At 35.5% G+C, this 72,089-nt stretch overlaps 2 protein-coding genes and 1 long non-coding RNA gene across 3 annotated transcripts; 1 reads left to right on the top strand and 2 right to left on the bottom strand.

Moving 5' to 3' along the window:
- Positions 1–2,335: 2,335 nt before the first annotated feature.
- Positions 2,336–11,727, bottom strand: LOC149773740 (CD63 antigen-like). The gene is made up of 8 exons (XM_089946044.1): positions 11,527–11,727; positions 10,965–11,057; positions 9,555–9,818; positions 8,378–8,452; positions 7,784–7,891; positions 5,331–5,528; positions 4,765–4,851; positions 2,336–3,806 (listed from the first exon to the last, which is right to left on the bottom strand). The coding sequence occupies exons 2-8, from the start codon at positions 11,022–11,024 to the stop codon at positions 3,630–3,632; spliced, it is 969 nt and encodes a 322-aa protein (XP_089802170.1). The 5' UTR covers positions 11,025–11,057; positions 11,527–11,727; the 3' UTR covers positions 2,336–3,629.
- A 158-nt stretch (positions 11,728–11,885) lies between these two features.
- LOC149773741 (uncharacterized) lies at positions 11,886–30,561 on the top strand. Its single transcript, XR_016417282.1, has 3 exons — positions 11,886–11,978; positions 28,743–28,863; positions 30,450–30,561. It is a non-coding gene; the product is annotated as an uncharacterized LOC149773741 (long non-coding RNA).
- On the bottom strand, positions 29,117–48,576 carry LOC149773742 (uncharacterized). Its single transcript, XM_089946048.1, has 8 exons — positions 48,203–48,576; positions 47,331–47,405; positions 44,764–45,027; positions 41,997–42,071; positions 40,619–40,726; positions 38,804–39,001; positions 33,440–33,523; positions 29,117–30,744 (listed from the first exon to the last, which is right to left on the bottom strand). Exons 2-8 carry the CDS (start codon positions 47,388–47,390, stop codon positions 30,352–30,354), a joined length of 1,182 nt encoding a protein of 393 aa, XP_089802174.1. The 5' UTR covers positions 47,391–47,405; positions 48,203–48,576; the 3' UTR covers positions 29,117–30,351.
- Positions 48,577–72,089: the final 23,513 nt, after the last annotated feature.

Here is a 72,089-nt window from a genome sequence, read left to right on the forward strand (position 1 = left end):
GACATCACTGAGATAAAAGTGAGTTTTGTCGTGCTTTTGTTATTTTTTAAGCCATATTGTTGCACAGGGTCTAGTTAAACCTAAAGAAGTTAAGGCAAATTTTATCACTGAATTCCTAGGACCTATTAGTAAAACCCAACTGATGCCATTTTTGAGGTATGACTGGATATAGTCGGAAATTTTGTTCAAATTTCTCCACAATTTCCGAACCTCTGACACATTTGTTGAATAAGTACTCCAAATTTCATTGATCTGACAAGTGTCGGGAATCTTTTGACAAATTAAAAGCTATGCTTAAACGTGCACCAGTTCTTTCAGCTCAAAACGTGAGTCAGTTATTTCAAATACATGTTAATGCAAGTGATGTAGTGGTTGGTGGACTAAAACATGTTGTGGATCATCCAATGTGTTATTTCTTTTTTAACAAATTAAACCAGCACTAATAAATAAATTCCACAGTCGAAAAGGAATGTTGGGTTTTGATACGGCCTTCTGAAGTCGTTAGTGCTGGTATAATTTAAACAATTATTCATTCCCGTTTAATATCTGTCTTTGGAATCACTTTTAACTTTGTTCAGTAGGTTTTCACGTTGACTAAGGTAAGCCCTCCCCCACACATCAGAAAAAGTCATGGGGAATCTAAGAGGTTTTTATGTTGGGCTTAGTGCTAGGTTAGGTGGGGCTGTAAACGTCCATTTTGACACTACTTTGCACACATATTTAACGTTTGGAAATAAAAAACAACGTTTTTAATGGCAGATCGAACTTTTTTTATTGATATTGAAATCAACTCCTGTTGATGAATTCCTCATTGTAGTAATATGAGGCATTAGTGTATCTGCCTTTACATCTGAATGTTCCTGCTTCCGTGCTTTGATTCATGTGCAGCTGGGCACGTACAAGGAGAGGGATTGGTCTCAATAGGTGACCGAAGATGGCTCTTTGAGGACTGCCCATGGATGTGCAGGGAAGTCAATTATGCGTACTGGATAGTGCGTTTTTGTTCTATCTAGAAAAAGGATTTTATAGGTGCTTACGATCATCTTCGCCCCGAGTGGCTGAGTGGTCTAAAGCGCCCTCCGTTACGGATCAATGCCATCTCACTTCTGTCTGCGTGGGTTCGAGTCTCGGATTCGGCTAATGTGGGTATGTGATAAAGCTTGCCAGTAGCTTCTCGTGGGTCGATCGTTCTTTCCGGGGTTTTCCCGGGTTCTTCCTCCACCATTAATACTGGCCTCCATGTATAGCCTATCGTGTGCTGAAAAATGGCGTTAAACCATACAACAACAACAACAACGATCATCTTCTCACACTGACCATACCATTGGTGGGAAGGCCCTGGCTTAAAGGTTGTACAACACTAACCTACCTGTAGATTTCAGGCTCATACGAGTTTACGAGTTTGTGTTCTCTCTCTATCTCACTCTTTACACTGTGTGTGTATGTGTGTGTGTGTGTATATATATATATATATATATATATATATATATATATATATATATATATATACATACATACACACACTTTCTGAAAGATGTAATCGTTAGAGTTGCATTGCATCTGGAAGGACTTACTTTCCACAGGAATTGTAATAAATATATAAAAAATCCATATTTCGGCAAGTAGATATTTCATCTTCAATACATACATATGCTTTCTTTACGCGCAAATATTTTAGTTCCATTTGTGACAATGCGACAAGGAGTGTCAAAGATTTTCACACCCACATTGCTAAGTATAGACTTATTTTATCTTATAACTCAGGATAGAGAATGTCAAAGTATGGTATTTATAGGATCGCACCTTTTTGCAAGGCTTATGAATGTAGAATACCTGTTTTTTCTCCTAATCACACAAATGAAGCATGGTCCTACGTAGACACTTGCAAATATATACTATAAATGTAACACAAAGACACACTTTGTAAGAAACTTATTTTGATCAAGATCAAACATGTTTTGTCGTTTTTCATATAATCTATTTCTCGTTTGAAAAAAAATAATTGAGACTGTATTATTGTCGAGATAAAGGCATATTTCGCAGGTTCAGAACGGTTGACTGATCACTTTGTCCGGTCTACCAAGAGGACTCGCTATCGAAGCCATTAAGGAGCTCTTTGTTGTATACTGCTAGAATGGGATGAAATATTATCAGTATAGTCCTGAATTTGCTTGATTTAGGCATTATGTTTATTTTCATTTTAGAGAAAAATATTTAAGATATGCGGATGGAGAGAGAGAGAGAGAGAGAGAGAGAGAGAGAGAGAGAGAGAAAACGAGAGAAGAAAGAAAGCGATAGAGAAGCAATTTTTAAGTAAATAACTAAAACTCTCATGAAGACTCGTATTACAGAAAACGAGTGGAAATTTAGTGCAAATATTTTATTCCAACTATACAATCTTTGGAAACTTAACAGAGATATAAAGCCTGAAACATGATTTCTTTCAGAAACGTTACGACAATAGCCGTAAATATCAAGGTACATACCTATCTCCATGATAAACTTTTTATATTAATAGATGGGCTGCGTGTATTTACATTCGTCAACAAAAGTTAAAATACATTTTGAACAAATGAATTGATTTGGTTATATCTCTCTCCATCACACGCGTACACGCGCAATCCGCCATTCATTAAAATGTTTATCGCTATACAAGAGAAACGCGTTCATTTTTTTTTAACCCAACTTAGAACCAAAACAATGACCTGAAAGTAATTACTGTTCTCAACAATTTTATATTCGCGTCGAAATATTTATATTTTCGTTATCTACTGATAATGCTCAAAAGGTGTCCTATCAGAGTGACTAATTGGGAAGGGGTTGTCAAGCACATAAGGTGTCCTATCAAAGTGGCTAATCCAAAAGGGGTTGAGTCACGCTAATAAAGTGTCCTATCAAAGTGGCTAATCCAAAAGGGGTCGTCAAGCTCATCATTTCGAGTTAAACAGTCAGAAATAGAAAGATGTGAGCATCAAGAGCAACAACAGAAAAAAGCTATATCCCCGTCCCTCTACCTTTTTGAAATCAGACACTAGTATTTACCAGTCCAAAATAAACAGACCTTGTGGAACACTTGAGGACCTATTCAAATATTTAAAACTATCTTCTGTGATGTTTAATGGGTGATAGCAGACAGGATTGGCGGTTTGGTGGGATAGATCAGTTATATAGCCAGCGGTATTAAATTGCATACATACATACATACATACATACATACATACATACATACATACATACATACATAAATACATACATACATACATACTCAAAGTGGGTATGTGAGAAAGCTTGCCATAAGCTTCTCGTGGGTCGGTGGTTCTTTCCGGGGTTTACCCCGGTTCTTCCTCCACCATTAATACTGGCCGCCATGTACAGCCTGTCGTGTGTTGAAAAATGGCGTTAAACCCCACAACAAGATACATACATACATACATACATACATACATACATACATACATACATACATACATACATACATACTAGACAGATACTAAATTCATTTATTTTCAATTACATGTAGTTTAAAAATAAAAACAAAGGTCACAGATTTTAAGAAAATACTGACACCTTCACTCCAAATGTCAGGAGTGTAGTGAGGTTGCATTAAATCGTTAATGTCAGTAAAAAGTCTAAAATCTCCTCGGATGTACCTTGTTCTTCAGACGACCATTCCAATGCCAACTGGAATTCGTACTCTCTGTTTTGGCTTCGTTGAAATTCGCACTGTTTGGACTGACTGCGTTCTTTTTCTTTTTTTCTCCTCCAACCTTACAACAAATGACGAAAGCAAACACTACGAGAAAAACCTGCAACAACAACAACAACAACAATAATAATAATAATAATAATAATATGGTGGTGAATGTCCATTTTGGTAACAACATAACTGTCGCTAGAAACGTTCTAAACAGAATTATAAAAATTAATCTATATGGCGTTTCAACAAGCTGATCTAACCAAGTGAACTATGTAACAACACCCATAAATTTTCATTGGCGGTCCAGTTTTGAACTATTATCCTAATGAGACAAATGCTCTATTGCTTTAAAAGGCATGTTCACTTTATTAAGAAGTATGCTTCTAAACAATGTTGTTAACAAATTATTCCATACTGCTTCAGCTTGCGTCTAGGACTATTTTTCACACGGAAGAAATTAAAGTTGCACTTTCCGAACCAGTATAAACTGCCAACATTGATGTGTTCTTTTTTATTTATTTCCATTCTAAACAAAAATAATGTGATAAAAAGAATCTCAAATGAATAATGATGAAGTTTTAATTTATGATACTAGTAGAATAAATCCGGAGTCTTGACGAACAATAGCTGGAAATTATTTAGTAGTTTCGTAAACATTACCCATTTGAAATCCTCTATTTATTATATAGATTTATTAGTCTAATAATACACTAGTGATGTGATAATTTAATTCTGAATTTATGAAACAAGCTGAATAAGTTCCAGCATGGGCAAGCTTTGGCGGTCACACGCAAGACATTATTCCTCCAGTTTCATACAGTTTAATAATTACTCATTCAAGCTTCAGTTTATCATACAGTATTTAATTTCGTAGATAAGGTCTGGAGAGAAAGAAGAATTAATGAATTTTGACGGGCGCGAGATGAAGCAATATTAAACAAGGTCATAAGGTCAACGAATTTGCGAGCGACAAGTTCTCATTATTAATAAAAACTCACGAAAACAGTTTCTAATCATCAAATTTTCCTAAAGATAATACAATTTTAGATTTTTAATTTTGTAGATACCTGAAACAGGGCAAGTACTGAAACTGCAACGCTGACAGCGATCTTGTTGCTAATGATGTAGTCGTTCCAAACTTTGTCAACGCAACCCTAAAATAAACACAACGTGTAATATATAGCAGATCAACACAGCTGTTAAAATTTGGAATAAAATTATTTATTTATTTACTTTTTATTTTATTTTTTATTTTTTCTGTTGTTTGGATGGGTGGGTGGTACTTTGATTTTCCATTCTGTACAAATGTCAAGTCTTTTTTCAAAAGGGTCATTTGATGTAATATTAAGTTTCTAAACAACACAATGGTGGTCAATACATTTGATGGTTTATGTAATGAAGGACGTAAACGTGTAATGTGTAGGCAGAGATACATGTCACAATGAAACTTTAAAAGTGTATAAAACAGTTTTTGAGATTGTTATCATACAAGAATAATTTATTACAAAATTAACTATAAATTTAATAGGTCCTAGCATTTACTTTAAATAAATATTATCTTTAGATATTTCTTTAGTTGTGGATGTTAAGGAGAGAGCGAGACAGGCAAATAGACAGATTGATAGAGATTTACCGTGTTAAGGTAGTTATTGCTCGTTGTTGGAGTGACTGCACAAGAAAGTGACGCCGAATCACTGCCGGATGGTAGTGTCATACAACAGGCCAGTGGAGTCGTTAGTATGCAGGTGCAGGAACCAGTATTATATTTGGCGGTGTTCCATTTTGAAGCTCCAGTGAAGTCGCTGTAGTCCTTTGCTCCACAACATTTGAACTGTATGAAGATTTTATATATATATATATATATATATATATATATATATATATATATATATATATATATATATATATATATAGGTATTGTACTATCGTCTGCATCAAAGGTTAACAATAATGGGCGTATTGCTAGCGGCGACAGCAATGGAGAGGCTAACTTCCTGGTTTTGGTGTTTTGCGGTGCAGCTGCACAAGTATTTAGTGCCAAAGAAATTGGAATAAGGTGCATTTTCCAAGGTCACCCCTTGTAACTTAATTGCTTAGCTGTATAGATAAACACAAAACCAAGGACACGCCATATAATATGCTTGTATAGATGTGCAGTTAAACACCGGACCAAACATTAGCTGCTCCGTATTCAGTGGTATTTGTTATGGTCAAATACATTATGTGAGTGTACACACATTATATCAGTGTCCACAGATTATGTCAGTGAATATACATCTTTATCAAGAAACATAATATTTTCATTTAACTAATTAGTTAACAAGAAAGCTTTACATGAGGAAAGTCATAGTACGAAGCAATGTTCCTACTACATTACTTTTTAAATCTTCTAAAATTGATGTTATTGCTTTTTAATTTACAGAGTAAAATAAAGACAAAACACACACACACACACACACACACACACACACACACACACACACACACACGTGCGCGTTCTGGTAGAGTGTACTTCATCAGAACTATTTGTTTGAAGTAAAATCATTGAAGAGGCGTTTTGAAAAGGTATCACCAGAGAAAACTTTGGTTTTTAACACACACACACACACACACACACACACACACACACACACACACTGTTATCCTTTATTTTGGATGACCCTGTGTTTGCGTTTATTTTGATGATAGTGACTACTCAAATCTTTCTTATTTTATAGAATGCATTTTGTTTTTAAAAATCCACATGTAATTGGCATCTTAATGTCAGGACTGTGCTAGAATGAACTAAACGACATTGCATATTGATATGAAGTACCTGTCTTCACAAATGTTGGAGTTAAGGCGTACCTACATATATACCTACCTACCAATATTTCCTAATATCGTTTGAGTAAACATTTAATTTCAGTGTACTTGAAATGGTCCTCAATATCTGTAAATACTGTAATGTAAATTTACTTTTTAAAGAGCTGTGTTGTACGAGATAAAGTGGCAAATGAGAAATAATTTGGAATAACTGTACATGACCTCGTTACGTACAATAGTGAATTTTTGTACTATTTTTCCCGTTGCTTTTTTATCGTAAATGACATGGCGGGTTCGTAAGGATTGTTAGACTGTTTTGCTGCACAAGTGAAAACAAAAAGCAGAAATTTTTGAAACCAACTTGAAAGAATGAAATGTACATTTTCGAACAACCCTTGACCGTTTTATGCAGAGTATGTTTGCATGATAAAAAGATGTGATTATGGGAGGGCGGCTATTATGTTTTCCGTATATATTGTATCAAAAACAGTGGTGTACAGTTTCTCCATGCAGTTACATCTTTATTTTATCTTTTTGTAATTTTGTTTGTAAACTGAAAATACTGCAATAGTAATAATAAATTAGAAAAGTAACTGCATGCATGGCAGTGCCATCTTACTTATTTGGCACACTAAGCAAGTGCTTAGGGCATCAGGCCCAAAAAGAGACATCAGACAAAATTCAGATTATTTGTTGTTGTTGCATGTACTAAAATTTTGATTTGGAATGATGGCACCACTGATACTTCCCCACCTGTTTAGCTTTTATTATTGTTGAGGGGTAGGGCTTTTTTTTTTTTCGAGTTTTACATTTGTTGGGGGCACCATAATATTTCCAGTGTTTAGAGCCCTGGACGGCCTTAATCCGGCATTGCATGATCGTTCCTCATAATATGGCTACTAGCGTTGATCGATGGAAAGAAGATAACAAGGACACTACCATCACAACATGGCTATTTATAATTTAGAATTTAAGGGCACGTTAACACAATGATGGCTATATGATGCGAATCAGAAGGAACGATCTAAAGATCCATGAGTTAAGAATTGCGCAAAACAAAATGTTTGTACAATGATAAGTAGACGGTGACCGCATCTATTAAAATGAACAGAAAAGGACGTGGAGGTGGAAGAGTAGTAAAGGAAGCGAGTGGTTTAGTTTAGAAATCAGACACTTGATGTTTCTCTTTACTTTCTTCGTGAATTTTGTAACATATAAAAATATTAAACCTGTTGTAACATATCAAACATATACTTGTTATAATATATAAATCTTATATACCTGTTGCATGGCTAGGTTCCAAGCTTGAGAAACTAGGTTCGTTCCTGTTAGATCTTGGAAGTCAGACTGGATCCCCGACTTTAAGCTGCTGGCAATAGGTGTCTTGATCTAAAATATGTTAAGAATGTCAGGCTAATCCACAAGTAAATGAGAACATAAAACCAATCATGTTAATTGAGAGAGAGAGAGAGAGAGAGAGAGAGAGAGAGAGAGAGATGACTTAGCATAAATCATGGCTTTCACAACCAATGACCTGGGATGTAACTACTTAGATTATTTTTCCAACAGGCAATATATCGAATAAAACCACATAAATACAGAGTAATGCAACGTATTTTCTACTATACGTCAGCAACAGATGGATATTCATGTAGCCAAGTTATTTCCATTTTATTTTTTCACACATCATCACCATCTTTACATTTATTCTATTCTCAGACAGCTATACGTGTTTCCATATGCAACAAGAGAGTTTTGCCTATATATGTATCACTGTGCTATAATTTCAATTGAACGGGAAAGAGTTGTTGTTAATTTTTGTTAAGACAAAACATAAACTAAATGTAAAGTTACGTCTTCAATACTTATACTTACAACAGACGGAAATCCCAAAAATAATGTCACCGCCACAATTTCTCCCACCACGATTAGGATTGCAAGCGTGATATACTGGAAAATAATACCAACATCAATGAATGTTCAAAGTTTGTATTTTCAAGTTTTTGAGATAGAAATTACTTCATAAGTTATTTTGTGACTTAATGTGGCATGTGTAGAGCTGATATCGAATATACGCCACAAAGCGTCCAGTTTTTTTTTTTTGTTTTTTTTTTTTTTGCTTCACTGTAATGAATGCGATTGCCTTGCTGTTTCTCTATCCGGTTTTAAGAATACCTATCAGTTAAATGTAAATATAGCATCCCTTTCATACGATGGGCTACAACAATTTTTATTTCTTGGGGGGGGGGGGGAGGGTTGTATTTAAGAACACCTGTGTAATAATAAACTCAGGGGGCATTTGCTATTCACAGATTTTAGTGATATGTTTTTATTGCAGATGGTCGGTGTTGGGAAGGTATTTCTCAACACGAGCCGATTTCTAGGAGTAGACGTTATAATGTACAGTATACATGAGATAGTGGATTAATTAAATAAAGTGGACCCTCAGTGTTTTAACATTTGGAATTCTCTAGATAATTTTAGATATACCCGATTAGTAATTTGAGATAGGAGTAGTTCTTTGTGCTAGGTGTTTGAGCCGAGTCATACGTGAAACAAGAAAACAAAAACGATACAAGTGTAAAATTATGTTAGTACCGTGTGGTCATTGGGCAGTTAGAGACAAAGTAGCTTTAGTAGTATTTGCATGCTTAAGAACCCTTCAGCTGACAACGGCTATAGGGGAAACAACGGACATCAAGCCATACTCAGGTATGTGATTGATTCGTTTGGCAGTCAGACCCATGCGTGTAAAGATACTCAACACATTTCGTTACAGGTGTAATTTCTTTACTTTCGTCACTGAATCGTTAGTCTCTGATGTCACTCTGCCTATTACAACAGGTGACGTCAGAGCCAGTTCCCTATTTATAAAAATCCAAATTGTGCTGTCACAAAGTCTGTGAGTAGTTTAGCAGACCTATAATAAAAACAGACGGTAACGTTGTTTTTTTAAAATTAATATTGTGTGCAATCTATCAGAATTTGAGGACTAAATTTAAATATTGATTGAAAAATGAATTGATGTAGTTGACACTCATTGAAAGCCTACCAATATCAGAAGGAATTTGATTTTGTAGCATGCTCCACAACACCCAAAAAAGCAAATCAGCACAACGAAGACGCCAACTCCTATTAAGGAGTAGGCCACAGGTTCAGTTATTGACCCCAAATCCAGATTTACATCCACGGTACCGCCTCCCGTGGCCGAGATCGATTGTTCAATGCTTTTCTCCACCGACTCGAGCGTACCCTTGTACAAACTGGAGCCAAACTTGACGAGTAGCCCGCCAGCGAGGAAGGCCAGTCCAATTATCTATGTAGAATGTTAATGGAAAGACAATTATAGATGATCCTATACTACACTCTTAATGTATAGAACAGTGTTATGAAAAATAATTTAAATATCTTGCTCTAAACGGCTAAAGAAAATATGAAATTGTTCAAACTCTGTTCATAATGTTAAATTGAAATCAGCAAAAACATAAGATTCCAATTATTACAACCAAAAAATATTTTATTTCATTCAAGGAAACCGAAGGTAAAATATGATGACTCTAAAGTACATATTAATTCTTGGACATTGCATGCATATATGTATAGCATCTATATGTATATCTAACCGTTTCACCGTTTGTTTGTTTTTTTTCTTTTGTATCGCCTGCTTTGGTGATAATATGAAATAGTTTACCACTTTCCTCAGGAAGTAGCAGTGGCTGCGTCAGCAATCTTACGATTTTGTGTTTTACAAGGTCATTTATCACAAACAACGCGCCGATCTTCGCGGGACGTTTTCTGTGTATAGTTTCTAGTTCCAAATTTACTGGTCAAATTGCCATTCTCCTAACTTAATAGATACATTCCCATATAGTTTAATGCCCTGGTCATAGACCAGGCAGGAAAATACATGTCCGCCTATGACGTAAATAAACTTTCTTCAAACCTGATGTAAAATTAAGGCCAGTTCCTTCCTGGAAGCCAATTATGAAATTAACTTGCAGAAGAATAGTTACAATGATGACCAGAATTAATTAAAGTGAAAATGAGTATTTTAACTGGCATTCTTGATTAGAAAAGAGCGTGTAATGCAAAGAAAACGAGAACATGACATTGAGATTGTGTCCTATAGAAAGACTGTAACGTTTAAAATTCCACGAAAACCAAGAAGCGAAAGATATTTGCCTCAAATGAAACCTGTCAATGTACGTATCAGAAGTGCTTCTAAAAAGTCTTCTTTTTCGAAATGTTTATTTTACGTGTTGGAAGCCATATCTTTGGTGGAATGTAAATGTTAGACTTTATTCTTTTATATACAAACATTGTTGCTTGCAATATCAATTTCCTTTTTTTCTTTCTCTTTTTTTTTCTATCAGAGAGAGAGAGAGAGAGAGAGAGAGAGAGAGACGTGGCGGATAGAGTGATAAGGACTGACATGTAGGCAAATAATCATAATGGAACTTACTAAGAATACTATGTTGAAAATGACTATGATCACCCTGCCACACGATTCAAAACACCCCATTTTTCTCAGTTGCTAGGTTTGGTCGATATGAACCTGAATTGAAATACCAAATTACTTTTAAAATGCAGGCATCAACTCTTATGAGAAACAAAAACAAACATGTATTAAATCTATGTCATCGTAAACAACAATACTCTTGAGACAAAATAAAATATATTAATGCACGTTTTTATAGATACTTCCAAAATATGGCGACGACACATATTTATAAGTATGACTGATGTAAACCATATTTACATAAATACTTATTTTCGTCCATTGAGTTAGAAATATATCATATTGTCTATAAAGTATATAAATAAATGTGTGTCATGCTTTATTTGTTTTCAAGATTCTTTCATCGATAGAATAAACTATATCACGCTGAAATTCCAATAAAGAAATAATATTCTTTGATGGCTTAGAACATAAAAATAGAATGTGTGTTTTATTTAAGTGCGAAATGTAAGGTATATTTTTTTAAAAATCGAAGTTCAAACTCGGATGTGTGATTGAAAATTACCTGCAATGGCGAATAAGTTGGTTACATTCACTTCTTATTTCCAAAATGGCGTATCTTAGTATGCCTTGACTGCTACCCCGACTCGTAACCTCCTCTTAAATGTCGGGGAAAGGAATGTAAGTAGTTTTCATAGCAGACACATACAGGCAGTGTGTACCAATCGCTTTATTGGGTTGAAACAGCCATTACTTTAAGACCCCGAGTACACAAAAGAGGAAAATCGCACTTCAGTGAGACCAATTAGACGTTATCAAGGACGTTAATAAATGTTTAGACGTGTTGCCTGAAATCAGATAATTTAGGTGCTATTGTATATACAACAAACATAGTTCTTCTAGATTTATACATTATACCGGAATGAATAGACGATAAGCAAGTAGTTCTTAAACAGACATCACGTATTTCGTGTATGTAAACTATATAACAAAGATAGGATTTTATTATGAACTCGGGTACGTATAACATTTCCTTCGTTACTGTATTTTATTTAGGCAACATCAATCATTCCAAATAAATCTGAATTATTACATTTGGTTACAGTTTGACTGCATATATATCATGTATATGGCATACTGTACAATTATCATGTTTAGGGCCTACTGTACATATATATCATGTATAGGGCCGACTGTACATATATATCATGCATAGGCCTACTGTACATATATATCATGTATAAGGCCTAATGTACATATATATTATGTATAGGGTCTACTGTACATATATATCATGTATAGGGCCTACTGTACATATATATCATGTATAGGGCCAACTGTACATATATATCATATGTAGGGCCGACTGTACATATATATCATGTATAGGGCCTGCTGTACATTATGACGTAAAGAATAAGGATTAAAGAAGACCCCCTCCCCGGTTAAACTCCAGGCACATCTGCATCTGGTTTCGATGACTAAAGAAATTTCAGTTAGTTGCAAAAAATTTTAGTTGTATATTAACAAAGTTTGATTTATGTTTATAAATGCATTTGATATCAAACTAAAACCGAGAAAAAAATAATGATTGCTTTTTGAATGTCGTTTTATACAGGTTTTCAAATACATTAATAGGAAAGTACGTTAATAGGAAACCATGACACCACGAAACTGAGCATAATCGTACTTTGAAATGTCGAATCATGTGTTCAGTTGTCTTTGAAAACCGTGTTTTTAAACCTACCAGTGGAGTTAGAAAGGCTATGTAACAACTGTTATTTATGTGTTGTTACTTGTTAAGCAGGCGCAAATTCAGTATATCCCCGTTTAAATCAAGACGTCATACTGCCACAGACCTGCCAAAACGTTTTGGTCAGAAATCCTGAAATTTTTATTTAGCGTCTGGCTTTTACCCGAAGATTTTATAGGCCTATAAAAACATTGTAAGAAGGAAGTGCCCATAAATCAGTCATACCATTTTATTTTTTTTTGATTGGTAGTAATAAAAGAATGGCCGATTGTGTGTAGAGGAAATCCAGAATCGCCTCCAAACATCTATCTGGTGTGTTTATTGGTTGATGAAAATAGGTTAATAGAATCATCTTTATTATCACAAACCCACACTACGTTTTTTATTTACTTGTTTTCGTCTAAGCGCTCAAAATCCGGTGTCATGCCTCATCTGTCAATCACTGTTGTCTGGTAAAAACCGGCTCTAACCAGCTCAACAGATCTCGAATACAGCAGCTTTCATCGATACCGTCAAACTTCTTTTTGAACCAAACTAAAATGTTTCACCTTCTATTTAGCAGAATCGAATAAATTGTTCCTCGCACGTCATCTAATGCAGTAGAATTGTTTGTTCATATTTTTTTTTTTTTGGGGGGGGAGGGGAGGTAAATATGGCTTAAAGCCTGAAATAAAACTTTCATTCTTAAGTTGATAACTCTCTAGGAAAAATCCAGATTTTTTTATATACATAAATTGTTAAAAGATTTCGCCTATACAGTCTATGGATGTATATTCCTTAGTGTAGATGACATTGAGGAATCAACACGTAAACGTATGAGATCATACAAATTCTGGCTATCACATCAAATATAGATGGTACATTTACATTTATCTATTATTACCGTGATGACGTCTTAATATTTTTGTGCTGAAAACGCAATGTATGGATTAATCCGATAAGCGTGATGTCATTTTTCACATTACAATTTAGGTACACAGATATCAATGCAATTTGTACTTAACTTTATATGCAGTAATTGAAAACTTTAAATTGATCACAGTGTCACGTTATAAGTAAGGAACAATATCCAGATTGCAAAATGTATATGCTAGACCCTGAGGCTAATTATTTGCTTCATAAATGTTGCGAGTGTCAGCCTTGCGAACAATGAGTGTCAAAGCGATGTGTTCACAGCTGGCTCACCGGCTTATGTTACGATAGTGTAAGCCGACATCAAAAGGACGGGTGGGAAGCCAGTTGTATATATCATGGCCATAGAAACTTGTTACTGGCCCCTTATTTGGCTGCGTGCGATTCACAGGTAAGTGGCATGAATTGCCGGTGTTGGCCTCAAAGGAACATCAAGTGGGGGTCGTAAATCCACCCTTGACAGACTGCCTGGGAAGGGGAATGTCTGCTAATTATGTAGACCATGGGTGAATCGACAACAACTCGGAACTGAGCAAGGCGTGGCCACCATTGGAATTGCAAGTTTAAATCTAGTGTCTTGAAACTAAACGTCAGTAGTCGCTAAACCATCTTGCGGGAATAACATAAGGAAGTTCTAAGTTACTCCGACGTCATTCGAAATTGGCGGGAAACATTGCTATTCTGGGAATTACAAAGGAGTTTCGGACAGGTCAGTGACTCATTTACTCGATTGTCGCAATCTATTACGGTAAGGTAATTGTACTTTAATTATGTGCAGTATGTATACTTCATTACTAGAATCGTTAGTACGTAGAATTACCATTTGTAGGGTTTGATTCATTTGTAGTGTTTGATCTACATGCATATTTTGAGATATGAGCAATGTTTATGTAAAGAATTAATATTGTATTTCGCTATTTGGTTAATTCGTAGTAACTCCTGCATTTATTCATGTGATATTCTAGATTTGCAAATGTTGAATTGAATTATAACTTTGTATAATGTTTGCAGTGTGCAACATTAGTTAATAGGTGTATTTGACTATTTGTGTATACTTTTTAGGAGTATAATGTGTAAGGATATATCAGCGCATGGATATGTGGATATCTGTGTACACTTTGTAGAAGTGTAATGTACAGAAATGCGTCTGATTATGTGATATTGTTCTGTATAATAAGATTGAGAATCTATATATACCTATGTGATGAAATCTATTGATATATGCATGATAAACAGTTGATATCGTGTATACCATACCAGAAAGTATCGGTATTTCGATATGCACGAATGCGTGACCAAAGAAGGTAATGGCTTATCTGATGATAGATTGTTGTTTAGTGTGAGACTAGATAGCTAGAGGAATATACTAAAGTCATTGTGTGTGTTCGGACATGAAGCTTTTAGGGACCGGAGGAGCTGTAGGAAACAGAGAAGGGAAATACCCTTGTAAGTTGGTCCCGAGTCTCTGTCAGACAAGAAAAATAGAGAAAGGGAGTGGAAGGGTGAAGGATGTGGATGTTTGGACTCAAGGGGTACTGGGTACCAGTCAAGAAATACTACAGATGAGTAGAAACACAGGACAGGAGGAAAATTTATCACACTAAGTCAGATGATGAAATAGGCCGTCACTTGGTCGAGTGAAAGACGAGTGATAGGGTTTTGAGTACTGAATTTCATTTGAGGAAGGACTATCTGTTATTGAATGGCATTACATTTGTTGTTTATTCGAATTTCACCTTTTGTGTATTCAGTAATTTATCTGTCGGCATAGCTGACTGGGGCTCGGAGCTTTGCTTCTGTATCACTTCTTCAATTTCTAACAAAAACGAGCCAGGGTGGGTCTTCTGTAATAATTAAAGATAATACTGGGAGCACCACACCCCAACCTAAGGTAGTCTACGAGACCTTTACACACAAATATCGTCTGTACTCACATCACACAGTCATTACTTTAAAACTTTAAACTTTATGGTTTTATGAGGGATATAGACTGAGTGTTTTCCTCAGCCAATTGTAAGATTACCTTGGATACGCGGACGTAAAAAAAAAACTACTTAAAAAAACTCTCCTCTTCCTTTGAATCCCAATACTAACAACCTCTGACGCGTAAGTTGCTTATAATGGGGAGGGGTATTGTGGATGGCACGGTGGTGGTGCTGCTGCTGGGGGTAAATTGCGGACATGAAGTTGTAGAGGTAAATTGTGGGTGTTATGGGGTTCATGCTAGCTTTGTGGATGGGGTGGTCGAAGTGTGGATGGGACGGGATTATTCGGTTGGTTGGCGTAGTGATATGGAAAGGGTGAGGCTGAAGAGCTTTGTTGGTGGGATAGGGTGTGAGCAGTGTGGATGGGATGGGGTTGGGGTGACAGAATCTATGGTTATATAATCAAAACAGAAATTACACAATCCTATTCCGCATTAAATGAACTGACTCGTTAAATAATTTATGGATTGTAACAGATTAAATGAACCGACTCGTTAAATAATGTATGAATTGTAACAGCGTTAAATGAACCGACTAGTTAAATAATGTATGGATTGTAACAGCGTTAAATGAACCGACTAGTTAAATAATGTATGGATTGTAACAGCGTTAAATGAACTGTATGGATTGTTACAGCGTTAAATGAACCGACTCGTTAAATAATGTATGGATTGTCACAGCGTTAAATGAACTGTATGGATTGTAACAGCGTTAAATGAACCGACTCGTTAAATAATGTATGGATTGTAACAGCGTTAAATGAACCGACTCGTTAAATAATGTATGAGTCACTAAATAATGTTGGAACTTTTACTTTATAAAGAAATAAAAATCTTGTTCACTAAGGTGAAAACACTCCTATTTTTCCTATCATATGGTTCACAATGTATGTACACACTAGCTGTTCATGACATAAATTAATTCTGAGCAAAAGCCCAATTGCGAATATACCCTTTCAATTCATCACCTTGAATTGAACTTTAATAATAAACAATCCGCTCTTGCCGCAAAATGAATCGCTAGGTACACTTCTCACATAATGTGTTCCATCAGACGGAGAATGCCCAACCTTTTATGGATATTTGCCAATAAATGCCAGTCCTTTTTTTGATGAAAAAGTTCAGAGGTATTCTGATTGATCGAGTTATTAGTCTGATAATACGCATGTCTAGAATGTGCAAAAATATTGACTTCTAACTTGTGAAAGTTAAAGCTCTAAATTCACCCCAAAGATCTACCATATATATAGTACTAAGTCTAAGCAAACAACACCAACACATAAAAAAACGCTCCGGTGGCCTAGTGGTTAGAGCGTCCGCCTCTGAAGCGGAATTCGTGGGATCGATCCCCGGCCAAATCATACCAAAGACTTACAAAAATGGTACTAACAGTTGCCTCGCTAGGCGCTCAGCATTAAGAGGTTAGTGTTAGGACTGGTCGGCTTGGTGTCAGGATAATGTGACTGGGTGGGACAACATGATACATGTGTGTGGCATGATGTCCTAGTGCTAGACATCACTATAAACTGCCACACTGCAGACATCGTAGTGATATGACTGCACAATTCTTAAAGCTACATTAAAAATCATAATCACGCACACAACCAACACATAAAATATGTCACCGGTTTCGCTTCATTGTTTCTTCTGACTGATTTCAACATTAATGTTTACGTCATTAAATACTAAAAACACCACGAATATTCATCAGTATGTTGAATATTCTTCATGTCATCCAAAATCTAGTAAAGGCGGAATACCGTATAGTCAAGCTAAAATATATAAAATAATTATTTCTGATGATACTGTCTTTAAATCATCTTTGATAGAGTTACGTCAAAATTTTTAAAACAGAAATTATCCAACTGAAATCGTTAAGAATATTTTCCAAAAAGTATTTTCCTTTACACAACTTGACTCAATACAATGTAAAATCAGTGACGAAGGTATCGTACCTTTAGTTGTTGAATATAATCCAAGTTTGCCTAGCACAGGTAAGGTCATCACTATATATTGGGGTTTATTACAATTATCGTGTAATGTAAGTGTGAAATCGTTACACAAAAGCAATCCCACGCTTATAAAAGGAGCAAGAATGTTGAAGATTTCCCAATTAATTCTAAACTGAAAAAGCACAAAACTCATTTAAAAATGCATAATCAACTAAGCGTAATAGACCTAAATGTTTGTATCATTCTTACATAAATGAAAATGCTTATTTCAGTAATAGCGATACCAAATTAACGTTTAGAATACATTATGATACTAATTTTGCATTGTCAGATGTTATATATTTGATCACCGGTAAAAATTGTGGCATAAAACATATTGGACAAAGCAGTCAACAAGTATTTAAATGCATGAACCAACAGGGATTTGATACGAATAATTATTTAAATGAATCTTCTCAGTTCGCCGCATACTTTAATGACGGTTTCCACACTTTAATGACGGTTTCCACACTTTACAAGATTTTTCATTTCAGCCTTTTAATGTAGTCCATTTGGAGATGGAACATCTGTTCACAAAATCATTGGAATCACCATTTTTATACAATACATCCAAAAGGTCTCAATTAACATTTTTAATACGACATCCATTAAAACATACATTTAAAATGCATTTCGCAATTTTTTCATAAGATCTTTATTCAATATGTTAAAGTATATATTTGATACAGATTATATATATATATATATATATATATATATATATATATATATATATATATATATATATATATATATATATATATACACATAATCACTAGATATACACAAATATACACACGCACTCACACACACACACACACACACACACACACACACACATATATATATATATATATATATATATATATATATATATATATATATATATATATATATATATATATATATATATTCATAGAATACAAATTCTCTAATCTGTATGATAATATTATTTGTATTAAATATTAATTCTGCCTATTATTATCAAACAATCTTACACAGAATCCAGGGATTGCACTTTCCGTTCTGACTGGTGTATATTTATAAGTCTCTGTCTGTCAGGTCAGTCTGTCTGTCTGTCTCTGTTTCTCTCTCTCTCTCTCTCTCTCTCTCTCTCTCTCTCTCTCTCTATATATATATATATATATATATTTATATATGCACTAAACATCATTATGGTACATATAGATGGATATATACTGGGTTGGACAGCTGGGTTTTCGTGTATGTTACACAATTAGAGCTTAGAAATATGCAGATGATTACGGCTGTTTGTACCTGATATATGTGTCAGACAACTACAGTTTAACAGATTAGTACGACATAGATATTCATGAGCGTGTTTACTTTCAAGTATATACGTGAAACCATACATTGAAATGTGCTTACACATGTAAAATACACGTTCCACATGTATCATGGTGGTGTCTATAAACGTAAATATAATGTATTGACAGGCATTACCGAGTCAAGGCTTATTTTAACAGGGATTAAACGAGAATAGAGCATTGTTTACATTGTATTTAACGGTAGATTGTTGTAATGTGGGTGGCACTGACGCTTGTTACAAACTAAAATCTATTGCTAGCTTAGAGTTGCTGAGGGAACATAATATTCCAGCTAAACACCATTTGTCAATAAATTTAATGAGATCTAACTATTTGTCAATAAATTTAATAAGATCTGGTCTGTGAAAATCCATTATTATTCTATATTTTAACCTGGATATAAAGGTGCACAATTTTGTGTGGCTAGTGAAATTTTCGTTATAAGACCGGTAGCCTTTAATCCTAATGACATATTTGTATTCCGCTGTAATCAAGAGACAAAGATCCTCGAATTCGGACTCTGAGAAAGATGCCAATTTTGAAAAGAGGCCAATTTTAATAAAGTTGTGAAACGTATTCAAAGCACACTGAAGAAAAAAAAACAAGAAAAAAATCCCATGCAAATGGTCTGCTTGACTGTGTCATAAGAAAAACAACCCCATGCAAATGGTCTGCTTGATTGTGTCACGTTTGCTTAACACCCAGCTAAAGTTATGTATACGCTATAATCTACCTGTCTTGGGAATATTACAGCGGCCTTATGTTTTATCTCTAAAGAATGCCGCGTGGTTAGTGTTGAAGTCTTACGCAAGGTAACCATGACCAGCCAGAGACCGGAAACTTGAGTCAGCAAAGGCGACCGGCCGCATCACTTAACAAAGGCTTGCCGTTATCACACCTATATGTTAAAGGTTAGTTCAAGGATAAAACGAATGTCCACGGGGTGAACGGGACGTATTCTTCTCCGTCCCCACGTCGACAGACAGCGAAATGGACATTGTCATCTAAGTTTGATTGGATAGGTTCACAGCGATATCCAATCAAAACTGAGACAGAGGGCGTTATTACAATTCGGACCCGAATGATATATTCCGAAATCGTAAGGGTAGTTTAGTATTCGTCTGGAAGGATTGCAGATCAACAGGGTTTACTCCGAGAAAGAAGCCACTTGTAATCTGGCGGCAAAACTTAGAGGTAGATTCTAAGGAAAGATAAAGCTTCGAAAAGGTCAGTAAGTTATTTGTTCGATTTTCTTAAATATTACGGCATCATAACTGTAATTATTTGTAGTATGTACACTTAATTACTAGGATCATTTAATATGTAGAATTACCTTCGTAGTGTTTCATTTGCATGCATATTTGAGAAATGGGCTTGGGCCTTACATAGATAATTATTAGATGCGAAGCGGAATTATGTAGATTGTTTGCTTGTGGTCAGAATTAATTATGTAATTTGCTATTAGGTTACTTCGCAGTAAACCAGTGCATTTATTAATGCGTTATGTTAGAACTTACACATGCTTAAATTGTGATTTTAGAAACATAGTTGAAGTATGTAAGATTAGTTGCTATAAACGTATGCATATATCAGAGCATGGATATTTGAATATTTGCGTACTTTGTATGAGTTGTAAGGTAAAGAAATGCGTCTCATTATTGTGATATTGTTTAGTGTAACGGGGTTAGGAATATGTATTGATGTGATGGAATTTATTGTTGTATGTATAAGAAGTAACTGATACCGTGCTGTATTATGACGTTTGTTTTACCATACAAGAACGTATAGGGATCTCGATGTGAACGAATGCGTGGCCGAAAAAACTTAATAGCCGTTATCTGATGACCGGCTGTGTGTAGTGTGAGATGAGAGGGCTAAGAGAAAATATTGTACCGTCCTTGTGTTTTCGCTGGAAGTTTTTTTTGGGACAGAGAACTTCCAGTTCCATGGGTCCCAAATCTTCGAGAGTTGCAGACGAAAATTAGACTGTAGCCAGACAGTAGAAGTCGAAATAACTGTAGTCGTGGAAAAGAAAGTGGAGGAGGAGCAGAAGGAATTTGGAGAGAGGTCGGGGAGGAAGAGGAAAAGGAATTGGGAGAAATAGGAGAGAGAAAGGATACAACAGATGAGTAGAAATATAAGGACAGGTGGGAATCAATCTCACACTGCTAATCAAGTGATACAATAGGCTTTTTAAAAGGTCGAGCGGAAGGAGTGTAATTGGAAATTGGAGTCATTTTATTATTGAATTATTATTAAATTGTTATTCATTGAATTTCAACCATTTTTGTATATTTAACCATGTAACCTTCGGCATGACTGACTGGGGCCTCGGAGCCTTGCATCTATCTTTCACGAAATTTAAATTCCAATAAATTAGACCGAGGGTGGGACTTCTATAACGGTTTAAATAAAATATTGAGAGCACATCACCCCAACCATATAGTTCATCACAGACTGTAATGTGTGCATAGCTTGGACTTTGAAATCCCTTTTAGGTGCATATTTTAATCAACAGGTTGTAGTATGTCATGAATAGTTTTAAAAGAAAAAACTAGTAATGGGATTGATGAAATAGTTGTGCAGATTTTTCCAAAATGAGGGAAGATCTAAGTCATGCATCGTTTTAACTTTGGGCTCTAGAATACAATTTTAAAATCTAATTGATAAATAGGTTTTGTGTTAATGGTACTGAATAAGAAATCGAGATCGGGGTTGTTCTAGCAATTGTTTAAAGACTTTTAGGCAGTTTTCAGAAAACTGGGGAACATTTAACGTATGCGTATATTTTATATTCAATGGTAAGTTGGAATTCAGATGTCCAAGTTGTAATCTGATTCAGCGTCTAGCAAAATTTTCCATTTGTCTGGGTAGTCATGATTTATTAATTTTGGAATGTGTTGACTTGTTAATTCATTTTTCTTACACACATTATCTATATGTGGGCTTATCGCAAGTTCCCAGCTATATAAACGGGTAGTCCTTGAGAAGCCCTTCCCTCCATATGTCCGAGAAAAGGCTTTTATATGTTATTGTATCAGCCCCCGCTCCCCCCAGGTTTGTAGGATTTTGACATAAATTTTTAAGTTAGATATCATTTTTGAATTTGGAGTTGATCTACCTACTATCAGTACTAGTCGGGGTACCCGGTCTGGTTCTCCAACGTTCCCAATTTTATGTGAGATTGAGGGGTACATACTCACTACAAGGTACAGATGGATAAGAAGACTGGTTTCTTTCTTCAGTCACTTAGTGATATTTGCCAGACTGTCGCCATACTGTCCCGTGTCTGCTATGTGATATGTGCTTTACTGTGTGAATATATGGTGTTTGTGTTAGGACGGCATTTCTACCAAATTGGTCATTTCATTGGCTGCCTATTAGTTTTTATACATATGCAAAAAAGCGGTGAAGGTAGCTCTTTACTCTTCCTTCTTATGTTAGTTTTGTTTTCAGAAAAAGTTTTGCCAAAGATCTTGGAGAGACATTTCTGGTATACTACCCCCACCCCAAATGAAAATAAAAGGTCTTTCCACGTGTTTTCTATGGTGGAATTGCGTGTGTTATTTACATATTTTCTGTCTCCTGTTTGCTGGTCTCGCTTTACAAAGGCCTGCATTAGACATCTTTTTTTGCCTTTTTCACGACTTAACCTGTTTGTTCTTTTTATTGACAATAAAATAGGCATAAAGAAAAGTATTATATAAAAAAGGGTCTAGTTTTGTTTGTATTCTTTTTTTTTCGGGGGGGGGGGCATTAGACAGATGCGACCCCATTCCAAAAAATATAAAAAAGTATTTTATGTTTGTATGTTTCCCCCTCAGATATGTTGTATGTTTTATTTAAAAAGAATTTTATTATCAAAAAGTTTAGTTTTAATTTTTGATGGGGTATTTACTTTTCCATAGTGTTATCTATAGGGTTGTTCGTCCGAGCCTGGTTTTATTCACCTTGCTCTGAGTCCCTTCCCTGAAAATTTTGTGACCTTTGCAAAAGGTCTCCTAAGTCTCAGTGTTTGCTATTTGTGTTAGTGCTATATTGTGTATATGCTATATTTTCTGTATGTTTGAGACAGCAAGTATAAGTCAGGATTTTTCCCCAGTTGTCTTATTTCATTTCTTTGGAATCAGATTCCATTATAATATATTTTTTATTATTTATCCGTTAATTTATTTTCAATTTAGAATTTTAGCGATCTGGACGGTGTGCTATATTAGTTTAAGAAAAAAAATTCTATTCGTTTTATTCGAGTGTTAATCTGTGTCGTTCCTCGTAATAGGTTCTTTAAATATATAGGTAGGCTGTGCTCGAATCAAGGTCCACACTTCTTTATTCTCCTTGTATTTCTCCAAAATTGTTTAAGATACTACAAGACTGTAGGTCGGTTGACCATACAGTGCGGGAGCTGTATGGTTAGAGAAGAGGAAGATAGTCACTGTGGGTTATACTGTATGTATTTGTGTTTGTGTTTGGTCTGTTTAAGTTCTATATGGGGTGTTTTTCCAGGACTCTTTCATGGCCTGTCCACTTCGCGTAGCGCCTTGTGACGTAGCCCCATGATGTCATCGCCTTGTATTTTCCCCATATAGATTCCCTGTGGATTCCCTATAGTTCCTTATTTCAGATAGTAGTTTTTTTGATTTTCCAAAGTGTGACATCATAGGAGTCTTTTGAATTTTGTTTAGAATATCTTTTAAAATTAGCTAGTGGGTAGCTAACCAGAGCTCCCCCTCCCATCGCCCTTTCCCTCCATATTCTCCCTCCCGTCCAGGTACCAGTTCTTTATTTCTTTTGTTTCATTGTTATCTACTTATTACAATTATCTGCCCAGAGGCCCTCATTATTCCTATAATATAATCCGTAATTTTATAGAGTGTGGTTTTATCGAAATTTCCGTCTAAAAATAAAATACTTTCTCTTTTATATATCCCCTTTTTACATATTTCCCCAATTAATTTTATTCTATCTTCTTTTTTCTTATCACATTGTGTCATAGTGTGGTACTTACTAAAGGGGGCATTTTTACACAGGGGATATTTTGGCGATGCTCTGATCATGTGTCGTCTCACTGCCACCTCTCCTTCTTTATTTATGTGGTGTGTTTTATAATCCCATATAAAATTAATAATATCATTGTCTATTTTTTTTTAATGTGGCATTTTCTATTTCTGTAGATTTTAAAATATAATTTATGTTAGAATACATGTATGTTTTGGCCACCTGGGCCCGTTCCATAATACATAGTGGCGTTAGTGCCCAGATATTCACATTTTCTTCTATTTTGTTTTTAATATTTTTACAATTTTCCTGTTCGTCTCTTCTCCCGAAGTAGACTCCCAGTGCTTTAACTCGTTCTTTAATGGGGGGGGGGGGGGGGCGTAATCCGGGGTGGTTACCCCACTAGTTCCATATCTTTAGAATTTCTGTTTTTTCGTGGTTGATTTTAGACCCTGAGGCTTTTCCAAATTTTTCAAGTTCTTTTTCCAGATGTTTAAAGGAGTTTGGGTCCTTTATAAAGTTAGTGCAATCATCTGCATGTTGTAGCATCTTGATTTCATCTTTTTTATTTGGAACTTTTATACCTTCAATTTTACTGTTCAGTCTTATTCTTATACTTAGGATCTCAATCGTATAATAGCATATATAGTGGGCATCATTGCCTCACTGATCTTTGTATGTCGAAGTTTCCTGTGTTCGCCCCATTTACCTGTACACTTGAGGTTATTTAGTTGTACAGGATTTTAGTCCATTTGTGGAAATTTTATCCAAAACCAAATTTTTCCAAGACTTTTTGCATATAGTTGTGTTCTAATCTGTCAAATGCTTTTTCCTGGTCAAAAAGTACCATAGCACCTTTTAGCCCACATTCTTGTATGTACTCTATGACTTTTTTTATACTTAAAATATTATTTTGTATATCCCTCCCCTTGGCCCCACGTGTTTGGCTATGTTTATAATTCTATCCATTCCATTTGTTATTCTTTCTGCTAAAATTTTACTTAGTATTTTATAATCAGTATTTAGGAGGGAGATGGGCCTCCAATTTTGTAGATCTTCCCTATCTCCCTTCCCTTTATATATAAGTGTTATGATCCCTTCCCTCATGCTTTCCGTCATAGCAACATTTCTGAAATGAATATTATTGTATAAACCTTCCAGAATGGGCGGCAACTCGACGCGGAATTTCATATAAAAATCCGCGGTGTGTCCATCTCTACCTGGGAATTTTCCGTTGGTCAGATTATTTATTCTATTTAGAATGTCTTCGCTTGAGATGAAATCAGCACACAAGTTCTTGTGTTCTGATGATATCATCTCACAATCTATCCCTTGTAAATAATCCTCTATTATATTATTATTAATTTGTTGTGAAGTATATAAATTAATGTAAAACTCTTCGATGTATTTTAAGATTTCCTTCCTGCCAGTTACCCACTTTCTCTCATTATTTTTAAGAGTTTCAACATATTTTTGACCCCCCCCCCCTTAACTCCTCTCTTTTGTACAGTCTCTCAGCTTTTTTATATATAGCAGTGAATTTTCCAGCCCTTATTTCCCTCCCATTGTTTTCTTCATCTAGAATCTTGTTTAGTATATCTTTTAAAATTCTTTCTCTTTCAATTGCATTTACTTTTCCTAACTGCCTAATAATAGCGTCTTTTTCCATTTTTTGTTTTTCCTTCCTAAATTTTGAGTATGCAATGACTTTTTTTAAAAAAAGTAGTTTTTAGTTTATCCCATTCAATTAGAATATCTGGGTTCCCCTTTTCTATAAAGTTTGTAATTTCTAGTCTAGTTTTTCTTCAGTGAAAACTTTCTTCTCCAGAATTTTGTTGTTTAATTTCCAGTTCCCTTTGCCCCATTTTGTGTTTATTTTCTAAAGTTATTTCTAGATACATTAAATTGTGATCTGAAATTTTGAAGTCTTTGATGCCTGCTTCTTTATATATATCTTTGTCAACATTAGTACAATAAAATTTATCCATCTGCTCCCTTTATTTATTTTGTAATTATATGTATATTCCCTCCTTAGAAAATTAAATTTTCTAATATGTCTACCATTTTATGTTTTTTTTTTAAAAAGAATTCGAACTCTGGTTTAAACCTTATGTCGTTGGTGGTTAATTCCCCTACTCTATCTATATCTTCCCCCACCCAATTAAAATCTCCCCCTAAAGTTAAATTTTTCATGGTGTATTTTTCCGTGTTTTGTTTGTATTCGTGTTATGTACGCGTATTTGTTTGGTTAGTGTGCTGACAAAACTTGTTAGTATAAAGTGTTCCCCTACTATGTATGTTTGTATGCTTATATTCTGCGAGTTCGATCTTCACAGGCTCACCCTTAGGTCTGTTCATTTCGCATGGTGCCATGTGGCATAGCCCTAAGGTATCCATACCCATTACTTCTCAAGGTTCGCAGATCCCTGTCCCCGTCTGTACTCCTTTTCTGCAACTAACATACCAAGTTATTTCTATAATTAGATGGGTGAGTTTTCCCATTCTTGTGGGTGTTGTTATAAAGTTATTTGTCTGATTCAGGTTAGCTGAGTTGTAAGGGGGATGTCACAAGTGTTGTTAAAACATTCTCCCTCCAAGGCCCCTACAGGGACCTGACCATGTGAGAGAAGAGTGTGTGAATGTCACTACAAGTATATTTCACCCAACATATAGAACGGTGAACTATGATGCAGAGCACAGAAGTGTAGCAATCTTTATAAATAAAGTAGTAGTTGTAGACAATACATTTAGTGTCGATTCTAGAAACTAATGCTGACAATTATGTTTGGTTTGTTTTTGGCACTATAACCGACATTTTCAGCGTATAATATACCGTACATGACGGCCAGTATATTTGGTTGGCCAAGAATTCCAGAAGTACCACCGACTCACGTGACACTACTGGCAAACTTTCTAGATTCTCACCGATCAGATGAGAGATACGAGTGATCCGTGAAAAAGAGTACGTTAGACCAGTCAGTCCCCCGGGGTCTAATAGTTATTTACAATATAATGTCTTTGCAATCTGTATAATGAACATGATTATAAATTTACCATTTACGTGCATATACATACATTCCTTTTCTTACAGCCGTGCTTGTATAAGGTGTCTTAAGGTATTAGTTCAAATTCTCAGTCCTCGAAATAAATTAATGTCCCGAAGAATTATATTAGCATGGAACATAAGTTTATCTTTCTACCAACTGGTTACCGTTAAAGTAAACTGTGCATTATGTATTTAATGAGTTTTTTCTGTGCAAACAGTTCAGTGTAATATTTCGTTTTTGTCCCATCTATACGGGAGTGCATGTAATTATGACTTCTGTTGAACGGTCAGAAAATAGTTCTCGTACTGTGTGAACTGAGGAAGAGTATTTCAAACATTAATGATGATGATGATGATGATGATGATGATGATGATAATAATAATAATAATAATAATAATAATAATTATTATTATTATTATTATTATTAGTCGTAGTAGTAGTTATATATTTTCGTCATCATCAACAACATCAATGTAAGTATCATCATCATTATCATCAATATCATCATCATCATCCATTTGTTTTAAGTATTCCATTAAAAAGGAATATATTAAAGCTAAAAGCAGTTCGTTTAAAATAATTGGGGTCCTGTCTTATTTGAGTCCGAGAGCTTTTAAATATTCTTCTATTTTACATTTATGGAAGGTAAAATTATTAATCTTTTCACATTCACAGCTGAGCCTTACATGCCTTTGAAGTGATCTAGGTCAAAGACTTCCAACCGATTGTTTTGGAACTTTGGTGTTCTGTTTGTTTTTGTGTTTTCTTTCTTTTGATTGTTTTTTAACTTCAGTGAAATTATAAAAAGAAAAGCGTACTCATGCATTATTGCATTGGAGCTGATTATCAACAACTAAATCGCATCCCATGCGGCGTTCTCAATTTACTCAAACCATTGCTACTACCACTTTAAGATTTTTGAAAATGTCCTGCAGAAATAGATGATTTTATTTTTAGCTCATTTTTCAGGGAATTCCGCAAAAAACAAAGATATAAGATTTTCGTTGTCTGAGTTAAAAAATTTCCACTGACGGAAATGTTTTATAACTCTCTGAGTTTTGAAATTATACGAAAAAAATTACTTAAATAACAACTCAAAATGGGGATGACCCATGGGTCAAACGTGTTTATGCTGTTTTACATTGCTTCCTGTGTAGTTCCTTGGTCTATTAATACTTTGGGTTGGTAGCGGATTAATAGATTAATATTTTCAACCGTAATCTAAGCTTTTATTGTTCTTATTTTCGTAACTTAATATAACTTTCTTATCCCTATAATAATATTAAGGGACACATGAGCTTCTCAGAGTCTTTTATTATCAGGTACTTTGTCTATATCTGAAAAGTCTTCTTCTAATGAAAGTGTTTTTATTCAGTAGAGTCTGACTCTGTTAATGTTAATTTCCATTATGTTAATTTGACAGTAGACTTAGTTTCAGGATCCGTGACAGTCGGAGCAGTGTAGTCTTTACCTATTGAGGGTATTCTTTTAATACTAGGTAGTGGCCTAGTTGGCGGTAAGGTTGATGTTAATCCACTTGTAAATGACATGCCTTGTTTGATCCCTGATCTATACCCCGCTTGCGAAGTTACCATAACTATAACAAAGAGAGTACTTAAGAAGGATATTGATTAGAAAATTATTCCTTTAGCGGACACATTCGTAGGTTAATGTTTTGATGATATCACATTTGCTCCTAGTACTAATCAATCAATAAGCATTGATCACATTGATCCTCTTTGTACTAATAATTCTCTATTCTCATCAGAGTGAACAAAAACAACCACTCCTTGTCGACAAGTGCAAGATCCTGATATTTCTTGTTTGACTCAGAGGGCTATTAGTGAAACTGAAGCCACACAAGTACCAGTTTGATCTTTTGGATTTTGGTAAGCGACCTTTCATTTTTTTAAATACTTTGTTCCCCTTCAATATTTATTTTTGCTCGAACTTAGGAAGGATAATGCAGTATAAACCTTAATGGAAACAACGATTACGTGTAAATGGAATCATTATGATGTCGAAGGCAATTTGTGCAAAAACACAATCAATGAATGTTACTTTAAGTAGTGACAAATAAGTTGAATTTTGATTCGACAAATTAAATAGCATAAACAAAGAAATATTATAAATTACAAAAGGTAAATGTGGAACTAGTTTAATTACAAAAAGTAAATAGGAATCTAGTTTATTTAGAAGGAAAGTAAATGCAATTCATATGAAATTAAATACAACAAATGGTGAAGAAAGAAAATAGAGAACATCTAAATGAGTACACGAAACAAACGATGTAGTTTTCAGTACATGTAGCAAAACAAGAAATAGAATTTGACAAGCATTTCAACAACTTGATGTCACATACATCTTTAGAAAGGTCAGGTTTTCCATCTGTTTACATCCTCTGATTTGACTAAACTGTACAAATCCTGAGAATGTTATTAAAGATGATTTAGATATAAGTCATGTCAGATCATGGACATCTTTTCACTTGTTTAATCCTGATCAACACAGAACATATTTTACTATTCGAAAACAAGCTCTAAGATAGTTAGCAAAAACAGAAACAAATGCTAAAATGGCTTCTACAACAAGATCAAATAGCACAAGGAAACAAAAAAGAATTATTAAACATGGCTAACTTTATTTTAGAGTATATATTTAACTGTACGTCTAGTTTGTTCTTGACGTCACCCAAGGAGTTACGTATGCGGTAACAGCTATTGTACAAATTGTTGTTAAAGGCACAGTTGCATGAAGATTAAAATAAGCATTCACTTTGATGTATTAAACAGTGATACATTATGTTTTCGTCTTGTTTTTCCGTTGATGGTTATCAAAGTTGCACTCAATCAAGATAACGGCAATCTCAACACGATCAATGATAAAAATCCAGTGACTTATATATGATATATACTCATATCTTAGTCCATTCCGTAAACTGTGTAAGTCCTCTCTTGGAGTGGATTTACTAATCAATAATGTCTCAGATTACATTACAACATTTACCAATGTGCTGGAAGCTGTAGCAGCTCTAGCAGAGACGTAGATTTCGGGCCTAATTGGTTGCTTTCTCATTCCTCTTTCCAATTCTGCTGCAGTTAAATATGCACCTGATTTCCTCTTCTAGTTGTATATGTTAAAATCCGGATACCAGACAAACAAGAGTCGTTTGATCAAAAGGAAAGAAAAGAAAAGCGGATACATTAAAGCACGAATAACACTAACATTATTGGATTAAATAGTCATGAAAGATATAATTAAACAAAACCGCCTATCCACCACCATGACATTCGATTTCCTCAACACAGAACAAACATAAGATCAGGCCATTCACACTTGACCTTCATTTCTACTGAAGAAATTGTCCATTCAAAGATTCACGGCGTTGGATATATCTTATTTATGTTACTTCTAAATCTGCTTAAAGGAGAATATCTGAAATACTCTTTTAAGTAACTTGGCATTTTTGTTTCAGGAGATGCCTGGTTCTTAGTGACATATTTCATCGTATTATGCTTCATTTTTGACGTTTCTGCGGCTTTTGCCAGTCCAGCTGCCCCAACTATGGATATTTCACCGGAAAGTTCCCTGTCTCCTGACTTGATCATATTGTTTGCATCTTTGTCGTTGGAATTCCGGGGTTTGTTATTGTTGGAATCACCAGATTCTGTGCTTTTTTCATTGTTATGTTGTTTTTCGGACTTGTCATCTTTACTGGACGTGCTTCTCCCATCACACATAATCACGATAGAAAGGATAACAAAAATTAGCTGTAATAATAATAATAAATAATAATAATAATAATAATAATAATAATAACAACAACAACAACAACAACAACAGCAATGCAGAAAGCTGCATCAACGGATAACCATGGCAAAACCAAGCGCTTTTTACTATACACTATTCACCACTTCCACCCTCCATCCCCACCCCCATTCCCCATACCCACTGAACTGTGCCCTATCTATTATATATGTTTCCACTTGCTCCGATTGCATGTATTACGTTTGGTAAACAAAAATTTAAGAATGTAAAGGGAATTGTAAGTTAGGTATATTTTAACTTTGACCTCCGCACACAGCCCTGTTTATTTATAATGTAATTGAACGATGAATGAATCTTGCACTATACTAGTTCGCATAAAGTCCAACATTGGATTTCACAGAATGATGTACACCGAGTTGAACAACAGATATAAGGAAATAATATAGCTTTTAACTGGAGCTAATCAGAACATATCACTTCGACGAATAATCAAAAAAGAATCAAAATAGGGAACTTCTAAACAAACATAAGATATATATGGATCTGTTACCATGGACGAGCAATCTACATAATTTAAACACAAATCTGAACAATGTACGGTTCAATCATCAAAGGTATCAAAGGAAAAGATTTCCACACAACCATAGACAAGGCACGATTCTATGATTAAAAAACGGAACATATGCATCTCGTGGCATCCACTTAAAGATCACAACGTTTTCCAGTTCTACAGCTCGCAATGAATGCTATTGGAGCCACCACGCATGACCAGCCCATTCCAGTCTGCCATAGGATCCATGGAGAGCTTCCTTATTTCCCACATACCCGTTTGCCACGAAACTATGTTAACTTACTGCGAATAAACCAATAGACCCCACACTCCAATGATTATTGCATGAATAAACAATAGACCCCTCATTCCAATGATTATTACATGCATAAACCAATAGACTCTTCACTCCAATGATTCTTACATGAATAAACCAACAGACCCCTCATTCCAATGAGTCTTACATGAATAAACCAATAAACCCCTCACTCTAATGATTATTACATGAACAAACCAAAAGACCCCTCACTCCAATGATTATTACATACAAACATTTATCTACCAAGTTTAGTGAATGTCCGTCATGTAGTTTATGACGATACCGAGTTAAGGACTGATGGATGGACATACATAGATTACAACAATTTATTTCATACTGAGATATTGAAATATATCAATGCGAGATAAATTATATCGCTACTGTGGCGATATCAATTTTGGAACAACTTTTTCTCCATTTAGGAAGTATGTCTGCCCTTAAGCATGTTCTTCAAACCCGTATATCCATATTTATTCTTATTTTACTTCTTCTTCTATTCCTCCTCTCTCTAGCCCCTCTCCATAAGGATAAATAGATCTTAAAATCTATATAAACTGTTGGCCCGCTAAAATACATTTTTGTAATAAATGAAAAGTCGCCGTAAAAATGAATAAAAGCGAACATAAAAGAAAAAAATCAGGATTCAAGTATTAACTTACTACTAATTCATTTTCCACGTGTATCATGCAAATTGACAAGATTGCTATTCGATATTCTGTGTTACCATTGCAGCATCGTATACCTGTTACACTAATAGACAAATGGTGAACATTTTTTAAATAGAAAATCTCTTGCTTATTTATAAAAATAAAAATTGTTGATGTAGCGATTAATCTGCCATCACAAACATAATCATGTCTGGAAATGATGGAGAAATCGAGCATTGATTAGCGTCTCTTGCAAGCTTAAATTAAGTGGAGCTCGAAAATTTGGGCGCAACATCCGTTACCGAAATAGACCGCAAGCCTGCCAATATAAAAATCATTTCTGAAAGCAGGAGTAAACAAAAAATAGCAGCCAAAACCATTGTAAATAAACTCACAATCATTAAACTTTTTTTGTTTAATGATGTTACGCTCTAATGCCTGTTGAAGAGCTCTGTCGCGTTGATATATTACTCCCAAACCATCAAAGTTCACTATATCAATTGTAATTAACGAAAGAAAACTTTGTTCATTTGCGCATGAAAACATTCATTAATTTTACCCCAAAAAACCTATTTCAAGCATTATTTGTACAATCCAAATTTGTGCAAAACTCACTGTATTAAATGAATGCAATGACTGTACGATGTTTCCACTTCACTCATGAAATATTTCCTGATATTTCTCAAAAAAGAAGATAATCTCAGTATACTACTCCGAAGGCATGGGATATTAGTGTAGGTATTTTTCATTACCATATTGATGATCATGACGAAGGCGACGAAGTAATAATCTTTTAATACAGGTAAAACCCGTTATAACGCGATTCCGCTTATAACGCGATGGTTCCCATTTTTTAACATTTAAGGTGACCTCTCGTTTTAACGTCCTAAATATATGCTATCGGAAAAGCCTCCTTACCATGCACCGTTTCCGTCATATTGGCATGTTTACAATTCAAAACTGAAGAATATTTGATATCTGATGAAAACTGGCGAACAAACCAAACGATATATGATCCAGATGTAAGTTAAAACTGATGACATTGAAATTTCAATGCACATTTTCTATGGGGAAGTTTTTCGAAAAATTTTTTAACGCGATCCCGTTTAGATAGCGATTTTATTTTTTTTCCTCGAGCATCGTGGTATAACGGGTTTTACCTGTACTAAGTTGTTATTTACCTGAAGCAGAAGAGGCAAACCGAGTGCCAGTCCAATGTAGAGTGCGTTTCCAAGATATGGATTCCAAACAGCGTCTAAGCAACCCTTAACAGATAAATATGAAGAAAAATAAGTAAATGAACAAATAAATAAATAAACAAAAAAGCGGATCAAGAACAAAAACAACAATCAATCAATCAATCAATCAATCAATCATGAATACATGAAGAGTAAATATATATGGATTCCACACAGCGTCTAAGCAAACATAAACAGATAAAACACGAAAATAAATAAATAAATATATAAATAAATATATAAATAAAATAAAAAAAATAAATAAACGGATCAACAACAACAACAACAATAAATTTATCAATCAATCACGAATACATAAAGAGTAAATTTAATACGCGAATGCACATCTCTTTTCACTTTGACCACGCGCAAACACGAAATAAATAAAATTAAAATTGCAGAACTTTGGATGAGAGAGAGAGAGATTAGTCAAACCTGAGTAATACGCAGATTAAATGAGTATTAGTCCAGGAAGGCAGTGGTGATGACAAATAGTGACAAATAGCGAACATCATGCAATAGTGAGAATTTATTTACACATTGCAAACAATAACAAAAATGTACCGAGCCTTTGCTGTTACCAGCTATTTCTCTTAATGCTAGATATCTTTTACCAATTTTAACATAGTCGACCTTAGATTGTGTATCATCTAGATTTTTCATTAAATCCTAACAATTAATGACAAAACTTGTAAATTATAAAGACACCACCAAAAAAAATCACTTTATTGTACCCCTCTGTTTAAAATGAATCCCACAAAGGGCTCTAATGATGCTAAAGATGTTTGACAGAAAGGAACGCAAGTAAATGAACTACATAATATTCAAAAATAAAAGGTGACAAGAAAGGTACATATCAAATCAAACAACTTTAATAACTGTGACCTATCTCGTATGTAAATTCACTTTCTTACTGTACATCAACACTTTGCGATCAACATAACCTTCGGGATAATAGAATGGTCTAACATGTGCAAGCAAACAAACAAGGCATTTGCATGATCTCCAACACATCTAGCAAAAATTCAGATGTGCCGTACTGTCAGGAAACTTCATAATTCACAGGAGCGACGTTTATAAATTTATATGACATTTAATGGCGTTAATTTCAAACGGAACTGTCACATTTTGATATTTACTGGCGACTTTACATACGATATCACTCGTAAGCGTAACCTGGAGAATTTCCTGGCAGTTCTGAAATTCATGGGATCTACAGCATAAAGCAATTTATGAAGTCAGAAGTCTCGAGGAGGAATCGGTACTGTTTTGTTCACGCATGAGAACCGCGGGACACAATGACAAATAAATAAATAAATAAATAAATAAATAAATAAATAAATAAATAAAGCTGATATTATCAAGATGAAGGTATCATATATGAACACAAATGATACGCCAAAGGAATTCATTAGAAAGACTACATGGAGGAGCTAGTCTTTTGTAGAATTTAACAAACAGCCGCGTGACACAATATCATCATCAGCAAACAGAGAACATAAAAATATATATATACACTGTAAGGTAGTGACATTCCCCTCTTGTGTGTGCTATGGGTTATGGGATGGATGGGATATGGGTTGTGCGATGGGTGGGCTATGTGATATCGGGTGGGTGGGGGGAGGTTTGTAGTGTGGGTGGGGTATGTTATGTGGGGTGGGTGGGGTATGTGATGTGGGGTATGGGATGTGGGATGAGTGTGGCATGGGATCTGGGTTGGGTAGGGTGGTAAATTGTGCTTTTGGGATATAACTACCTCAAGGGACCGAATCTCTAGACAGTGAAGTGGACACTGTTGTAAAACGTTTTGATAAAGGTCAGATGATAAAGACACAAAGCAAACGGTTAAAAACATATTGAGACGGGACTTTGAGACCTGCTGGACAAATACAAAAAACAAGTGAAAAATTACTGGACAAGCAAGATTATATTTCACATATTCAAATTACTTGAGTTGAGATTCAACAATCTAGTTTGATACGGGTCAGCATATTCTGCCTTTTTCCTAACTGAACTGGGTACAAATTAGTGACATTTGGTATCAATTAGTGACATTTGGTATCAATTAGTGACATTTGGTATTACTTAGTAACATTTGGTATCAATTAGTGACATTTGGTATTAGTAACATTTGGTATCACTTAGTGACATTCTGAGCTAATAAGTGAGTAACATTTCGTGACAATTAGGTAATTCTTTTCAGTACATAAATAATTATGCCTAAGCCAATCGTAGGAGAAAAAACTGAAAGAATATATAACACATAAACATAAATCTGACAAGAAGGCATGGAAGCTACAGGCAAACGAGTCAAACAAACCTGCAAAAAGTCAGTAAGATAACTCGTGTGTTAAAATAAGACACAAAATGGAAGTTTGAACAGAATATTTTACTTTGTAATAGGTTAAGGAAAATAATTGGAAGAAATATACAAAGTCCATGAGAAATGGAGGAATGATGGCGGTCATGAAACGGAATTCAGTATAATTACGATAGAACATTAACAGTACAATGAACAAAAAGAGATAAAGGAGGAAAAAAATAATTTGGAATACTGTCTATATTCAACGTTGTGTTGCTTTTGGTATTGGCAAGGCCATTTACTAGTTAGACAAAGTAGAAAATCAACTTTGAAACATGCAACCCAAACGGCAGTATCTATACAGAATCAGTTGTACAACCTGATACAGGGTCTGTACAAAATAAACTATACAATATGAAACCCAAATGGCATGGTCTAGATATAATCAACTGTACAACCTGATACCTAAACGGTACAGTCTAGACAAAATAAACTGTACAATCTGAAACCTAAAAGGTAGGGTCAAGACAAAATCAACTGTACAACATGAAACCCAAACGGCACGGTCTAGACAAAATCAACTGTACAACCTGATACCTAAACGGTAGGGTCAATAGAAAATAAATTGTACAACATGAACCCAAACGACAGGGTCTAGACAAAATCAACTGTACAACCTGATACATAAAAGGTAGGGTCTAGACAGAATAAACTGTACAACCTGAAACCTAAACAGTAGGGTCTAGACAAAATCAACTGTACAACCTGATACATAAAAGGTAGGGTTTAGACAAAATCAACTGTACAACCTGAAACTTAAACGGCATGGTCTATACAAATCAACTTTACAACATGAAACCTAAATAGCAGGGTCTAGACAAAATCAACCGTACAACATGAAAGCCAAACGGCGGGGTCTAGACAAAATCAACCGTATGACCTAGTATGAACAATTAAATCCCACAAATGTTGTAGATTGTGCGCATTTGAAATGACGGATGAAAAGAAGAGAGCAAATGTCGTTGACCGCGTACCGTTAGACAGTTTAAACAGTTTTACAGTTTCATGCTGCATGTTCCTGCAAACGCTAGACATTTACAGGATAAAGTCATCGTCTCAATTCTCTTTCGATGATTTATTTAAACTGTTTCTGCTTTTGTCTATATCTGGTATTACGAAGGACTATTTCATTTGCAGTGATTGTTGCCGAATAAAATTGTGCCTGATATATAATATCTATAGCACAGTGTTCTTTGACTGCTTCATTGTTTTGTGTAACCTCTCCTGCAATTTGTGAGACATTTAATGTACTGCGAAAAGTCTGGAATGCATTGCATTTTCTTCTGCACTTTATCGAATAAAGAACTGGTTTCTTTTCCATTAGGATTTTGATATCATGCGAACTGAGAGAATTGTAAATTTATTATAATGATTTGTATAGATGATGAATATTACTCTGTACAATTTATCGCGTAAGACCATTTAAACTGTACCACTCCAGTTAAAGAGTCCGCCTCAGATGAGGGAGGTCGCGGGTTCAAACCCCGGCCTTGTCATAACAAACACTCATAAAATTGATAGTAATAGCTGCCTCGCTAGGCGCTCAGCATTAAGATGTTAGTGTTAGGATTGTCCGGCCTGGTGCTACATGTCTGTTGCATGATGCCCCAGTGCTAGACATAACAATAAACTTCCATACTGCAGACATGACAATTAGTTTTTAAGGCTACGTTTAAATTTAAAATCACACATACATACATACATACATACATACATACATACATACATACATACATAAATACATACATGCATGCATGCATGCATGCATGCATGCATACATACATACATACATACATACATACATACACACATACCTACCTACCTACCTAAGATATATTGAAAGGTTGTAGAGTTATTCTCCGAAAATGAACTTGCTAATGATGGAGGGATAGATGGATAAACAGTCAAAAGCGAAAAAATATTGAAACTGAAGAATTACGAGTATCAAAAGACATATCTGTACCAGTAGCTTAACGGGTGAATACAGTGGAACATATATATTTTGAACGATTTTGAGTTTTGCTCGAAACGAAATTGAGCATTATGGGTGGATGGATAAACAGAGGCTACAAATATTAAAAGTAAGTAAATTTGAGTAGCAAAGGGTACACATGGCCTACTGGTCTAATTTATAAATCACGTTTCAAATATCTTAAAATTTGACGGATTTCTCCACTGGAATATAAACTGTGAAAGATGGATGCGTGGAAGATCACACACACACACACACACGCACACACACACACACGTTGCAAATGTTGAGCATGGAGTACCAAGAATAGCATAAGTCACATGTACCCTACAAGACAAAAATGTGAGCCATGATTCTTGTAGATATCTTAATCCTTTTTGGAATTCTATGGGTACTGGATGAATGAATGTATAAACAAACAAATATAAATATCATTAAATAGAAGTAAACAAGATAATTCTAAATTGCAGAAGGAAAATCTAAACCACTGTCTAAAAAGTGTAGCAAGTTTCACTGGAATATCTTTATCGGCTAGGAGTTTATGTTCGGGAAACGAAAAAGCGAATGATACATTTCAAAGTTGTATCTTAAACGGTTTTGGAGATTTACGGCGGAAAAGAAAGTTCACTTATGAAACGGGTGGATGGACAGAAGAATTAAGAAAAAGTCAATTGAAAATATTAAAACTAAAGAATTGGAGTAGTCAAGAACGCATCGATACATTATACTCATGAAACGATAGTGTGACGGACGGACAGAAGGACGGACTAAAGGAACCCATTCAACATATCGTCCAACAACTTTGCTGGGTCATTCTGAACAATATTTCTCTGCCTCGAACAACGATGCTGTGCATGTAAGTCGAACAAATGCCGCTGACCATGAAGTCAATGCTACAGAAATGGTTTAATTGTGCCAATGCAGACTAATGCAGGCGAGAAAAATATAATCTAAACTTAAATGTTCAACTCACAGTATTCATATAGTTTTTCTCTGTCGTCGGGTCGGTGGCGCAAGCGTAATCAGATGCCGTTCTACCGCTGGGTAGCGTTTTACAGCACGTCATTGGTGTCTGCAGAATACAAGTGTTGCCACAGACGGACGTGTAGTCACAATTCCATTTCGAGGCTCCAGTAAAATCCTTATAGTTCTCCACACCACAGCATTGGAACTGGAAATACAATATTGCATTTATTGATTTTTCGTCATCGCTCTTCCCTTTTTTCGTTTCCTCTTCTTTTTGAGACGGTGAAGAAATGCATATGAAATCACCTGATTTATCCATGAAGATAAGTTATATTTTAATGTAAATAGAGGACATTATGCATATTTAATTTATTTTGTGTGCTTAAGCTATTTCCATGATTGAGAAAGGCTTTGGTGCGAACCTGCTTTGTGTCTTGTCTGTAAGTTATAAATAGATAAATACTTGAGCTTGAGTTCTAGACCTAGCTTTGATTATAACCTTAAAAGGTTCTAGAAAAGGATTTGTTTACAATTAGGGGTAATTTTCTATTAATGAGATTGAGTTCTTTCGAAAAAGCGTAATTGCAACATAGGTTATGTGGCTGATGTATATAAGCCAGAGAAGAACAAGTTTATTCATTCTTCCCTTCATTTCAGTCTGTAGAAGTGTTTACTGGTGTGTTAAGATATACTTAGAATGGAATCCTTTATTTAAAAGTTATTCATTGGAATTACAAAGCGCTCATTGACATTTTGGACTAATTCACTATTTAGGGATTATTGTGAATTCATTCAAAGACATTCTGGGTTATATCATTGTTAAACATCAAGACGGTTGGCACATTAATTCATCGAAAACTATTGTCACATCAGAACATTAAAGACTGGAATTCAATCGGATTGCTCTATACTTTTGGATGGTCGGTTGTTTGGGTTTAACACCATTTCTCAGTGCAAGATAGGCCATATATTGCGGCCATTATAACTGTTGGAGGAAGAACCCAGGAAAATTCCGGTAAGAACCACCGTCCTACTGGATGCAACTTTCAACTTTTTCACATTCCCACATTGGCCGAGCCCGAGACTCGAACCAACGCAGACAGAGGTGAGATGGCAGTGATCGGTAGACCACTCGGCCACAAGGGGCCTCCTGTATTTTGGACTTCAGATATAACTTATAGGATTATTTGGGATTTAGTTCACAATAATGTAATTCTTTTTAATTTTCACTTTGTACTATAGGGATGTACATTATTTGTTGAATTTGTATAAACTCGTTTCTATTATTTAGTTTAAGATCATAAAGTTCTAACAAACATTAAATGTACAATATAAAAATATAAAAAAACTGCAGTTTTTAAAGTAAAAGAGCACACAAACTCCTCTCGCGCTTGTTGCGAAATTCAGTATTCTCAAAGTAATTTTTGAAAATGAAGTCCTGGCCAGCCGATGACGGTAGGCTTATCATGCTGTACAACAAAATGCATCCAGAGACTAATAGTAAGTTGCGTGACGAATAAGTAGGACATAAGGACAGTGTGAATTATTACCTGCTTCTCGAGGTAGAGGTTTAAGAATTCCTAATATATATATATATATATATATATATATATATATATATATATATATATATATATATATATATATATATATATATATATATATATATATATATATATATGTATGTATGTATGTATAGATAGATATATAGATATGTAGATAGATAGATAGCGACTATTACGATGTTGATGATAGCAGTGGTGATGATGATGATGAAAACAAAATTATTCATGTCACGACAACATGAGTAACTTGATCTCACTTGCTGCATAACTACATTCCAGGCGACGGAGTTTAGGTTCTTTCCCGTGATGCCTTCGTATTCAGACTGAATCCCTGCCTTTAAAGCTGATGCAAGTGGCGTTTTGAGCTGAAAAATGTTGTATTTATATCATAAATCATATCTAGCGCATTCAGAAGGAAAAGCAAATAAGAAGGAACAGCTGTGGGAAAGAGGAAGAAATATTTTTCGAACGATATACAGAAATAAAGAAGGTAGAATGAAAGAAAATGCAAGCACAAAAGTAAAGGAAACAAAAGTCAAGTGAGTGGTGGGTTGTTGGAGATTATCAATACTAACTTTTACAAACCATTATTGTCACAGGAAAATGCTTACCATAATGTTAAAGTAAATAAAAGTAAATTAATTAATAACATACGAATTTTGAACAATTTTTATCATTTATTCAATTATTTTCAGTAAGGCGCTTGAAATCAATGTCCCCCCCCCCCGCCCGTCTTGTTATCTTCTTTTACGACACGGTTCTTTGAAGAAAAAGAAGAATATAATATTTGTCTTGCCGTTCTAAGCAAACAACGAGATATCAGCACTTCTCTTCTGTTGGCTTCAACAATGCTATAATTAGGACGAGTAAGATTTTCTAAGATTGTAAAGTATGTGACACATTGTGTGGAGGAAATTTCTGATATTTACAGTTATATGGTCAATAGGGCGATTACGTGCTTCATATGTATTATGAACTACAATGAATATACTGATTACGTGCTTCATATATACTATGACATACAGTCGATAAACCGATTACGTGCTGCATATGTACTATGATCTACAATCAATACATCGATTACGTGTTTCATATGTACTATGATCTACAATCAATACATCGATTACGTGCTTCATATGTATTATACTCTACAATCAATAAACCGATCATGTGCTTCATATGTACTATGATCTACAATCAATACATCGATTACGTGCTTCATACGTACTTTGACCTATATTAAATTTAACGTAAAAATAGTACAGTAAATATATTTTTCCAAAGAGACAGAATCTTGTAAAAATTAGAATTATTAATAGACGATGCGATGTTTAGATAACACGAAAACCTCGTGCAGGTAACTGTAATATTCGATTCGAGAGTCCCAAGTGACCCATACACTTAACACGAAATTCACATTCTAAATAGAGATTCTGTTAAATGGTGATTTTGGAAAATACTTTTAACTTATATGTCACTTTATACTGAGCTTATACAATCTCTTTGACGGAACAATTTTCAGTTTTATTAGCGATTTGCCAGTGAGTTATTTCTGACAAAAAATAATTAAGACGAAAAATAAATAAAAATCAAATCAGTATCTGCGATAAATATCGATCATTACGTGTTACTTACAACAGACGGGTAGGATGTTAATAAGACCACCAAGGTGATTTCGCCTGCCATCATAACGAGCACAATCACAACGTACTGGAAATATATATATATATATATATATATATATATATATATATATATATATATATATATATATATATATATATACACACACAGAGAGAGAAATAGATATAGTTACGCATCAATAATTTAATTATCAATGCTATAAATGAAATGTAAGAGGAACTTACAGTATTATGAAGCGAATCCAAATTAATCCTGATAGAGTTCTATGAAAGTTAAAACGAACGAAAAGTCCCATATAAATTTAATTATAAGTACATGTTAAGTAATGCATACAGTAACTAGCACGCAAACGATGAACAACGATCAGCGTCTAGATCAACTACAACAGCTGTCTGGAAATTAAATTTGAAACACAGTACAAAATAAGCGACAGCACACGAGCGCGCGCGCACACACACACACACACACACACACACACCTTCATACAATACATTGGTCAAAGGGAGATAACATAATACTATAACGTAAATTAATGTCGCACGAGAGTCATGTCTCAATTATAATTAAAAGGAAAGAGAGTACAGAAACAAGAACATCACACAAATTAACATATTAAACAGTTAAAATCAGTGTATAATCAATAATTTAAATAGAAACTAGTGAAATAATGATCTGCTTTACCGCTGCGTAAAAAATTACAGTGCTATTGACAAAAGATGAGAAAGAACAAGATGGAAAGGTAGAATAAAGCACCCCGTTTTAAGCAATTCTTAGATTTTTGTGATTACTTGTCTGATTATTGGAATTCGGTGCAATATAAATATTCCTTTGCCCGAAATAATTAGCCAATTACTAGGAGCAAACGTCACGGAGTAAAGCGTTTGTGAGTTTCCATGATGCCATGGTTCACTAATAGTGGATTAAGGTCCAAACCGAATGAGTGTCGATGGAATAATAAAGTCCCAACTAAAATCTAGTGGTGTACATTAGTCGTGATTGCAATGGCAGTATTTACGGTAGGAAACCGGTATATTACACAATGGAATAAATAAGATGGGACTCGGCAGATACCGTTTATGTCGCCATGGCGGTAAAGGTGATGCAGTTGTAGTGGCGAAAAGTGCCTGGAAACCATAGTTTGACTGGCCTAAGGTGGCGTACTTAAAATAGTTCCCTGTGTTGAGGGACAGTTGCATTGTTTCTACGGCGAGAACTGCTGGCGGTACGGAAACCTAACGAAGAGAATCCATGCAGATGTGCAGCTGATAGATATTTGGCAGGTTGTGATATATGTGGTCTTGCATTGATTAGAGCATTATTTATGTATAGAATGGACCCGTCGGGCTTTCTAATTTACAACTGAAGTTGTATGGAACTCTTCGGAAATTTAGGGTAAACTTAATGGCTTCTAGCGAGAATGGCGCCAGCTTGATACCGCTCGGTCAAGTAAGGACCCCTTGCTTGTAACAATATGATAAATTTAAAAACAAAAAAAAAAAAAAAAAAAAAAAAAAAAAAAACTTGCTGCGTCTCACTTATTTTAAGACCAAAGAGTCCTAATAGTATGTTCAAATGAATATTGTCTGGAGTTTTTACTAAAGCATTTTGTTTTCATGTTACAGCTATTTTATACTTATATTTATACTTAGAATCACTGATTCTTTAATTAGAATCCGTAGAGAAAAACAAACGCGTACGCTGTTCACTAATTTTTACATAGATCCGTAGTATTAAAAATTTTAAGAGTAAAATACAAACAATAATATGTAAGACATTAATTTGAAAAGAGCTTTTGGAAATTTCTTTAAGTAATTTAAATTTGAATTGAATAAGTCTATGTATTATTATTCATACACCATTTCTCAAGTGTAATGCGTGTTTCTGTTCAAAACTTATAGAAATATGATTAATTTTATATACCTGTTTCAATAGATGCAGATAAATTTGAATATCAAAATATATGCGTACACATTCTAAAATTTGTCACTCTTTTTACCTTAAAATGTACGCTTTCTTCTTTGAAATATCTATGTTTATTGAAAGACTGCAAGGCGAGGAATAAATGGCGCTAAAATAAAAATACAGATTTTAAATAGGTTTATTTTTGGACAAATTTTGCAGAATTTGTTATCACATTTCAAGAAATGTTTATTGTTTTTCTTTTTCAAAATGTGAAACGTTTGTAAAGTCTGTGTGGCCACCCTACATCATTATAAACGAAGTTCAGGTCTGATTGAACTGTTCCAGAAAAGGATTTTTACAGCTTTAACGGGACCTAATTTCAAAGTGTTTGCTTTGGTTTGGTGTTTTACTGCACATATTCACAAGCTGGATATTTAGTGTCGAGACAACAGAGTACCTATGGACATCCCAATATAGCAGAGCCTGGCTGGTCCGACGATAAGATTCAAACCTGCACCCTTCATGTGGCTAGTCCAGCACGCATACGACTGAGCCACATCAGCTCATGTACACCGTCTCTTTTTACTTCATTATTTCATTTTTGAAACTTTGAGTAGATACTCCATTAGTGATATCGTTTGTAATTTTGAATAAAAAGTCTGTTCATAAAATTTTAAATAAAGAATTTATATTTGATACATCAATAAAACAGACACATATACATACAACAGCTTCAGTATCAAGAAAAACAAAAAACAACAACATCCATATTTGTGTGAAAACATTATATAGGATATTTCCTATGTGGTAGGTTTGATTGTGTAAATATTTATCTTTACTTATTAGGTTTACTTACAATAACAAGCAGACATTTTATCTTGTAACATGCTCCGCAGCAACCAAAAATGCATATTGCAAGAACCAGAACTCCGATTCCGATCAAGGTGTAGGCGACGGGCTCTACAATGGACCCGAAATCAAGGGTGATATCTATTTCTCCGGCGCCAGAGTTCTTGGATGCTGTTTCAATGGATTCTTCGACTTGTTTGAGCTGACCCTTGTACAAGTCCGAACCAAACTTGAGAAAAAGTCCAACGGCTAAAAAGAACAGTCCAACAATCTGGTGGGAAAGATGAATTCAAAGGAAATAAACACATAGCCTGCTACGTGCCTGATCCAAATACGAAACCGCAATTTCTCCATCAATTTTCAAACTTGAGTATGAGTTTGACGAGATGTGTAATTGCTAACAGAATAACGTTAGTAGTATTAAATGTAATACAACGTTTTGCCAGTAAATGTTCAGAATTTGAAGTAGAGTGTCGCATAATGGGTGAAAGAAACAGTACTGTATATCGAAAATATTCAGGTAAAGAAATTTCAGTCAATGACAGTTTGCTACATATATGAGTACAGTGGTTGTAGAGAGAGAGAGAGAGAGAGAGAGAGAGAGAGAGAGAGATTTCTTAAAGGTGAGATGAAAGTAGCTCCAGAGATGGTATAGCCACAGTGGCTATACCACTTTTATTGCAAATGAAGCATTACCACTTTTTTTCAAACATTGGCAACAACAATTTTATTGCAAACAATGACGATCCCATTTTTGTTGCAGCTGTAGAGTTGCCATATTTATTGCAGCTGGGGAGAAATCACTTTTCTGACACTAATGCATTACAATATCTCATTATGAATTATGTAATAAAAGTACTACATTATGCTAGTGCGACTCACATCATTCGGAATACAGAATTTAGGTGAAAATTTCAAATGTTTTCTCCAAATCAACCGAATAAGATTATGGTAAACTATGAGTTATTTTGTTACAGGACTGTGCCAGTCAGCAATATGGATACTCTAATGGACTGTACCAGTCAGCAATATGGATACTCTAATAGACTGTGTAAGTCAGTAATATGGATACTCTAACGGACTGTGATAGCATTATGTGTATTCTAATGGACTATGCTAGTCAGCAATATGGATACTATAATGGACTGTGCCAGTCAACAATATGGATACTCTAATAGACTGTACAAGTCAGTAACATGGATACTCTAATAGACTGCAAGTCAGTAATATGAATACTCTAACGGACTGTGATAGCATTATGGGTATTCTAATGGACTGTTCCAGTCAGAAATATGGATACTCTACTGGACTATGCCAGTCAACATTATGTGTATTGTAATGGACTGTGCTAGTCAGCAATATTGATGCCCTAAATGGACGAAGCAGGAGCAAAATGCCATCATTCAATAAAAAATATTAAAGATTCTGATTTGATTGAATTAAATACAGCACAGTATGTGTCACTATGCTTTTTTATAGAAGTATTTATTTTATTGTATATTACTAATTTATTTAAATGTAAGTGCATCCGACAATCTACAAACCATAGGCACGTGTGTTTCATTATTTGATCAGCAATTTTATCATTGACATTATTCCTGTGAAAAATAATCAGAAATTTATAATTGCTTTTTGGAAATTTGGTTTATTAGAAAAAGAAATATAATCATGAAACAGCTGGATTTTGTATTTGAAACATTCTCTGTAAGAAACAAAATTCTTTCTGCACAAAGATAAGGTTTCCATGAATCAAAAGCAAGGGTTTGGAATTTTACTAAAATTACGACAAAACTTCGGCTAGCCATTTTAACAAAAGTTTGAGTAATTACTGAATTTGGCACAGTAGCGGTAGTTACATTTTAACAAAAGTATGAGTAATTACTGAATTTGGCACAGTGGCAGTAGTTACATTTTAACAACCATTATGTACATAACAGCAACAAGCGATCAACAACAAAAACGAAATAAGTTTGCAATCAGAGGCATAGCAAAGTTAAGAACTTTCAGACCTTTGCTAATATGCAATACATTTAACTATTATACAAATATACAAATTTCAGCACTGCCTCGTTATAACACGGGAGCCATAGGACAAGCATCCTTATAGTTGAAAACGCCTTATAAAGACGTACATGATACATACAATTGCACTACTTCATAATGAAAAGAGATCCATTAACATTTTAGCATAACAGACATAGTGGTATATCGAAAGGCCTTATAATGAGGTAGTGTTGTATGTTCAGATTTAAACACAATATGCAATAAAAATCACCGTTTCATGAGCAAAGAAATAACATTATCATTCTAAATATTCTGTGAACATATAATTTTAAAACAAATAAAACAAAGTCAACATGTAAGGAAAAAAGAAATAATACAATAATAAAGAAAATCAATGGGAATATGCCAGATGATAACTAGAGCCCAACCAATCCATCTGAAGGCGTCATATGTAAAGTTATTAAATTTATTTTCCAGAAAGGAATGAAAATGTAATATGCAACTTAAGTGAAAGTCATTCTACCGAATCATTAATATAAGAGAGAGAGAGAGAGAGAGAGAGAGACTTACAATAAAGAAGATATTAAACAAAATGATAACACATCGGCCTAACGCTGCGCAGCAACCCATACTTCCGTCTTTTGCCTGTGATACGACAGATTGGAAAGAAATAAAATTTCATATCTTCAAAGCTATGAGATAATTACAACAGATAACATGTAATGAGACCAACCTCTTTTCCACTGAATACCTTGCAACTATTCTAAATCTTCCGTATGAGAATCCTGTATTTTGACATGTTTATTGCTATATGAAAATTATACTTGTTTTGATGACTCAATATTTCTTGTTGTTGTTGTCAATATAAATTATGATTCAATTCCTCTCAGATAAGCATCGACTGAATTTTCAGTATCAATTATTTTTCCCGAATGAGATGTTCTTATACGCACGACCCGCGCGTAAGCCGACCCACGAATCTGAGACATTATTACAAGATGCATACGGTATTCTAAATGCATATATTTAGGCAAACTTACTTTATAACTTATAACTCTTTTGGGGTTGGCATGTATGATTATTACATGCAAATATTATAAGTTAATATAATTTGTATGAATTATATATATATATATATATATATATATATATATATATATATATATATATATATATATATATATATATCGATAAAGAAATTACTGATAGAAGAACGTTGTATTTAATTATTTCAACGATCTGAAAGTTATGATTTGTAAATATCACTAAATATGATTTAAAAGCTCTTAGGTAATAAGAATTTAACAGACATGATACATTTCTAATATTGACTATAGTCGTCAGTTTAAAATCGATATTACAAACCCATTTACAAATAACATTAAAGAAAATAACAACGATCCACTGAATAAGTAGTATAATTAGAAAAAAATCGTAGGTACCTTCAATATGTGTTTTGGTCAGCAACCATAAATTCTGTTTCTGTTTTCACATTAATCGACTTTATAATCCTTTTTGTGCTTCCACAGAAATCCAATTTCTATCTGACATGAATCCAATTTCTATTTGACATGAATCGAATTTCTATTTCAACATGAATCGAATTTTTATTTCAACATGAATCGACTTTCTATTTCCACACAACTTATAGAGTACTATTCGACCATACTTTTTTACACAATATGCAGCTGTAGCAGTCCCACACTGATGTGGAAAACGGACAATCCATTCAAAAATACAATTCCTATCCGAATCGCTCTTACACGCAACTTGTTAAAAAGAAGAAAGAAAACTTACTCCATGTTGGGCGGCAATAGACAAGCAGTTTGACGGTATACTTTTGGATTGAAGGAGAAGGTACGTTTGTTCAAAAGTGTGTCAAGTAGTATAATATGATAGTACCGGTGAAATCTATATTTTAATTACGTCGCATTCCAGTTTTCCACAGCGATAAGTGTATCTAAAACTGTGTGTCTTTTGTCCAGGCACAACGGGTACCTATACTCAGCCGTAATTTATCTGTAATTAGACCAATTTTAAATACCATGAATGTGCAACAACAGATGTTTCAATTTGTAGTTATTTCTTTTGAAAGTTTATTACTTTGATTATGAGTACTATAAAACGGTACAAGCAGCAGCCTAACGGGCCAAATCGACGTAAATTTAAGTATAGGTAGATAGCCTCGCATGGTGCTCAGCATTAAGAGGTTAGTGCTAGGACTGGTCGGCCTGGTGTCAGGATAGTGTGACTAGGCGGAACATGATGCTACATGTCTGTGGCATGATGCCCCAGTGCTAGACAACACTATAAACTGTCGCACTGCAGACATCGTAGCGATATGACTTAATAACTGTTAAAGCTACGTTAAAATTCCAAATCACACACACACACACACACACACGAGTATGTAAAGAAGAGAAAAAGGTTTTTGATTCCACTCCATTTATCAATTTGACGGTATCGGTTTATTATTTTCCTTTGTACGCACACTTCTGCGATAAAATGGCTGGTGCTTTTGTTCCCGCACCCCATTTGTCAAATAGTTGGCAACTACACACATGGCGTTAGAGATTATATGTACTCTAGAATAGAAAGTTTATACAAGAGTTATACCAAACCAGTAAAATTCTCAATGGATGCGAGAAATGATGGTGAAATTTGAAATTAATTTTTCAAATAGTGAGCATCATGTGGGTAAAGTGGTAAAAACTGAGCCACAACAGGCTCAACTTGGGCTAAAAATGACAAAATGTCAAGGGTGAAGTGGTAAAAACTGAGCCACAACATGCACAACATGGGCTAAAAGTGACAAAATATCAAGGGTAAAGTGGGCTAAAAATGACAAAATGTCAAGGGTGAAGTGGTAAAAACTGAGCCACAACAGGCTCAACTTGGGCTAAAAATGACAAAATGTCAAGGGTGAAGTGGTAAAAACTGAGCCACAACATGCACAACATGGGCTAAAAATGACAAAATATCAAGGATAAAGTGGTCAAAACTGAGCCACAACAGGCTCAACTTGGGCTAAAAATGACAAAATGTCAAGGGTGAAGTGGTAAAAACTGAGCCACAACAGGCTCAACTTGGGCTAAAAATGACAAAATGTCAAGGGTGAAGTGGTAAAAACTGAGCCACAACAGGCTCAGCTTGGGCTAAAAATGACAAAATGTCAAGGGCGAAGTGGTAAAAACTGAGCCACAACAGGCTCAACTTGGGCTAAAAATGACAAAATGTCAAGGGTAAAGTGGTAAAAACTGGGCGACAACATGCACAACATGGGCTAAAAATGACAAAATGTCAAGGGTAAAGTGGTAATAACTGAGCCACAACAGGCTCAACTTGGGCTAAAAATGACAAAATATCAAAATAATAACAAAGAAAATCTAACAGCAAACAAAAACACAAACGAAAATAAAGGAGTGGCTTAGAATTTCAGTATTTTTGTCTGATGAATTTCACAAATAAAATATGAAAAACGAGTATTTAATTGACAGAAATTGAAAAAGTAAATACTGTCAAGAAATAAAGTGAAATATCTCATCAAATATAAAGTTGATATTGAACAGTCAAGAAGATATAGAGGAAAAGATTAGATAATTAATTAAGAAGGAGTTGAAAATCGGTGACGAAATTTCATTAGATTGCCTCCAAAGTCTGTTTGTAGGCCTAGATAACACCAAGCAACCGAAGCATCTGCCTCTGCATGTGAACTTTGCGTATTAAAAATAAAGGAAGTAGGTATGAACATATGCAAAGGAAAGAATAATGGTTTGTACATCATATTAGAGACTTGTGTTCTATAAAATAGGTCTCTGAACATTCTATGCGAGAGAATGGTTTCCAATTGAAATTGGTTAATAATAAAAATGCCCTTCCCGTTCGTATGAAAAGTAAGAACATATGGGAAAAGGTTAAATTGGTCATAGACGACCCGTAGTTACCCAGACAAGCGTACAAAGTGCGCTTGAGTCATACATGAAACGGGAATCAAAAAGAGGGAAAGCGGAAGAGGATGGTCCAGACCAATATATTGTTCTGAAGAGAACGACAGTTCAATGGATGATTCACGGTTTATCACATTATTAATACTGGCAATTTGGCGGCAACATGGTATTAACATTACGCCGTAAGTTTACATGATGGGACACGTGGGTGCATTACTAGAAATCCTATGTTAAAAGCGTTTCTAGTTTTAATGTGGACCCCATGGTGGTGCTACCGGAATGTAATGTTAAACTTGCTAATAGATTTAACACGTGGGAGACACTTGTGGGTAATATTCGAATTGTAATGTTAAAATAATGTTTAGTTACAATCAGTTTCTATGTTAAATCATTTATATGTCAGAAGTGGAAATGTAACGTTTTTTTTTTATTATTACCATACACATCAATTGAAATTACTGTCTGACAAATACATTTTGATTACTATCACCAACACTTGTGAATACTCCATCAACATACTTTCGATTACTATTCAATACCTCTCACTATACAATGCTTTATGTGTGCGCCCCTCTCAAGCTCCAATAATATGCAATACCCCACATATACTATCCAACGAAATGGGTACGACATAAAGGATGTTGGATGAAATATACGCATATACACTATAGCTCCGAAGCAAGACAAACATATGTAGTGCTTATAGAGACACTATGCCAATAAACATAATGAAGGAAACGTTTATGTTTGAGTTGGGTTATGAATTAAGACATATACTTAGCCATAAACACACAAAGATATAACATACGACACATACAGTGACAGCGATTTTGAGAACTGTCTCTCTTTTTGAGAGAGACGAGAAACTCTGATAAGAACAGTTTGGTTTAAACTGGATTGATGATGTTTATCTATCAAAGACAACTACGCCTTCCAGTGCCGACTGTACACCTAGTCTAAGAATTCAGTGCTAAGACAGAAGGAGACAGCGAGCCTAAAAGGAGATCCATTTATCTCCTCCCAATCATCTCTCTCCTCCTTTGTTCTTGGAACTTCATCCAGCCAAAATTACAACATGGTAACTCCCCCTCTCTTGCTAATTTGCACTCTTCTCCGTGTTCCTATATTTCTATCACTTGGTATCCTTTACTTTCTAAGCTTAAGCGTTCTTGATATGCTCTATACTGTAACTCTTTCACGGTCAACTCTAAGAAATGACTTTCCAGGTCTCGCTGAGGAAAACAATTTTGGCATCAGTGATATTAACATCTTCGAAATTCGCAGATGATTGGTGCTTTTTATAAATCCCGGAAAGGTTATCAAGTTTTTATTTTCCACCGTTCCTAGCATGTTGTATCCACTTTTCCTTTTCATATAAGTAACAGAGTCAACGCAAAGATTTTGCTGACTATCGACGGTAAACAGAGAGATAGGATTGAGGCAGCATAGTGGCTAGTTTGTTCTCTGGCATGATCTTATTCTTGACAGATTATCCATATGCCTTGGCAGTTGTAGAAGCTTTCTTCAAATGATCGATTCCTCGATGAAACAAAAATAATTGTCGAAATTTCCAACAACATCGTCATAAATTTTCTACAGCGGATGGACAATATTTTAACATTTCTTCATGAAAGAGAAAAAAGTCTGACGACCTGAGTTGGTACCAAGTGTAATGTTTCTAGTTGTTCTATGTCCAAAGCGTCTCGGTCGTACTAGTGAACTTCAGGCTAATGCAGCAGCACAACGTGTTGCTTAGTCCAATTGTTGAAAAAGTGTGGAAAATAGCCCTTAGCCATTTCAATCATTCCAAACGGTTTAGAAATTCATTTCAAAGGCATAGTGAAATAACTCATGAAATATTCAATTGTACGTTTCGCATTTTGATATAAATGGTTTTGTCTCTATTCATAGTCATTGTTGGAAATTGCTTGCAATGTTTTGAGTAATATTGCAAAATAAATTATCCCTCGTATCTTGAGTAGTTGTGAAACACGACTACATTATATCGATGAGAGTTCTCGTAACACAGAATGTCCTCTCCGTTCCACGTATCGTCGGTGGGATCTAAATCAATCCGGCAAAATTAGATAGAGTACAAGAGTCCAGAAATATATTTTCTTGTCCTTCTTGAATATTGCTACGATCGGGACTTTGACAAATAAAGGTTATTGTATGCACTTATCAGAAGCAAGATGAGTAACATAAAACATTGGGATGTAAATTCCAGTTTCTTGCAGACATTCAAAGTAAAGAAAGGTAAAATAAACACAGTTCTCGTTCCGATCGTCATTCAAAATTCCAAGTTCATTGTCATATCTTTAAATGATTTTGCCTATGATTCATATCCACAATTTGGTCCCAATGTGACATCTTCTCTTTCCTGGACAAACGTATGACTTACGATTATTCGTTCGAACAAGATGAACAAGATGCTCACATTTGGGGCATTCTCACAGTAACTAACAAGCATTTTCTTTTATTATTATTGATGTTGTTTAGGTTTTTGATATCACGTTTGTTTATAACATGTTAGGCTAACAAATGTTAGCAAGCAATGGAGGGTCTGAAAGCTAATCACCCACGACATCTCTCTCTACAATGAAAATGTTGCTCCTGACTGACAAACCCATGGTCACATTTCTCACAATATTATTAAGATCAAGAAATCCTGTGATAGTTGTACCAGCATCGAAATTAATTCTGTGATGATAAACACGAATGAATTTTATATCAGGTTAACATCGCCTGTTAGTAACGAGAGCATCACCAACAACTTGAGAGCAAACTTTCAAAGTAAGACTAGGTTCCAACATGTCTTGAAATTTTGGCATTTCAGGAACTCCATAGGTCTATTTCAAAATTGATGCATGCTGCAAATATATTAAAATTCTCACCATTGTTTGGATCTTTTTTTATTTAATTTTCTGAGGTTCTCACATGAAGGTTTTCACTCTGCTGTATTATTTGTTTCGAGGTAAGTTCGAGACACTACAATGGCACGAGATCAGAGCATTATATCCATGTAACTTATAATTCGAACGATCTTAATGAAAATCGCACAAAACCAAACTGAAATCATTCATTTTCTGGAAGAACACTTGTTACAGCTTCACATGGCTTCTGATTCGATAGAGAGAATATACTCGGGCTGAATTATGTTACATGCACTCTGTTAGAACAGTTTAATCTTTTTTTGTCTGGTCCTTGACAATATACTGAGCTGCGCAGTCCTATTATGTCACCAATTCAAAAGACAGCTCGACAAGATATGGACGAGCGTGGAGTCAGACTACTGTTTTCAAGTATGCTCTTCAATCCAGCGTGCTGGTATATGTCAAGGCGTCATGGCCATTACCATAGTCACAGACGAACCCCAACGACTCTTTCCAGAGCTACCCAGATCTTTAGAAAAGAGAGCTCTCAAACCCTTTGCCACGCTATGCGTATTATGTTACACGTTTTAGTTTGTATGTCCATGAATATGTTCACAACACGACTAAAATTTAAAAACTTACCCGCTTATGTTTGGAACTCTCGTGTGTCTAAAACGTCTATCTAACCTTGTCTTACTTTTGAGTAATATTGTGTTTTGGGGAATAGTGTGTCGATAAACACTCCTTATTTTACCTCGCTGGTGTGTGATTGTATGATTTTGTATATTTCGTCCTCATTCTTTAACATCCTACAATTTCGTTGGCTGGTATATGTGGGGTATTGAATAGTAAGCAAAACGATTGAGTTGGTTAGTAATAAAATAATGGTGTGGTTAATAGCAATCTGATGATTTTAACGTTACATTTCCCGTTGTGCCTTTTAACGTTTTCAACATTGAACTGGACAATAACTAACAATTTAACGTTACCATTCAAAATGTTTCCCCTAAGTTAACCTATAGACATTTTACTGTAGGGTTTTCCATATTACCCGCAAGTGTTCCAACGTGTGGACCTATGACGTCATGTAAATTCCCTTTGTGCCCCCAGGTGGTTCATATAACTACTTATAACGTTGATAGGTTATGTCATGGTGGAGAAATTCAACATATGTTTGTTCCCTTAAATGACATAACGGTTAAATCTTCTAAGATATAAGATAGTAAAAAGCTAATCTTCCCTTAACGGACGAACACATTGGCAAATCAAGGGGTGGATGAGTGGAACGTTTCTTAGAGCAACTATTCGTTACGGTTAAATGGTGAAATGTATGCCACCGACATTTTATTAAGTCCCACAAATCTCTCGCCTACTTATTTACGCCTCCTCCTTACCCAGCTTTCCCCGAAAACAAGCGATATTTCTAGATCCACCATTAGGTCATTCAAATGATAAATCAATCTGATGTTGCGATTTTGCGGATGATGTCGATTCATCTATTGCAACATGACGATCAAATGATTTGTTTTATTTTTTTAATCAGTGGAAATCAAAGAACACTACAGACAATCGAACCGTCGAAGAAAATGTTTTTTATTTAGTATAAATTCTCTGAGGCTAATCGCATGTAACATAAGATCTTATTATTATTATTATTCTTATTATTATTATTATTATTATTACAATAAATTATAAGAAAGGTGGGCACAGTATATGCATGTTTCGTCAAATTTGAAATGATAAGTACAATAATGGGTCATTTTTCTTTTACAACAATATAATGTTGTCTCAATGAACATAATAAGTATAGGTTACTGCATTTGCATGGGAAAATATGAACGAGTTTTTCGGATGGAATTCTGCACGACCTTGGGAGTGCAGTATATCCTTCCGACAAAACGAGTTCATATTTTCCCATACAAATGCAGTAACCTTTTTATTATATGATCATTTTCTTATTCTACCTAATGCTTAATTATATTAACAAACTGTTAATCTTACCACAGTGTAACGTTAAATTTATTAGATTGCTATTAATAATAAGATCTTATGTTACATGCGTTTAGCCTCAGAGAATTTATACTAAATAAAAATCGTATTCGTCGAAAGTTCGAAATAATGGAGACAATAATCGCAAATAGGTTAAAACACCACCTAGAAAGCAATAACCTACTCTCCATAAATCAGTGTGGCTTTCGGAACAAACGGTCCACCACTGACCAACTTCTCAGACTGGAAACAGACATCAAACTCGCTTTTAACGCACATAGGAAAACCGATCGCAACCTCATAGCGGTTTTTCTAGACCTAGAAAAAGCGTTCGACCAATTATGGACCAATGGACTAATTGCCAGATTAAACCAATTTGGAATAACTGGACGCTTGTTCAACTGGATTTCCTCACAGGCCGGAAAATTACCACAATAATAGGCAACACCCATTCGGAAGAATTTTCACTTGAAAATGGAACACCGCAAGGCAGTGTAATAAGTCCCCTACTATTTAACCTAATGGTAAACGACCTTGACCTCAATGCAGCCTCCACAAAAATAAACTTGTCACAATTTGCAGATGATAGTGGCATATGGAGGAATGGAAATCCTGCCAATAAAATAGTAGTTAAAGAAATCCAGCAGAGCCTAGACAACATAGGGAGATGGGCGGACAAATGGGGTTTGAAAATATATCATGAAAAAACTGTGGTAATCATATCACCCGCAAACGAAATAACAACCTAGTCTATCCAAACTTCTATATGCAAAATCAATTAATCAAACACGTAACAGTAGTAAAATTCCTAGGAATGTTCTTTGACAACCACCTCACATGGAAAGAAGCACATTGAGCAACTCACCCAGAATTGTAACAAAGATCTCAATTTACTCAGGAACATCACAGGGACTGACTGGGGATCGAACCAGGAAACCATCCTCACGATATATAAAACCCTAATTAGATCAAAACTTGATTACGGTTGCCAAGCATATAACTCGGCTAAGCAACCTGTACTACAAAAACTTGATACTATCCAGAGAACAGCCTTACTATTATGCACAGGAACACTCCCCTCAATATCATTAGAAGAACTACAAACACTAACAGAAGAACTACCCTTAAAATTACGTAGGCAAGAACTGCTCCTCCGATACTCCGTTCGATTAGATACCCACCCAGACAACCATCCCACCAAAATAGCTATAAACAAGTGTAAAGTTGTCTTCAAACACAAAATTATACCCACCACACCAAGTGGCAAAGTAATCCTTGAACTAAGAGAAAAGATACCTCTACTAAAAAAACAGGTAACAAACAACACAGACCAGAACAAATCATCATGGTTACAAAAACCACCAAGGATTAACATTGAAGCTACCAGATTAGGCAATAAAGAAGGACAAGAAAACTTACTGGTAAACGAAATCAACCAAAAATACCCGGACTATGTTAAAATATATACCGATGGATCAAAAACAAACAACCCACCAAGAACAGCAGCAGCAATAGTCATCCCTGAATTCAATATACAAACGGGATCCAGATTACCTGACTATTGCTCCATTTACAACACTGAATTCTGGGCTATACTTGAATCACTACAATGGATCAAAGACAACCAAATACCTAAAGCAGTCATTATAAGCGATTCCCTAAGCGTTATCAAATCGATCCAAAATCGCAATACACACTCTAGGGAACAATTCCTCGACAGAGCATGCCAATTAATTGACGATATCACTACAGCACATCAATTAGTCGAGCTCATGTGGATACCGTCGCACATTGGAATCTCTGGCAACGAAACAGCAAACAAAGTCGCACAAACCAAACTAGGAAATCAAAACTCTATCAAGCTTAACTATAGCTCTACAGAAGCACTAAGCTTCGCACAAACATATATAGACCAAAAATGGCAAGATTTTTGGAACTCTTCCACAAAAAGTAAAAAGTACCATGAAACCCAAAAAACCGTAGATAGGAACATACAGCTACCTAAGGGTACCTATTTAGAACAGAAAACCATAAACAGGATAATAACTGGAAAAACTAAACTAGCAAGCAGTTTTGGAAGGTTTATAAGACCCAAACCAGCAACCATTAACTGCTTTAACTGCCACACCACCGAAGATCTACACCACGTATTCAATATATGCCCAAAATATCAACCCGCTCGGATAATATTTATCAAAAACCAAAAAGAGATTGGATCACCACACACACACCCAGAGTTACTTATGGAGTCTAATAAAAATAAACAATCAGCGTATAAAAATATAAATAAATTTATAGACTCAGCATGACTTAGGAACAAAATATAATTACTAACCCCACAAAACCAAAAGACCCAGTAACTAGCTAAATAAATTTAGAAACCACCACAAAAAACCCCATAACATATCATTCAATTTTATATAAAAAATATTAATAAATAATTCACTTACGAAGCACCTATTAAAAACTAAGGAAACGGCAAAATCGGATGTCCTAGATGTCCTTAACGAAACAAGTAATCAGCTAGGACTCCGGTCCTAGATGTCCTTAACGAACCGTGTAATCGGCTAGGACTCCGGTCTCTTGCTAAATAAAGTATAAATAACATTCAATCTCTGAAAAACATAAATAAATAAATAACTTAAAGAGGAAATATCTAAAAACTTATAAATAACATAACGTATGAAACACACCCTAAACACTTCGACTAGTAATACCATAATAATCTTGAAAATCTCTCTTCATACATGATTTCTACTAACAACTTCTATAAACAGCATAGAACCTCCACCCTTTTTAGAATATTTTGAAGAAGAAAAAAAAACAAAAACAAATATATAAACGCAAGAAACACCAGGCAAATGTAACAAGAAACCAGCGATGTGAAGCAACCAGGACCGTTCCCGAGCTCTGCTTCCCACTAATGACAGCCAACCATTCAACTGTAAGGGACCTTTATGGACCCACAGATTGAGGCCAAACTATCAGGGTTCCTAGAACCCATAAAAGCCTGGGGGAGGTGGCATCATTCCCTTCCCCAGGAACAACTAGCAGGCTGCGATGCAGTCAGAAAAAAGTGGCACATGCACAATTGTGCGCACGCCACTATAATTAAACTCAACAACAATTATATTAACAAAATACGCTGCAAGAAACAAAGTAACTGAATGTATGCCGTAATCCAAACTAAATACACATGCGCAGAGTCATCATTACACAACAACAACATTATTACTGCGCACATAACTCAGCCCAGAAAAATTTGAACTTAGCCGCGCGCCAGCCATAACTTTCGAAAGTAAATGGCGTGTCTAGTTAAAATTGAAATTTGGAGTCATATTGTGAATGAATGCGCATTGAATAACTTTTCCATTTGATCTGGAATGAATAGATTTTGGTATTTTTGACGATTCTACGAAATTTCGTAATTATGGACTGGATTTATATGTGACAATTCCACATGAAATACATCGGATTGAAGAAGCGAGGGAGAAGCGTGTTGACATCTGCAAATGTGTTTCTGTTTCTGTCATTGAATGTTTGAAATCATAATGTTGGAAAAATATGAAGTCGTTCAATTGCAATTATCAAAAAGACGCTATGGAATTTAATGCTTATTTCATTTTGAGTGCAGTAAGGAGGATGTAATTGCACTTATATTCGAAATTACAGTACAATTTTTAAATGTGTAACCAAGATTGATAACCTATGACATGGCTCATGTAATTCGGATTTGCCGAACTAAAAAAGTACATTTTGAGGAAATTCACCATGTAAAACTGTAAGCATATTTTTTGCCATTCTTATTATCAGCTAAAGAAGACAGTTTATGCCTTGTCACTTGTATGTTATTTGTAAGGACCTTTTCTGGCTAGCCTAAATCCGAAACATTGTATCAAAAAAGTTAACGCGGAGTGTGCAAAGGCAGCTGGTAGGTGGCAGTCCACGAAACATCTGCTTTACTTCATTCAGAAACAAATTTAATCAACCAAAACGTAAAGCGCCTACTAGGTGAGTTTGCATGATTTATTTAGAAATCAAAAGTGCAAGCGTCTGCGTCCATTGTTTTTTTTTTTTTTTACAATAGAAAAATGTTCCTTTATGAGTGCAATATGAAGTTGCGCGCGAGTTCAGTATCGTAAAATATTGAGCAATTCTGACAATGCAAAGTTAACGGAGAAAAAATGAACGTATAACGATAGGTCATTTTTCTTTAAGAACAATATAATGTTGTCTCAATGAATACAATAATGGGTCATTTTTCTTTTACAACAATGCAATGTTGTCTCAATGAATTCAATAATAGGTCATGTTTCTTTTAGAACAATATAATGTTTCAATGAATATAATAATATGTCATATTTCCTTTACAGCAATATAATATCATCTCAGTAAATACAATAATGGGACATTGTTCCTTTACAACAATTATAATGTACTCGATTTTGCATAGAGAACAAAAGAAAATGATAGACGGAAAAATAAATGAATGCTGGTAAATAATAATAAATCTACAGAAAGGGACTAGATTGATTAGGAATAAATATCGTCAATAAGAATGAACGTAGGAAGAAATGTGTGTTGTGCTGCATGACTACAGTATTACTGTTTATTTAAATATGTCAATATCGCTCATTCAATTGGTCCGCGGCTAAGTATGCATCACACCAAATACTTACAGATATATGAGCGTGATGTAACATAGATGAATGACAGTGGCGGTAAAGTTGTATACTCTTGCTATACGGTAGCTGATTCTCTCACTAAAATTCTCAGAGGTGTAATGCACAAAACCCTTCTATATGAGACAAAAAGAAGTTTAACTGTGGAAGTGATATTGTATTTTTCTAGAACGTGCTTCAGTCTGCCGAGGGAAGAAAACGACCAAAGACATAATTTGTTCCATTGTTTGGAAGTGCCCAATATTGAGTCGATATCGATTCGTAGAAAGTTGTATAGAATCATGAAGTAGTGACCTCCCATTTGTTTTGGCCATACACAATCTTCCATTACAAATCTCTTCCGGGTTGGCCTTTAGAAATGACTCGAAATTGCGTAAATTACATGGAAACTGGTGAAAATCCGAGGAACCATCTCACATTATTCTGTTCAAACGTTAGCTTGTAATTATTATTGTGTGGGTAGCAGTTCACTTCAGAGGTTGAGAGAGGCCAGGGTCACTCCGAACGTTTGAGGACCCTAGGCTTAAGTGTTATTGAAATTTGGAAATGAATCGAATGCCAGAACAAGTCAATTTAATTTACTATATAAAGATTCTAAAGACACCTAAGTATACAGCGGTGTATATTTATTATTATATTATTATCTATAAAATCCGAGGCTTCTTTTGGGGCCGAGGTCCAGGCTATACGATCCCCTACTCACCCCCACCACCGATTGGGACTGCATGAGTAGTATTTACATATTTACAGGAATATCTGCATGACAATAAAGCTATGCTTCTATTTTCACGACTTCGTCACATTTGTTATCTGTCTTAAGCATAACAGTACTGCCTACAAATGTTATTTAATTGATGCAATTTAATCTTGTCTCTGTAACAGCTATTCAAAATATAGACTATATATTTTTTTCATAATATAATCTGATACCTGAAAGGCATACAAAAGAAAGGAATTATTCAATGTAAAAAAAACTCGAGCATGAAACCCGCTTCTTCTTCGTTTACAATAAATTACGTTCTCATACTTAACTATTTTAATATTTAGTCGTCTAGTTTAACGTAAATAAAACACTTCCGTTAAAAATGGTTTGTCCTTGTAGTTCGTGGTATAAACATATTTTATTTACTAAATCATGCCAAAGGGGTCAGTCTCACACCATTTGATTAGCCCTTCCCCATAAACATATAGTGATACAAATTAATCTAACATAACAAGCAGCAGACCCCCCCCCCCCCCCCCCGCCAACAAAACTCAAAACTATAAAGTACTGGATGTTGTTACGACTGCATTTAAGGAAAGTAACTCAGACCGACTTACTGTAGGAATAGATAATATTCTTGGTAATGTTTACGTTGTTATCATCCCTTACAATTCAATAACGGAAAAGAAGATAGATTCCGAATGAAACATTCGGTCGTCTCCATGTACCAAATATCGTCACGGAGAGAGTTCCCAAGGGCTGTTGGACCTTAAATATTCACGTATAAATCCGGTTCAACTATAAACAACACTGACCCAGTTTTCCCGTCCAATAATGCGCCGGCAGGTGGGAGTCGATGCTATTTGTTCTTCTTCTTAGTCCTAAATAAACGCCGAAACGTCAAGTCTGGCAGGATTGTTGTGATATTTTGAGAGCATGCTTAGTCGATAATTAGATGCGGCGTATCTGCTTTGTGGATGAAGATATATTAAATAGTTTGGCACTTTCATTCCTTCGCTCATTCACCCGTTATTAATCAACACGATATGATATATTAAATAGTTAGGCACTTGCATTCCTTCGCTCATTCGTCCGTTATTAATCAACACGTAAGGAACATATTATTTCCCTCAATTTTGAACCGAACCATTTACTCGAAAGTATCTCCTGTTGTAAAGTATTACACATTATTTTTTCCAAATATTTATATATTCAGTTTTAACGATCAAGCTCCTCAAGTGTATAATGGTGCAGGCGAAATCTTCTTTTCTACATAAAACAGTGAGAGACGGAAAATGATGTCCATTTATAGGAAAAGAGAGCCACTACCACCCTGTTTGTTTGCTGTTTTCTTAACAAATCACTCGCATTAGTAACTATAATATGCAGTACTTTGTGTTTCCGTCCGCGGCCACGCACGACTACACACTCTCTGATATATGAAGTATAAAAGGCGATAACAGAAAGGATTAGAGGTTTGTCGGGATATGTCACCCTTGCAGCCAGATGTTCTCAGTTCGAGTCCAAGAGGGTGACAATATGTCTTATTTTAAAACAAGAGCAACAAACCTAACCATAACAAGAACACCAACAAGAACAACAATTATATCACTTGTTTCTCGTCTTCACAAACATCACGACATGTAGCAGCACATAATGAAATTTTGTATTTAATAGGTAAAACAGGTAAGTCACAACACATGGCCGTGGTATGCCTGGATGTTGCCGTGAAAAACTGACTCATACGACCGACTATGTGCCCAGTCAGGGACGGATTGAGGCTTGAGGCTACAGTGGGTTTACGAAGGGCGTCTCTTCATAAACAGATACATACTCATACAAATATAAAACATACACCATTATTAAACGGACGCTAAATTTTAGTATTCAAATTGGTTTAACATTGAAACGAAAAGTTCAGATTGGTTCCAGATGTGATTGATCTATGACTCCCAGCCCCACCACCTTCCGGATCAGAAGGTAGACCTACGTTTATGATTAGCGTTATGGTTCAGAATTTGGGGCTTTGATTCGGATTTAAGTATTAAGTTCAGGGGATGGAGGTGGAGGGATGGATTAATTCCACACAGTCAAAACTCTATCTCTCAGGATACACACCTTGTTGTTAATGTGAACAGACATGCCCGACGAGAATTCGTATCCTTTGATGCCCCTGACTTCTTTTTCTTTTCTACGTTTTAGAGATTACACCAGATGAGGAATGCAAACACTATGAAAAACCCTGATTTAATACTAATGATAATAATAATTTTAATAATAATAATAATAATAATAATAATAATAATAATAATGCTAAGATAACCAAACTGTCTAAGAAAATGTAATAAAAACTACTTAATACGCTGAGTATCCCAACAACAGATTAAATCTAATACAATGTTTGTCCACTTATGTAATCGTTTTGTAAGAATTATAAAATTGTTTTCCTTCTACGAGAGACCTTCCAAACTTTCAGTGAACCTGAGTTTACTATTGCCACATGGAAACACTTTGAAATTCAGTTCAGAGACTAATCAGATAATGTAGTCAAAATATAATTGGAAAAACTGAATCGATTTCCGGTGTGGTATACAGCTTTTATTCAGCGTTAATGATGTTTTTCTTTTGTTGCTTTAAACTGCATTTGTAACACATTATTTGAGCAGCAGGGAAGTTGTACAGACCTTCCGTTCCAGACGAAATAAACCTTCCTACGCGAACTTTCTCCGTAGAAGCCTCAGAAAGCAGAAATAAAACCTTCTACGGAAGCTAATTTTCGTGCATTTCAGACCGGATGCATCGGTTGGTCGCGCAGGTGTGTTAGTAAATATAGCGTCCAGGACAGGAAAAATAAAATTTAGGGAGATTTTTTTGTGTTAATTTTTTTGTTGTCTTTGGGGCTGCTTTTTCATGAATAAATTTGATCAAGACCAATTCGATACCGACTGCGTGGATCATGAAGATTGATCGTAATAAACCCGTGCAGCGTTGCCTGAGCGCGGCTGAAGAAATTTTTAAATTTATTTATGTCCATGTCGCCGTTGCACCAGGTCTGATGAATATTTCTCAACGTGTGCGTGTCTACGCCGTTGAACACCGACAAAATATTGCAATTGTCCCTAATCACCTTGGGAATCTGCGTATATCTCTGCGTCACGTAAATAACATCGGTATTCTTGTGTCTGCCACGCGAGAATATCCTAGCCGGGTTAGTTTGTTTATCTAGCATAACATCATCGAAAACAACAAGATTATTAACATCACGGTCTAAATTTTCCACGGATGGAGCTTCATTGATGTCTGTGATGAATTTGATTGTGCCTTCGTCGGTATTGTCGCTAAATTCTTTTAACACCTGATAACAACGTTGATCATCAACGGATGGTGCAACCAAATACAATTTGTCCCATTTCAGCCATCGCATGATCAAATTCAATAACAATTGCGTCTTACCAGATCCTGACGGGCCGATGATTATCATTCTAATCGAATTCGGTAATACCGCGTGATGTTTCACCTGCTCGCGTCGCTTCGTGGCTGAAAAATCAATTACATTCATGTTAATAAAATACATGGATCTATATTGTGTTAAGTGCCGCACGCACACAGCTACGATAAATCCGACTGAAATCGTTACACGCAATAACAGAAACGCAATTGCAGGAGAATGCGAAGTTTGCAAGACACGCAAGTTCAGATTTGTAAAAAAAAAACTAGAACCGGAGGAGATATTGCCGCCTCCTTGTCAAATCTACCCGGAACTCCCTGGGCAAAATATCCCGGAGAAAAGCATCTGCCAGGATACAATTATTGTGGACCCGGAACGAGGCTCGATATCAGACTCGACGATAATAACCAACCAAAGCAAGGTGAAGATCCGGTAAACGCTATCGATAAAGCTTGCTATGATCACGATCTCGCATATCGCATCGGGGATTTACAACAAAGGCATCTCGCTGATATCAAGCTAATTCACGCATTAGACGCGATTCCTAATAAAAGTTTCAAAGAGAAATTAGCAACTTGGCTGGTAAAAGGCGCGATGAAAGGTAAATTAGTACTCGGCGCTGGTAAATAATAATGGAGCAGATATATTATTCTCCGCGTGGATTCTGGCGAGGAAAATCAGCAATTGCCAAACTCACCAAAGCCGCTAAAGTAAAACAATCCGTCGCTGAATCGTGGCTATCGAAACAGGCAATCTGGCAAATATATCTCCCTCCACCTAAGAAAATACCATACGCGAGTTTCACTGTCAGTGTACCTAATGAAGTCCATCAAGCGGATCTTATGTTTCTTCCTCACGATACCTTTGACGGTGTCACGTACAAATATGTTTTAACAGTCGTTGATATCGCTAGTAGGTACAAAGAAGCCGAGCCGTTATCGAATAAAACAGCAACAGAAATTGCCAAGGCATTTAGCGAAATTTATTCACGATCCCCGTTGACCTGGCCGAATCTTCTCCAGGTTGATCCGGGTCGAGAATTTCTTGGTGCGGTTACTTCACTGATGAAAAAGAATAATGTTAAAATCCGTCGCGGTATTGTAGGTGTTCATCACAATCAAGCTATCGTCGAAAGATTCAACAAAACGCTCGCAGAACGATTATTCGGATACCAATACGCGCGTGAATTTATTCAAGATAATCGATCTCACGATTGGGTATCAAGATTGCCTCATGTAATCAACGCGTTAAATAATGAGACGACTCGAACAATAGCAATGAAACCCGCAATTGCAATTACAAAATCGAATATACCCCTAAAGCGAGATTCCACAATTCAACCTGTACTAGGTAGCGTCACAGTCAGATATTTGTATAAAGAAGGCGAGGCTGAAGGAGGCAGAAAAAGAGCAACCGACCCAACCTGGAGCGTCACAACACATAAAATATCCGCCGTAACAAGATCGTCAGGAAGACCAGCTATTTATATCCTAGATTCGTTAGCGCCTCAACGCGGATTTACCAAGGAAGAATTACAAATAGTACCAGAAGATACTCAACTACCGCCAGCGTCACTTATGTGATTTACTCGAATTCGTCCTAGTTGAGATAATTTTCTTACTCTCGACACGGCTAAATACACTAAATTTGACCAGGAAATTCTATCATCGACGATCCAAACTTGGCCATCTACGGTCAATCCCTGCGATGAGTGTATCGTTGTTGCGTATCCTAGTTTCCACGGTGATTTTTCTGCATTTATCGCGTCATTGACAAGATTAATATCAACAAAGATAATATCATTCAAGACCAAAATCTTTTCCTCTCCGCATGGCAAAATAATATTAATATTTTGTTTCCTAGTATTGGCGGGCCTGTAGCACAATGGTACCTGCAGCGTTGGAAATTTTTCGCAATGCAGCTTGAATAACATTTCCTGAATAATATCGCGAATAATTTTCCTGCTAGCAACAATCAAATGATCGGGACGCCATAAATTTAGAAAATCGCTCATCGGGGTCTCGTCGATTATTTTTCTCATAACGTCACACTGAATTTTATTCGGTTGTAGTCGAATCAATTTCTTAAATTCGGTTAACAAAATATCAGTCGATGTATAATCGGCGTCGATTTCCTCATAATAGTCAACGAAGTTTCTGAGCCATTCGTGAGGCGATTCACCATCGATAGGATCAGGCTGGCCGTGATCTCCGCACATTATCACAGCGGTATTTTTCCCTTCCAGCCAAGCCAAGATCGATTTTAAAATATCGAAATTCACCGTGCAAATTTCATCAAATATTATAATCTTGTTGATATATTTGTTTCCCATACGAGCCGAATCCCATGATCCACCGCTGTATTTGAAATAAATGTGATACGTGCAAGAACCAACTCCGCGCTGCTTTATTTCTCGCGCTAATCTGTGAGTCGGAGTCAACACAATCATATCGGAGTTCGCAAATAAGTTTATTGCTCGCGTTGTTTTACCGCTACCACCAGGCCCATTTAGGTAGACGAATTTGCTACGTGAAATTGGGTCAAATGCAGATGCGGCCACAGAAGATTCCAGAATCGAAGATTCTCCAAATTTATCTCGATGAAATTTATCGCAATCTTCGACATCGGCGTCTTCGCAATAATCTAGAATATCCTCGTTTTTTATCCTCCAAGTTCCCCAGGAGCTACCATCGGTGATTAAATTTTCCAGCCTACACTGGTATTTTTTATCGATATAAAATGAATCCGTCGCGACTCTTACCGCGATATCAGAAAATTTATTTATCATCGATAGCAAATTTATGCTTACATAAGCGAGCATCGACGACCGTAAATGCGTATACTGTGCTGATTCTCCGTCGAGGTAACTAATTACGGTACCTAACTTTGCTCCATCAATGATAATATTCTCTCTGTTGCAGAATATTCCTCGTGATACCGTATCGGCGATTATAAAATCCATCTCGGCATCGTTGATAAACAACCTAGCGTGTCGATGTTTATGATCAACGGATCCACCTTGAGTAAATTCACCAATTATTTTTCTTCCTATATCTTTTGCGTTATCACAATCCGTCGGTAGCCACACCTCGGTCTGTTTTCTGTAAGATATAATCGCCTCGCTCACCGTCAACGACACTAACATCGATGAATCTATCATATATCTCAATAACACCGTAGGAACCCAACGGCGCTGAGAGAAATGCCTTCCGAACCAAATGTAGCAAATTTTATGCAAATTTTCAGTAAACTCGAACGAAGTAACACAAGCGAATCCGGTCATGACAAAATCAGGTAACGGTCCATTAATTGCTACTCTTGTCATTTCACTGGTAGGATGGCCGAATTTAGCAAAATAATCGGCACAATCGCCATATCCAAGGAAACTTCCAGGATAACACGCGCTCATGTCAACGGAGATCATATCTTCGAAATCGTACTTGGTATTCCACAATCCGCCATGGCCGTATTCGATACAGCTAAGTTGAATATCAGCGAGGAATTCGTTCCTTGTAGGTTTCCACGAGTTTTTCTCTCTAGCGGCGTGAGCGGCCACAGACGGAATTGTAAAGCAATTTGTCAGTAATTGATCGGGATTCGACGAATATTTCACCGCGAGATTTTTCATCGACTCGTGTAATATTTCATCCCGGTAAATATCGCCGCATGGCAGAATAAATTGATCGTATCTTTCTTCGCTCGAAAACAACCATATCGATATTGGATCAGATACGCTTAATTTTTTGATAAATCTGAACATGGCATCGGAATTGTCCTTCGCGGTGTCAACGGGATAAAATTTGACAATACGATCCCGCGGAAATATCATCACCGACTGCGTCCACGCGTGGGAATTGTGATCTACAATCTCGATTGGCGCTCCTCGAGATTTATACGGCGACGAGTATAATATTTCTCCTGATAACGTTTTTACCGTAATAGGAAACTTAAGTTTTTTGCTCAACACAGCTACATCGTCCACAGATGCACCATCAGCAACGGTCTTCGCCCACGCGTTAATTTTATTCAACCTCAACTGGGTCAAACCAGATCCACGTCGAGCGTTTTTCATGTGTTCGATAACACGCTCGGCCACGCAATTTATCATCGGTGATTCTTTCATCGCAGGTAGATTTTTCACGTCCGGGTTGTTATTTAGCCGATAAATTCCATAAACGACTGCACTAGATGGATATGCCCTAGCGTAATAAGGACCATCGATTCCAAGTAACAACCCAGGCTTAGAGTTTTTATCGAGAACGACGTTTTTCTTACCGCCACGCACTGGATCTCGTTTATCGCGAATAATCCAGGTATCATCAGGCATTTGTGCGATAAATTTTATACCGAAGATAAATCGCTCTTCTTTATGCTCGGTTTTTATATGCTCGATTATTTTCTTAGCACGCTCCAGATTCATCGTAGCATCAACGGAATTTGTTTTCCAAGTCGACCAAGTATGAACCGCTCCATCATCGAAGAATTCTTTCTTGGCTCGGTCAACCTCAGGTATAATATATTCTGCCTCATCAAGATCAAATGCATCCATGATTATATTTTAGACAAATGTTTAAATTATAATAATGCATTGCAAATGGATATTAATCGGTTCAACAAAATTCTGTGATAAATCCTGCAGAGGCGATTATTGCGGCGCTCATATACACGCGATTCGGCGTGGTAGTAAAGGACCACAACGTTGCTTAGTTTGTCAAGTTGGCACGCGAGGAAAAACTCGGTTGTGCCTGGATTGTGGAGGAAAATATTATAGGGAATTGCGGCGATATTATGAAAAAAGATCCTCGTCGGTGATAACCTGCGAAGAAGATTATATTAATCGATTCAAAGCAAATAACGATTTAAACAAATAGATTATCATATATGAATCCAAAATCAGCAATTCCAGAATCAGCGATTCCAGAATCAGAGATTCTCAAATCAACAATGATTTCCGAGTTCAAATCTCATCCAACGATTACTGGATACGAGGCGTCATCGGATGGCGTTGTCAGAAATACCAGAACGAGATATCAAGTTGGTAGTATTAATAGATTTGGATATCTCAAATTTACTATTAACGAAAATAAAGATCGAAGATGCACAAATTATTTTTGTCACAGATTCGTATACGAGTGTTTTCATGGACCCATCAATAATAATTTGGTAATCGACCATATCGACGGAGATAAACTCAACAACAAACTGTCTAATCTTCGAGCGGTGACACAGAGTGAAAACTGCATATCCGGCAATACCGGCCGCGGATATCGACCAGCTAAGGCGGTCAAATCGATAAATCGAGAAACAGGCGAGGACCTTATATTTGCATCGATGAGTGTTGCTGCAAAATATTTTGATATTAATCCAGTCTCAGTGTGGCGAGCGGCAGAAAAAAAAATAAATGCGACGTTTTCTTACGAATTTGGTGAATGGATCGAGTTTTATTATATTCCGATAATTTTCGACTCAGAAAGTGAAATCGAAGATTTTGAAAATTAATTGAATATTACAAAATTTATATAAATGGATGAGAAAAATATAAATAACATCATCGAGGCCATCGAGGATTTAAAAAAGAAAAATATAAATTTATTCTCAGATTTGGACACAAGTAAAATCCGGTCCGAATTTGAGACGATTGTCCAGGGAAAGCTCGAATACAGGTACACGCTACCGTCAGAATACAAATTTATAAAGAAAATCCAGATTGCGATGTACCAATCGCTTGCGACAGTCAGCGATGATCAAATCGAGGATTTCGTTAAATTATCGACGCTGGTAGAAAAAGTGAGATCGAGTTTATCTGATGAATACGAGTCAAGAAAAATTACCAGCTCGCGTGTCAGGCAGCTAAAAAAGCTGGTCGATGAGAGTAAAATTAAAATCGAAGAATCTTAAAAATCTTTGATTTTCATTCTTGCCACAAAAAAACAAAATTTTAAGAATCTTAAGAATCTTCGATTCTGATTCTAATTTTTATTATTTTTTTTTTATTTACTTTACTGAAATTGTGCAATTTTCTTGTTTCTGACTACCATTTACCCCATCAAATTTACGAAATTATATAAATTGCACAATTTCACGGGTATTTACCCCAGCAGATTCACGAAATTATGTAAATTGCTCAATTTGACGGGTATTTGCCCCATCAAAAACATAAAATTACACAAATTTCTTAATTTCTCTGATTTTTATTAATTTTTTTTATTATTTACCGAAATAATTTATTTATTGAAATTGTGCAATTTTCTTAATTTTGACGGGTATTTACCCCATCAAAAACATAAAATTATATAAATTACTCAATTTGACGGGTATTTACCCCAGCAGATTTACGAAATTATATAAATTGCACAATTTGACGGGTATTTACCCCATCAAAATTAAAAAAATCTACTAATTTTGAAAATTTCTTTGGGTTTTATTATTTTTTTTGGCCATTTTTCTTTGGCGGAAAGATCAAAAATCTTCGATTTTCACGATCTTACCAGCAAATTGATACTCAGTGTTTCTCCGCGTATATCAAGCAAATGTCCATTTTGATCCGTCAGTTTGAAATTTATCTTCGATAATAATCGATTGTGACATCGCAGATAAAACGGATTTACTGGCTCTTCTATTATCAAAAAACCCGGAGATGCGCTAGGTGAAAACGAATATAAGATAAATCCCTGCTGTGCCTGCTCAGACACAGACGAATCTACGTTGTAGCTACCTTCAACGACATCCGCGTGAAGATAAATCGCGATAACTTCCGTTATGTTAACGATACCTGGCGAGATATGCCGCCCTTGCCCGGCAGGATCATTATTATGTTTGAGAATCGATTCTGATTGTATTTTTTTAGTCCACGCGGCATGTAATTTCGGAAATAAATCATCGATGGTATCAGTGACGGATTTTCTCATTTCATCAACATCATAATCGGGAAATTTGAAATTTGGTAGCGTTTCCTCGGTTAATCCAAATACTCTTATGAATTTTTGTTTTTCTCCTGAATTTCTGATCAACTCGAATTTGCTAATAGGAAGAACATAATCGGCAATTGATATATCGTCGATTATCGCCCGAATGAAAATACCGTGATAATATTCAACATCATTCGCGAGTTGATTTAAAATCTTCACGCGTTCGATAATTTCGCTACATGAACCTGATTTATTTAAGATGCATTCATGAAAGGATTCCCGCAATAAATTTAATTGTAATTTATGTTCTTGAATAAATTCGTCGAGGGTTTTTCTTACCAAGATACCATCTATGGGGAATATTGTCCTGTTAATATTGGTAGCGTCGAAGATTTTCACACCGGGGGGAATTTTAGGAAGAGGCAACCACGAGAGAATTCTTTCGTCCCTAAAAGTAAAAGCGAACATTACCAGGTTAAATTTGTGGTTATTCATGAGGTTGATGGCGCTGTGGATCAGAAGCTTGTGTTTGATATCTCCGTACCATCCTTCGTCGGTGGTAAAATCTGATTTTTTTGGCTCCGGTAGTTCTGGAGGAGCTTCTTCGTGCCAACCTGGAATAATAAAATCAGATTTTTCTGGTTTTTCCAGAGGCGCGATTTCGGGCCAACCTAGAACTGTCCTAATCGATGACTGGTAAATATCGACGACATATGGCGATTTTACCTCGATTATCGATGACAGCGTTGGATCGTGCGAGGATATTTTTATTCCTGGAG

This window comes from Sinohyriopsis cumingii, unplaced genomic scaffold (assembly GCF_028554795.1).
Source record: "Sinohyriopsis cumingii isolate HCF-2022 unplaced genomic scaffold, ASM2855479v2 utg000615l, whole genome shotgun sequence".
Taxonomy (NCBI): Eukaryota; Metazoa; Mollusca; class Bivalvia; order Unionida; family Unionidae; genus Sinohyriopsis; species Sinohyriopsis cumingii.

Coding starts and splice junctions, on each gene's coding strand:
- LOC149773740 (XM_089946044.1), bottom strand. CDS start 11,024: ATGGGGTGTTTTGAATCGTGTGGCAGGGTGATCATAGTCATTTTCAAC. Junction 8,453..9,554: donor TCAAATTCCTTCTGATATTG/GTAGGCTTTCAA, acceptor ATTATTTTCCAG/TATATCACGCTTGCAATCCT. Junction 7,892..8,377: donor TTTTGGGATTTCCGTCTGTT/GTAAGTATAAGT, acceptor AACATATTTTAG/ATCAAGACACCTATTGCCAG.
- LOC149773742 (XM_089946048.1), bottom strand. CDS start 47,390: ATGGGTTGCTGCGCAGCGTTAGGCCGATGTGTTATCATTTTGTTTAAT. Junction 42,072..44,763: donor TAAAATGTCTGCTTGTTATT/GTAAGTAAACCT, acceptor ATATATTTCCAG/TACGTTGTGATTGTGCTCGT. Junction 39,002..40,618: donor GGAATGTAGTTATGCAGCAA/GTGAGATCAAGT, acceptor TTGTATTTCCAG/TTCCAATGCTGTGGTGTGGA.